Consider the following 72,089-nt stretch of genomic DNA (forward strand, 5'->3'; position numbering starts at 1 on the left):
AACTGCTACTTATTTTTTTGCTTGTAGTGTTTGTTGCTGGAAACTTTCTGAAACTTTGTGAAAAAGCAATCTTGAGTTTGTCTCCAAAAAAATGAACTGGTGAGTTCCAAGGACATAAATCACCGGTGCTCAGTAGCCAGACTGCTCTTTCTTGTGGGGTGGGAATTGTAGTGTATCTTGTAATTCTTTTGGGAAGTAGCTTTTGAGCTGCACAAACCTGTGACTCAGCCCTGCATAGTCCGTTTATCTCAGATAATTCCATCTGTGACCACCTGTACGTAAGGCTATATGAAAAATTGTAAAGAATGCTTTCGGGAAATAGCTTCATAATTCATTTATTACCCACTAATCTCAAAGCATATTGACTTAACAGGGGAGTTGGCACATCCTGTACAGTTCATCTTTTTGAGTTATTTTTAGACTATATGGTATTTCCTAATTACATTTTAGAGCAAAAGCAATCCTTCCTTCCTCCTGAATTTACATCTCAGCCACATTCAGAAACTCGGAGTAGACTAGTGTAAAAGGTAGTTTTAAGTTTAATAAATACCAAATTCTACCTTTTGAAAGGAAAAATGAAATCAAAATCTTGAGGAATAATCAGGATAGTCTTAACCTTTGTGTGAAAGTCTAACTTTCTTCTAGTTTTGATGTTCTGAATCTGGAGAAATTCCATAAAAATTCATATAGCTAACTTAGATTGGTGCCACAGTGAGAGAAATCAGACGCTGACTTTTGTATCTGTTAGAGCTTATCGTTACCTATGTAAAATGTAGCATAAGAGCCGTAGAGGTCTGATCTACAGGCCTGAAAACTGGAGCAGTTATGTGCATTGGAGAATGTCTTTTCTGTAGCTCATGTCCCCCCACTGCTTTTTTTACTTGTGTTCTCTTATACTGGTGTGCCTTCTTGTTTCCACATAATGGCCGTAAATCACTAGTGCAGCTGCATTACTTTGTAAATAGAAAAAGCATTTTAAGTTCCTGTAAGAAATGCAGTTCATGATCCCAACAGATAATCTCTAGAAATGACTCCATGATAAGGATATTTCTTCCACACCCATAAACACGACAGTGATCCTGCAACTCAGGTTCTGATTTTTCCATTAAGAAGTGAATAGTTCCATAGAAAAAACAGCAAGGACTGCACCACTGCAAAGCATTACTGAACTTTTCTGGGAAGATAAGCTTCTTAGAGATGGAAATAATGCTTTTTTCAGAAGGTGACAGGATTTAGAGAATGTAGCTTTGATTGAAATATAATCACTATGAAGAGGTTGGTTTCAGAATCGCAACATTTCTAACAGGTTTATAAGCATGATAAAGCATCAACTGCCACTAAAAGGAGTGATGTTCTTTTGTGCATCCAATTAGCTCATGCCAATCTGCATCATGTTAAGCATCCAAGTGCAGCAAACCTGTGCAGCAAGGCTGAAACTTACCCGTGGATTAGTTCCCCTGTAGAGTGCATGGTGCTTCTACTCCCTCCAGCAGCAGTGCTAAATTATGATGCCTTAAAGCATTCATAGAACATTATGGATGTACAGTTTAGGAAAAAAACAGTGCTTTTTCCACAATGTTATGCACCCATCCCTTTTGACAGATGAGACTGCAGATACTTCTAATGCCTTTTTACATTTTAATAGATTCACCATTTATTTTAAATGGAACTTGGATGCCTTCTTTCACATTTTATTAACTTGTTGTAAAGAAACGCTTTGCTGTTATGAGATGATATAATCTGTAGGAAATAATAATCATTTAGCAACTGTTCCTTGCAGAAAACTAGCAGCATGTTTTCTCTTAAGAAAAATAACCATGCAGGAGGTTGAGAATAATGTGTGACTTGTGATAAAAGGCAGATGATAATGCTTATGCATCAAACTAAGCTGGATAGCTGTAGAAAAGCCTGAAAGTAGAGGGCTCTGAAGGGAGAAAATTATCAGCTATCTGGAACAGATAATCTTCTGAAGTCATTTATTGAGGTCATAGATTTAAGGAGCAAAGGGACTAGTTTTCCATTCCCCATGAAAAAGGATAGAACTCTAAACCTGAAATCCAAAGATCTCTTGTGAATCTAGTAAAGGTACGGAGATATCCACTGGGATCCCAGTGCTCCTGTGCTAGCACAAAGGCCATCCACTCCTTCATTTCCTAGAATCATAGAATCATAGAATCATAGAATAGTTAGGGTTGGAAAGGACCTTAAGATCGTCTAGTTCCAACCCCTCTGCCATGGGCAGTGACACCTTGCACTAAACCATGTGGCCCAAGGCTCTGTCCAACCTGGCCTTGAACACTGACAGGGATGGAGCATCCACAACCTCCCTGGGCAACCCATTCCAGTGCTTCACCACCCTCACTGTAAAGAACTTCTTCCTTATATCTAATCTGAACTTCCCCTGTTTGAGTTTGAAGCCATTATCCCTTGTCCTACCACTACAGTCCCTAATGAAAAGTCCCTCCCCAGCATCCATATAGACCCCCTTCAGATACTGGAAGGCTGCTATGAGGTCTCCACACAGCCTTCTCTTCTCCAGGCTGAACAGCCCTAACTGTCTCAGCCTGTCTTCATATGGGAGGTGCTCCAGCCAACAAACAAGAGTAGATCTATCTAATGCAACAGAACTGGAAGAAACTTCCCTCTAGCTTAATGCAAATTGGGGTTCCTTTTAACAGGCAATTTTACTTTGTAAAGGGCTCATCCCCAAAATTAACACTGCCTATGGGTGTATACATACTTTTCAGTCTGCCCCTTGTGTTCTTGATGGAATTGTCTGCCAGCCCAGCTCCCATCTTTCACTAAATGTCTGGGACTCCATACACTTTTGTTCCTGGATTTACACAAGAAAGGAAATACTGAAAGGAGGTCTGACATCCTTCTTTGGTGGTTAGAGCTAGGCATTAAGATCTTTTGCTATTTAAACAATAAAGCTGCATTTTGTGGTGTTCTGTGACAGTGTGCTGGTTATCCTTGCTAAATTACAGCAAATGTCTGGAATTTCAAAACACCAGGTAAGAGAGAAAGGGAATTGCTCTCTGGGGCTCTGATGCCACAAGTAATGAATGGAAAAGGAAGGCAAGAAGCCTGTGACCTTGCACTGTGGAGATTACATGCTGTGGAATTAGAGGTTAGTATTAGCAGGGTCCTGCTGCAAGGAAGCCTGCAGCAGCTTTTGCTCTGAACACCAGTTTCACAGACCGTGGGCTGCAGAGCAAAGGAGGGGCAGGGAGCGACATTAGTGATGGAGAACACTGATTGAAATTCAGAGCAAATTAGAAATTAAAGATCATGACATGCTATTTCCAGGCTATTAAACAGTTGTGAGAGACAACTACAGGTGATTGAAATTTCCATGACTACAGAGTGTTAACTAAACACATGGTAAAAAGAAAACTTTGGAGGATCTAGGCTGCAGCCTTAAAAACGCTGATCATATTTTCAAAGACCAGCTGTGCTTTCCCACTTAGGACCTTATTTACTTTACTATGGTGGCTTGGTGGCTGCTGTCAACTTTTTTTTTTTTTTTTTTTAAGACAGCGAAATCGGTACTATTCAAACATGGGATATCTTGCAGTAACAGTCTCCTTTGTGAAGTCTCAGAAAACCAGAGTTCTCTTAATTTTCCATAGAAGAGACTGTAATGTGCACCTTAATACATTTCAATTTTAATATTACTTTTCTTCTACCCTTGTGAATATACAGCTAGAGATTAATAGAAGGCAGCCACTTTGCAGTGTAGCAAAATTTCAGACTGATCTCTCAGTTGCCAGCACCTGTAATAAGTGCTTGGAGAGATGTAGAGATGTTCCAGCTGCCCCAGCCATTGAGTCGGCTTCATTTGGAGCTCGGCTAAGGTGCCTCTATACAAACGCCCGTAGTATGGGGAACAAGCAAGAGGAATTAGAGATGTGTGCAAGGTTACGGGAATATGATGTCATTGGTATCACAGAAACATGGTGGGATGGCTCCTATGACTGGAATGTTGGAATGGAAGGTTACAGGCTGTTTAGAAAAGACAGGCCAGGCAGACGGGGAGGGGGCGTTGCTATCTATGTCAGTGATAGGCTAGAGAGTATGGAACTCTGTCTGGGGATGGGTGATGAGGTAACAGAGTGTTTGTGGGTCAGGATCAAAGGGAAAACAGCAACGGGGGACATTACGGTGGGGATCTGTTACAGGCCGCCTGATCAAGAGGACTCTGTGGATGAAGCGCTCTACAGACAGATAGGAGCAGCCTCACGCTCGCAGGCCCTGGTCCTCATGGGGGACTTCAACCATCCTGACATCTGTTGGAGGGACAGTACGGCCCGGCACAAGCAATCCAGGAGGTTCCTTAATTGTGTGGAAGACAACTTCCTCTTTCAAGCAGTAGAGGAGCCGACGAGGAGAGGTGCCATGCTGGACCTTGTGCTCACCAACAGGGAGGGACTGGTTGGAAAGGTAACGCTCCAGGGCAGCCTTGGCTCTAGTGATCATGAGATGGTTGAGTTTGAGATCCTCAGGACGGTGAGAAGAGCGTGCAGCAAGCTCACTGCCCTGGACTTCAAGAAAGCAGACTTTGGCCTCTTCAGGAACCTCCTTAGTAAGGTTTCATGGGATACAGTCCTAGAGGGCAGGGGGGCCCAAGACTGCTGGCTGATATTCAAGGATCACCTGCTACGTGCTCAAGAGTGTTGCATCCCGACTAGAAGAAAGTGCAGCAGGAGGGCCAGGAGACCTCCATGGATGGACAACGAGCTGCTGAGGAAACTTAGAGGGAAAAAAGAAGCTTATAGAAGGTGGAAGCAAGGACAGGCGGCCTGGGAAGAATACAGGAGCATTGCCCGAGAAGCTAGGGACCAGGTTAGGAAAGCTAAGGCCCAGCTAGAATTAAGTTTGGCAAGGGATGTAAAAGATAACAGGAAAGGATTCTATAGATACGTAGCAAATAAAAGACAGGCTAGGGACAATGTAGGCCCTCTCCAGAAGCTATCAGGAGAACTGGCTACCATGGATTTGGAGAAGGCTGAGGTTCTTAATGACTTCTTTGCCTCAGTCTTCACCAGCAAATGCTCTGACCACACCACGAAAGTCTTGGAAAGCAAATGCAGGGACTGTGAGAATGAAGACCTTAGGCCCACTGTAGGAGAAGATCAGGTTCGAGACCATCTTAAGAACCTGAACGTGCACAAGTCCATGGGACCTGATGAAATCCATCCACGGGTCCTGAAGGAGCTGGCGAATGAAGTTGCTAAGCCACTGTCCATCATATTCGAAAAATCCTGGCAGTCAGATGAAGTTCCCAATGACTGGAAGAAAGGTAATATAACCCCCATTTTCAAGAAGGGGAAGGTGGAAGACCCGAGGAACTACAGACCAGTCAGTCTCACCTCTGTGCCTGGCAAAATCTTGGAACAGTTTCTCCTGGAAAACATGCTAAGGCACATGAAAAACAACGAGGTGGTTGGTGACAGCCAACATGGCTTCACTAAGGGGAAATCCTGCCTGACCAATTTGGTGGACTTCTATGATGGAGCCGCGGAACTGATGGACAGGGGCAGAGCAGTTGATGTCATCTACCTGGACTTGTGCAAAGCATTCGACACTGTCCCACATGACATCCTTTTCTCTAAATTGGAGAGACATCCATTTGATAGATGGACCACTCGGTGGATAAAAAACTGGCTCGATGGCCGCACGCAAAGAGTTGTGGTAAATGGCTCGATGTCCAGTTGGAAACCTGTAACGAGTCATGTCCCTCAGGGATTGGTGTTGGGACCGGTCCTGTTCAACATCTTTGTCGGTGACATGGACAGTGGGATTGAGTGCGCCCTCAGCAAGTTTGCCGATGACACCAAGCTGTGTAGTTCAGTTGATACGCTGGAGGGAAGGGATGCCATCCAGAGGGACCTTGACACGCTTGTGAGGTGGGCCGATGCCAACCTTATGAAGTTTAACCAAGCCAAGTGCAAGGTCCTACACCTGGGTCAGGGCAACCCCAGGCACTGCTACAGGCTGGGCAGAGAAGAGATTCAGAGCAGCCCTGCAGAAAAGGACTTGGGGGTGTTGGTTGACGAAAAGCTTAACATGAGCCGGCAGTGTGCACTTGCAGCCCAGAAAGCCAACCGCATTCTGGGCTGCATCAAAAGAAGCATGACCAGCAGGTCGAAGGAGGTGATCCTGCCCCTCTACTCTGCTCTTGTGAGGCCTCACTTGGAGTACTGCGTACAGTTCTGGTGTCCTCAACATAAAAAGGACATGGAGCTGTTGGAGTGAGTCCAGAGGAGGGCCACGAGGATGATAAGAGGGCTGGAGCACCTCCCATATGAAGACAGGCTGAGAAAGTTGGGGCTGTTCAGCCTGGAGAAGAGAAGGCTGTGTGGTGACCTCATAGCAGCCTTCCAGTATCTGAAGGGGGTCTACAAGGATGCTGGGGAGGGACTCTTCCTTAGGGACTGTAGTGGTAGGACAAGGGGTAATGGGTTCAAACTTAAACAGGGGAAGTTTAGATTAGATATAAGGAAGAAGTTCTTTACAGTGAGGGTGGTGAAGCACTGGAATGGGTTGCCCAGGGAGGTTGTGGATGCTCCATCCCTGGCGGTGTTCAAGGCCAGGTTGGACAGAGCCTTGAGCCACATGTTTTAGGGCAACGTGTCCCTGCCCATGTCAGGGGGGTTGGAACTAGATGATCTTAAGGTCCTTTCCAACCCTTACGATTCTATGATTCTATGATTTATGATGGAATTATGAAATACGAGTGCATCTTCATTTCAAAATGAAGTGGCAAAACAGGTAATTTGCCTCTCACTCCTGCTGAATAAAAAAAAAGTAGAAAACAAGTCTATATAGAAGTCCAATTTGATTTACACAGCTGTTACAGTATTTCCTTTTAGTACCTTTTCCTTCCAATACAGTTTAAGCTGAATATCTCCTAAGAACATTTAATTGAAAATTACTGTGACAAGTATGTATATTAATTAAAAATCAAATAATTATTAAAACATATTTAGAGACTTTCTCTAAAGATGCATATAGTTGCAATTAATTTCATGTAATACAGCTACACAGTAGTACCAATTAATGTGTTACTACGGTTGGTGTTTTTAAACCAATTATTTTTGTAATTACCTTTGTCTGCAATGTATAATCTAAACCAAGCAATGACAGTGTTTTCAGAAATACCCCCTGTTGCAGTGCACAAGAAATAACATTACTAACAGGTAATCATCCAATTTACTTTTTTTTTTTAATGTGTGTAAAATACAATAATCTAGCTGACTGTATCTGATCTCTTCTCATCATGCTTTCAGTGGTATCTGCACCTGTAGTGGTGTCTTCTACCTCAGGTCTTTAATTCTTTATAACTCCTGAGTAAAGATTGCAGTTTTGCTGCTCAGGAGTCAGACAGGTTTTATTTTTTTTCTTTCTTTTAGTTTGGCAGTTTGGGAAATCAAAATATATATTTTTAAGTTATGCTCTTTTTTCCAGATAATTTACTCTCCCAGGTTGTCTTGGTATGATGATTATGCATCTGTGTTTATTTTCAAATTTTTCTTTTAAAACTAACCAAATAGTTCCTTACAACACAAATCTGATCACAGTTTTGGCAACAGTCTGCTCCAGGTATTGCTTTCTATAGGTAACATGGATATAGCCACACCATGTTTAGGTCTGTGCTTTTACACTTCTCCAATACTGTCTCAGCAGGCTTTATAGCTTAAAAACCCTCTCACACCAGGTTCCAAGGCACAGAATACATACCACACAACTCCTAAATGCTATTTAATATAATGATGCTGGGGATAATACGCTAGAACTATTTGAAGCCCTTGCAATAGAAAAAGGAAAAAGAAAAAAAAAAAATCCTTTTTGTAAGGCACTAGATCTGCCCCCTGAGCTCCAGAGGAGATGTGGATTATGCAGAGTGGAGATGGCCACTACAAAAACAAAAGGCAATGAGAAACAGGGTTTCCAGCCACACTGCATGATTTGAGCTGGAGGCCAGGGATTTCTCCTTGGACTGGATACTGTGCAGACACAGCCTGACAAAATTACTTAGAATAATTCCAGAGTAACGTATTATTTTTATAATTAACCAAGTAAAGTAGATTTTAAAGGTATTTAGAAGGATACAGTATTTTCTAATAGCATGGAGCTGTATCTCTCCCAGAGACAATGCCTGTTTGTTAGGTACGTTCAGTTTACATGTGTTTAGCCTGACCTGAGAAGACACACTGCAGTACACTGCAGAATTTTATTTTCTGAATCATCCAGATGCTGGGAGTGTGATGTGCCTTTCTTGTGGCACAGGTATAAAGATTTTCTTCTATGGAACTGAACATATGATGAGCAAAAAAGCACTAATACACATGAAACACCTGTTCACACATAGGATGCAGGTCAGGTATGCGCTTAAAACCAACAAGCTTAGCTATTTAGGTATAAACACTGTCAATCTGAAGCCTAAGTAATCACAATGACCAAAACTTCTTGAAAGCATAAAAAATTATTTCTGTAGACTATTTTTATGATTTCTTGCCATATTGTTGAGTCTGCAGTCTCAAGGACTGCTAGTATTCTTCACTGTGACTGAATCAATTTAAAAAAAAAAAGTGGAGTGTGATTATTGGCAAGGTTTTTTTGTTTGTTGGGTTTTTTTTTCTCATGTATCTCAAGCCCTCAGAATAGTGCTTCTGGGTGTAAAATGAAAATCCATCCTGACCGAGAATGCTCATTGAACTAAAGTCTTAACATCCCAGAATGCTCATTGAACTAAAGAGTCTTAACATCCCAGAATGCTCATTGTACTAAAGAGTCTTAACGTCCCAGAATGCTCATTGAACTAAAGAGTCTTAACATGGGATAAAGGAAAAAGCCCACATACTTATCATTAATAAAAGCTTTTGTGTACATAGAGTGCCAGAGTGAACGCTAAGAAAGAACTTTGTTAGTCCAGTCAGTTCCTTAAGAACCTAATAGTCCAAGTTATCTAACAAATATGAAAAGCCTCATTAATAATAGAATTCAAATTGTCATTTGACCCTCAAGGATGCCTACTCTTCAGCCCCTCTCCCCTGGCAGGATGCTCACCCTCACAAGGCTCCTGTGGTCCCACACTGGCAGCTCTGGTCTTCAACAGCGGCGGGCGGGTGCAGCTGCACCAAGGAATCAGCACCCTGAGATCTTCCCTTGGCAGTGGGAGTTTCTCCCCCAACCTTTGGGTTCCTCGCATTTATTTCTGCACATTTCCTCAGCATGGCCCATGCCACCGGGGGTATGGCACAGCCCCAGCTCACTCTGGGAAGAGGAGAGTCACTGCTTTCTGTGCTGCCAGTGCCACCAGGCCCCAGCCCCACAGGCCTCAGACCCACAGCTGCCTTGGCAGCATGGAGCCTGCATGGGTGGGTCATGGGCTGGTGGCCCAATGAGCTGAGAGTGGAGCAGGGGGGCTGTGGACAGCAATGTTCAGTCACCAGAACTGAGGATAAGGAGTATATGGTTTGAACAGGAACTGATCTGTAAATGCAGGTTTAAGTCTGGTACATTGCGCACAGGAACTCATTGCTCTGACTCCTCCAGTAGAAGTAAAAATTCAAATAGCCCATTAATCACAAAACACTAATATATTCTTCAGAGAAATAATTTACAATCTGCCTCTGGATGGGAACTCTGTGCAAACAGCTACTTTCAGAATTGGTTCACTGTTACATTCTGTAAATCTATTTTTAATGGTGCTTGCTTTCCTGCACAAAGATGGAGGGAGGTGGAGATATGAATCCATAACTCCCAGTGATAAAACTTCACGAAAGTAACACTTTTTCAGTTTCCATAGGAACTGAAAATGCCACCTGACTTGCATTTATACAGCACTCTGCCAAACACCACAGTTCCTGCCTGACTCTCCCATTGTTGCTCCTTCGTGCCCATTTCCCACTTTTAATATTGCCAAGCAGGCATTTTGTTGGCTGTATCAGGGAGCTGAGGCAACTGAATAGTGCAGAGAACAGCATGTACCTGGGTTTTTTTCAGCCAGATCTGCCTCTGATTAGCTCCCCAGGCTACCGCGAAAATGCTTTTGTGAGCACAAGTTAGGCAGTGGTGTGAGAGTAGGGTGAGCAGCCAAGGAAACACAGAGGAGCAGGAGCTGCTTTATCACTACCATGGCAGCTTAAGTGCAAGGCAGGTGATGGCCAAAGCTTATTAGTCTGCTTGTTCACATTATTGAGTCCTCTTACAGAATCACAGAATGGTTGAGGTTGGAGTGGACCACCATGGGTCACCTGGTCCAACCTTCCTGCTCAGGCAGGGTCACCTACAGCACATTGCTCAGGATTCGATCTCAGACTGGTTCTAGAACAGCAAGAGTCACATCAAAGATTTATAGTCTGCCAGCAAGCCTAGGAGTTCATTTTCTTTACAATCAACACATTTACAAGAAGTTAGTTGCTTGCCAATAGGATCATAATGCTTCCTGTCAATCACCATAAAGAAGTAGGTGAAAAAATTGTAGTAAACAATAACCCAAACCCTAAACTATTTTGCTAGGGTTTTATTGGTTTGTTTTGGTTTGGTTTAATAGTCAGATATATTTTGTATCTTATTTTACGTGTGTAAAAACGTGTAGAAAAAATTAACTGCTTCATGGTTTTTTTCAGATACCACTATTTATAAAACTGAAATACAGGTAGAAGAAACAAGCATGATATACTGAATGATGAATATTCTAATTATTTTTCTGTTCACAAATAGGGCTAACGGACTACTTTAATCCTTCTAATTTCATTGGCTTGGACCTAAATAGTTAATCAGCTACTCTTCTAATCTGGTTTCAGGCTTGATACTTACTTTTTTTTTTTTTTTCCCCTTCCTATTTTAATGTTATGAGGTTTAGGTACTGGTTCAATTTTTGCTCCTTTCCACAGACTGAAATTAAGGGCAAGTCCAGATATTTAATATGTTGTATTTTTTCATGTTTGAAAAAACTGTATTTTGTCATTTGTGCCATTCACATCATTCATAATGAACCATGAAGGACAAAGAGCATGATCTAGAGGCATGATGCTTTGATACATCTCAGGCTTCTGCAAGATCTTCAGCAAGTTATTTACTCAGGGGTTTTTTTCCTGAAAATGGAGGGGTAAGACCTCCTTCACTGGATTAGCCTAATTAATAGTGAAACTTAAGAGTTATTATTAGCCCTGATACAATGATACTAAAACTTCTGGTTCAAATTCTATCCCTCTGTATCCGAAGGTGCATATCTTAATCTGGTTCAGATACTGCAAATTATAGAATCATAGAATAGTTTGAGTTGGAAGAGACCTTCAAAGATCATCTAGTCCACTCTCCCTGCAATGAGCAGGGACATAGAATCATAGAATCATAGAACAGTTAGAGTTGGAAAGGACCTTAATATCATCTAGTTCCAACCCCCCTGACATGGGCAGGGACACCTTGCACTAAACCATGTCGCCCAAGGCTCTGTCCAACCTGGCCTTGAACACCACCAGGGATGAAGCATTCATAACTTCCTTGGGCAACACATTCCAGTGCTTCACCACCCTCATTGTAAAGAACTTCTTCCTTATATCTAATCTAAACTTCCCCTGTTTGAGTTTGAAGCCATTACCCCTTGTCCTACCACTACAGTCCGTAAGGAAGAGTCCTTCCCCAGCCCCCTTCAGATACTGGAAGGCTGCTATGAGGTCTCCACACAGCCTTCTCTTCTCCAGGCTGAACAGCCCCAACTTTCTCAGACATCTTCAACTAAATGAGATTGCCCAGAACCACATCCATCCTGACCTTGAATGTTTCCCGGGATGGTGCTTCCACCACCTCTCTGAGCAACCTCTGCCAGTATTTCATCATCCTCATTGTAAAGAATTTTTTCCTCACATCCAGCCTGGATCTCCCCTCTTTTAGTTTAAAACCATTACCTCTCATCCTATCGCAACAGGCTATGCTAAAAAGTCTCTCTCCACCTTTCTTATTGGCTCCTTTTAAGAACTGAAAGACTGTGAGTCTTTGCTGGCTTGAATGTTTCTTCATCCTCACTCTAGGATCTAGTATGTTTATTTAATACAGTCTTTACATATTTACATTATATGGATAGACTGAGATATGTACATTTGTATGCTTACTAGCTTTGCCCTTGCTTCATTGCAAGCACTTGTTACATCCAGATTTAGAAAGGTGTGTGTTATATGTTGGATAATTGTTATCTTTGCTAATCCTGAAACAGCTTTGCCTAGCTTTCTGGAGACCAGAATCTAGAAAACATTTGGAGAGTGGGAAAGAGTGACTAATAAATATAGAAATACAAGATAAAGAAGAATCCCGTTTCCCTAAACACGCTATAGGACTCACATATATTTTGATAGATTTAAATGTGATCCCTCTGAAGTGTTTATAGAACTTTTATTACACTAGCTGAACATCAATGTTTTTAATGTTTTTAGCTCATATACTAGCCCATCTTATGGCATTATAATAAAAATAGGGCATGTAGGAACAAAGAGGTCAAGTGATAAAGGCCAAAGTTGTATGGTACAGCCTTTCTCTGTACATACAATTAGTGAAAAAGAGGAAAATTGCAATCATGCTAACTTAGTGAACAAAATACTTCCTATTTCAAGAATTAGGAAATGTCAATTTTGAAGTAACATTAATGCAACAGAAGAGATTTACAGTAGCAAAAATTAATCTATTGATGTTTACCAGGAGAATTGGGCACGCGTGAGATCCCACAACCAGTCTGCAATAGTGATGCTATAACTAACCAGGGACAGCATAAACCTACTTCAATGTAATGGACTAGAAATATCCTTCTATTCAGTGTCTGAGACATGGGATAAACATGGCAAAAGGCAAATCCTTCCTATATTGCTCTGGCAGATTGCTAAGTCTTACCCCATGATAGCTTTAGTAAGGCCAAATGGTAATGCTCTGAGCAAAATGCATGCAAATCAATGAGACCTAGCTAAGAAAACTATCATTAGTTTATGCATGATGTGAGAGAGGCACAAAGAGCCCCATCGAAATAAATACCAGAGTTTCACAGGTCTCAGTTCATTGCAGCGCAAGCAGGAAGAAGAACAAAAGCTTTGGAACTGCCTGGAACCAGAAGAGAAACTTCAATGTCCCCTTGTTTTTGTCGTTGTTTTTTGTTAGCTTTTTTTTAATATCTTGATAAAATTAAAAATTATAATATTTTGAACATCTGCACAATTAACTGAGTAGCATTTAATTTTGCCACTTCAGTCAAATGAAGGATATTTTGTATGCTGAGCCTGAAGAAGCATAATTATATTTTCCTCTCCAGCTCCCCAAATTCCTTCTGGATTCAGCCCCTGCGAATAAAATGCAGTGAAGTGCTTCCTTTTAAAATACCATTGGATGATCACTGAAAGAAAGTTGTATTTTATCTTTAAAAAGCCCTTTCCTGAAAACATCCCCTGAATATCATTGTACGGGTAAATCTTTAAAGGAACATATTTTAATAAATAATTGAATAAAACCCCATAACATAAATACCTACGTCTGTTTTCCATTAAAGCAGCATGTACTGGTCTTTAAATTCCTATTTTAAGTGATACATAGCAAGGACTTTATTTTTCATATTATACCAGCTTTATTTACCTGCTGCTACCCTTTCCCCCCTTCTCTTTCCTTTATCTCTCTCAATGGGAAAAATGAAGTTTTTAAGTTTCTTTCAAGTCTGGTATTTCTATAGAATTTGGACTCTCTATTATTCTGAGTAAGCCATAAATGCTTCCATAAACACTTCTTTGCAGTTGTTTTGCACTGTGCCCTCTTTATTGTTTGCTTCGCAGTTTTCCAGGGGGCTAATGAGAAAGCACCCACCACACCTAATGAGCATCCTGCTGATGCACCAGTAAAGAGGATCGCTACTGGTGCCTCCAGGAAAAAGCGGAGGGTCATGGTAGTAGGGGACTCTACTTTGAAAGGCACAGAGGCACCCATCTGCTGGCCTGATCCAGTCTCGAGGGAGGTGTGTTGTCTGCCAGGGGCTCGGATCAGGGATGTTGCTGAGAGGCTGCCTGCTCTAGTAAGTCCTGCTAGTGGTCCATGTGGGTGCTAGAGATATAGATAGCAGTACGCTGGAGAACATTAAGAAGGACTACAGAGCCCTGGGAGAGGTGGTTAGGGCCTCTGTAGTCGATTGTGTGGAAGACAACTTCTTCTTTCAAGCAATAGAGGAGCGGATGAGGAGAGGTGCCATGCTGGACCTTGTGCTCACCAACAGGGAGGGACTGGTTGGAAATGTGACGCTCCAGGGCAGCCTTGGCTCTAGTGATCACGAGATGGTTGAGTTTGAGATCCTCAGGACAGTGAGAAGAGCATGCAGCAAGCTCACTGCCCTGGACTTCAAGAAAGCAGACTTTGGCCTCTTCAGGAACCTCCTTAGTAAGGTTTCATGGGATACAGTCCTAGAGGGCAGGGGGGCCCAAGACTGCTGGTCGATATTCAAGGATCACCTGCTACGTGCTCAAGAGTGTTGCATCCCGACTAGAAGAAAGTGCAGCAGGAGGGCCAGGAGACCTCCATGGATGGACAAGGAGCTGCTGAGGAAACTTAGAGGGAAAAAAGAAGCTTATAGAAGGTGGAAGCGAGGACAGGTGGCCTGGCAAGAATATAGGAGCATTGCCCGAGAAGCTAGGGACCAGGTTAGGAAAGCTAAGGCCCAGCTAGAATTAAGTTTGGCAAGGGATGTAAAAGGTAACAGGAAAGGATTCTATAGATACGTAGCAAATAAAAGACAGACTAGGGACAACATGGGCCCTCTCCGGAAGCTATCAGGAGAACTGGCTACCATGGATTTGGAGAAGGCTGAGGTTCTTAATGACTTCTTTGCCTCAGTCTTCACCAGCAAATGCTCTGACCACACCACGAAAATCTTGGAAAGCAAATGCAGGGACTGTGAGAATGAAGACCTTAGGCCCACTGTGGGAGAGGATCAGGTTCGAGACCATCTTAAGAACCTGAACGTGCACAAGTCCATGGGACCTGATGAAATCCATCCACGGGTCCTGAAGGAGCTGGCGAATGAAGTTGCTAAACCACTGTCCATCATATTCGAAAAATCCTGGCAGTCAGGTGAAGCTGCCGATGACTGGATGAAGGGTCATATAACCCGCATTTTCAAGAAGGGGAAGGTGGAAGACCCGGGGAACTACAGACTAGTCAGTCTCACCTCTGTGCCTGGCAAAATCTTGGAACAGTTTCTCCTGGAAAACATGCTAAGGCACGTGAAAAACAACGAGGTTGACAGCCAACATGGCTTCACTAAGGGGAAATCCTGCCTGACCAATTTGGTGGCCTTCTATGATGGAGCCACGGAACTGATGGACAGGGGCAGAGCAGTTGATGTCATCTACCTGGACTTGTGCAAAGCGTTTGACACTGTCCCGCATGACATCCTTGTCTCTAAATTGGAGAGACATCAATTTGATAGATGGAACACTCGGCGGATAAAAAACTGGCTCGATGGCCACACACAAAGAATTGTGGTAAATGGCTCGATGTCCAGTTAGAAACCTGTAACGAGTGGTGTCCCTCAGGGATCGGTGTTGGGACCAGTCCTGTTCAACATCTTTGTCGTATCCTGGGCTGCATCAAAAGAAGCGTGACCAGCAGGTCGAAGGAGGTGATCCTGCCCCTCTACTCTGCTCTTGTGAGGCCTCACTTGGAGTACTGCGTACAGTTCTGGTGTCCTCAACATAAAAAGGACATGGAGCTGTTGGAGCAAGTCCAGAGGAGGGCCACGAGGATGATAAAGAGGGCTGGAGCACCTCCCATATGAAGACAGGCTGAGAGAGTTGGGGCTGTTCAGCCTGGAGAAGAGAAGGCTGCGTGGTGACCTCCTAGCAGCCTTCCAGTATCTGAAGGGGGTCTACAAGGATGCTGGGGAGGGACTCTTCCTTAGGGCCTGTAGTGGTAGGACAAGGGGTAATGGGTTCAAACTTAAACAGGGGAAGTTTAGATTAGATATAAGGAAGAAGTTCTTTACTGTGAGGGTGGTGAAGCACTGGAATGGGTTGCCCAGGGAGGTTGTGGATGCTCCATCCCTGGCGGTGTTCAAGGCCAGGTTGGACAGAGCCTTGGACCACGTAGTTTAGTGCAAGGTGTCCCTGCCCATGTCAGGGGGGTTGGAACTAGATGATCTTAAGGTCCTTTCCAACCCTTACGATTCTATGATTCTGTGAAGTGAAATGGATTAAATTCTGCTTTAGGTAGATTTTTGTACAACACTCATCACCAAAATATCTGGTCACATTTTGCTATGCCAATTGATACGAATCACATCGGTCCTACATAGCTTTCTTTTTAGGGGTTTGGATCATATTTTTATGTATGTGTATGTATATTACTGCGTGCTTGATTCCAATGATGTGGAGAAGGAAGAAATAAGGTTAGTCATGACCTTTAGTTTCTAGGGACTGTCTGATATTCCCTGAGAAACTGCTTTCTGCTTGATTTCACAGAGTAACAGGTTGGAAGGGACCTCTGGAGACCATCTAGTCCAACCCTCTGCTCAAAGCAGAGTCTACTTGAGCAACTTGCTCAGGACATAGTCCAGTCAGGCTTTGAATATCTTCACAGATGAGACTTGCAACCTCTCCATGTCGTTTTTGTTTCCTCCATTGTTTGACTACCCTCACCATAAAAAAAGAAAAAAAGGAATTTCTTGTTTTAATTTGTGCCCTTTGAGGTGTGGTCTCAGCTGACTAGAGAGGAGGGATCGCTTCCATTGAATTGCTGATATTTTTCCTCATGCAGCCCCAGATGCTGTTTGCCACATAGGTGCACTGCCAGCTCATGGTCAACTTGTCCAATGGGACCATCAGGTCTTTTTCTCCCAGGCTGCTTTCCAGCCTGTTGGACCCCAGCATGTTCTGATGCATGGGATTATTCCCCAGGGTACAGGACTTGGTATTTCCCTTTGGTGAATGTCATGAGGGTGCTGTTGGCCCATTTCCCCAGCCTATTGAGGTCCCTCTGAATGGCAGCACAACCATCTGCTGTTTCAATCAGTCTTCCCAGTTTTGTATCATTTGTAGATTTGTACTTTAGATGCCAATATCATGCTCAGCTGAATGACTGCTATGGTTGATGACCTCATAATAACCAATGCTCTGAAAAATGGGATTAAGTCCAGCTATGAAAGGAAACTGGGGTTTCATAGGAATGAATAATGAGTGTTACACCCATCTGAAATGAAGTGGCTTACATATGAGTTTTGTCAGCATTTTTCCTCCCCTAAAGTGGTATCATGGTGATGAAGAAAATAAAAACACTGCAAAATTATATACTGAAAATATAAAAGTATTAAGATTCCTGTTGGTAAATTATGTTTGTGTCTCTTAAGCAATGGTTGAATGCAGAAGGGATTTCTTAGAAAATCAGAGAATTTAAAGACAAAAGAAATTACGAGTTCAACTCATGTGTTCCATAACTCAGCCCAAAGAACTGAAACCAGTCATTTATGTAGTAAGGGTGTAATTTCTGCTGTGTCTGTAACATATGTATTACTATCCAGCCATGGCTTAAAGATTTGAAGGGATGGAAATATATCATAATTTTAAGTAAGCAGTGATACGAGTTAATAAGAAATTTACAGAAGCAATCATACAATCATAGAATGGTTTGGGTTGGAAGTGACCAGTAACCTTAAGGACCATCTAGTTCCATTCCTCCTGCCATGGACAGGGACACTTTCCACTAGACCAGGTTGCTCAAAACTTTGTGATTTGGAACTGTGTTGGTTATGTTCATGATATCACACCAGTATAAAAGCAAAAATGGTTATGAGTGGCTTAGTTCCAGCAGTACAATGGTACTTTACAAACCATTCTATTTACCCAATAAAAGTAAGCTGTAAAAACACAGCACGTTCATATCCCTCTCGTTTAACTAGGTAAGTGGAGCGTGAGACTTTGAGCAGAACAGTATGACTTCCTCGTCTAGACAGCACCTTCATGCAAAAATCACTACAAGCTGAAATAGAGCACTTCCTATGATTAGGCACAACCATTAAATGACATCTGCTTTTCCAAAAATGTGTGGATAAAGTAGAAGTTTTATTCTAACATTAATTTAAATATTGTTCTAAGCTTTTTATGTATAGCAGCCATCAAGCTTCAGTTGAATTGAGTTGTAAAATCTGGCTGACCTAATATAGATTCAGCTATGACTTTTCAAGGAACAGTATTACCTGCAACATCCAAAAATCAGTGCTACATATTCTCTCACACAATACTGGCCAGTTTAAAACTCATGATACAGTTCAAAAATAACAAATGTGGAGGGGGGTAGGAAATGATATTACTTGTCTTTTAGTTTTTAAATGTTACTAGACCCTTTTTGACTTATTTTCATTCTCCCTGTTTGCTGGCATAGTGTGGAGTTATAATGCTTGAACCCACTGCACAACAAGTCTTCCTGTTCCACTCAAGAAGCTCCCAGATGGTAACTAAATGCGCAGTTAGTAAAGGTTGCAAAGCTGCTTGAGATAAAAGTACAATGAGGAGTATCAGGATTTTTAGGTTCTGGTTGGCAGACTGGCTTTAATAGGTGAGGAACAGGGTGGCTAAGCACATGATTTGATTATGTGAATGCTGAAAAAGCCTTGTGGTTGGTAGACTCGGCTGTGCATTTTCACAGAGAGTGCCCAAGTTTTAATCCCAGTTCTACTCCCAGTAGTTCTGTGAAATTTGACATTAGTTTATTTGAAAGAGGGAGTTGAGGGTTACCTGGCTCCGGGATAGAGATAGGAGACTTTGATTCCAAAATTCTGTGCTACAAAGATATATTCTAACTGCTTAGTCGAAGATGTGCATTTAGAAACTATAAAATCCAAATCTTCAAAATCTTGGCTTTCACCCCAATGTACATTTTTTTTGTTCTAAGAAGTACATGATGTATATTTCTACCTGAATTTATTAATACATGAAACCATTAGGAGATGCAGACAGGAATCATAGTGTGCCAAATGTGAGTTCCGTAAAAGATGTGTGACACTTGGCAAATCTGAGGAATTTTCAGCACAAACCTCATTGCCTTTTCTTTTGCACTTTAGTGTTGCTAAATGGCTACATTTTTATTGCTTGTATGTGGGTGGACTTCTGCCTTAGATTGACTTGGAGAAGAGGAATTTGAGGCAGTGCTTGGAAACAGTATATTTAGTGAGTTTTGAGGGAGGGAAATGTGATGGATAGAGGGAGGGAAGGAGGAGATCAGGGTATTTTTTGGCATGGGGGAGACCAGCACAGTTTTTGTTCTAAGATGAAAAGAACAGATTTTGGCAGTGGGAAGGAATCAAGCAAAAGAGCATTGGAAGAAACGAAAAGGAAGATTCAGTCTTCCTGTCCTCTGAGAGGTATTCTTTAGCACTTTATAGTGATGTCTTAGAAGAAAATGGAGGATGTTTGTTGTAAATGAGAATGTGTGTCTACGCAGTTTTTAAGTATCTAGTCTTTACTTCTGTCTCATTATATTCCCAGTCTTTTGATCTCCTCCTTTAGGCTTTCAGAGCAAAAGAAGATCCACCAAGTAGGTCTCTGCTGTATCCTGCTCTACTTGATTTTGGAATTGTAAGAATATTTGTTCGTCAGGATGTGTTCTTACCATTTTCTATGAGAACTGCTTTTTTATGACGCAAAACTTCAATCCAACAGCAATTCTTCAGCAACCAAGCCACATCAACCTTTTGTTGTCTAGTATGTTAGTAATATGTAAGAGTTTTCTCTTCTGGTTTCTTGGTTTTCTGATAAAATCAACCCAAAGTGAATAAGCTGTTGAGTAATGTGGGATAGGGAACATTGTGCTGCCAGCAATGTAATGCTGACCCTGTCCCTTTGTCAGTCTTGATTTACTGGCAACATAGTTAAAGTTTCTACAAGAGAGTGAGCTGGTGGTGATACTGAAAGAAAGGCAGAGAAAAGAGCAGCTTGACCTTTAACTTAATTTAATGGACACACTATACAACTGCATGAATAATGGGGGTTTAGTTAGTGGTAATTCAAAAGTTGAAAAAAAAAAATTCCTTCAACAATTTAAATACGTTTTTTTTTCCCCCAAATTTTGACTATTTAACGTACGTTCTTTAAGATAAGCAAAGCATATTTGGAGTCAAATGTATTACATATGCACAAAGGAAGTATGTTTTTTTTGCTGAGCAACTCCTGCTTTAACAAAGGAGATTTCTAAACAGGCAGTGTAGCACACCTCTATGCAGACCTGTCCTCAACTTGTACTCTGGGCTTGGTACACTTGGACTTCTCACTGCTTAAAAGCTCAACTCTGCAGCAGAAATATTAGAAGAGCACATGTTGTGTGAACATGGTAACTGTTAATATCAGAAGTACAGATTAAATTATGTTGTGTCTTGTTGTGCTTATTAAGGTATTCTCTCTAAAGTGGATTAAGCTGCTTTTACTTCTGTGTATGCTATGTGTTTTTCATTCAAATGCAACATCTACGTATCACCATTTAAAATAGGAAAAATTAGCCCTGATAATATGGAGGAAAAAAAAAGATGTTTACAATATTAATTCAGGAAAATAATTGCATGCTACCATTTCACCTCTTTCTGCACTGGTTTAAGAAATTCTGTAGAGTTTTCAACTTAATTGTATTTTTTTCGTAATTCTTCCATAATTGAGAGTATTCCTTGATGTTTCAGCTTCTCGACTCCATCACTAAGTTCCTTTGTAATTAGCAAAATGTAACACGTCTTCTTGACAGGAAAGCTAAAAAGCAAGCTTTTTATTAAAAAAAGAAGAAAATAATAAAAGTTATGCAGACTAACTAAGCAATTCAAGTAATTAGAGAACTTTAAATGGCTTATCAAGGCAAAATCCTCCAAAATTCACTTTTAGGAAAGTCCAAGGTGTAAATAGCAAGGAGTAAGAACAGTTGTGCATATAGACAGAATATGTAAAACTGTAGCTGGGTGAATAAAGTGTATGGTTGCATCACTCTTTCCACAACAGAAGTGGGTGGTATAACTTCCAAAATGAAGGTTGAGAGAAGGATATCGCTATGCATTACATTTGGAAGCAAACAACAAGTTGGGGTTAGACAGGAAGGGAAAGGGAAGGAACAACTTGGTTATAAAGGGTACAAGTAATTACCAATCTGGATGTTGGACACGTGAACTCAGAACTACAAAGCAAGACATTGTTAGAACCTTCTAGTAGGACCTATTGGGTCTTTAAATGTAAGCAGCTTTACTATAGAGCTTAAAGACAATGCATTACTTGGTTACTTTTGGTTGCAAGGGATGGGACTTACTGAACCATAAGCCTGTTTCAGTGGTTTAGGACAATTTTTATTCGCATAAGAGCACTTCTTGTTTGTGCGTGCACCTATTTGGTAAGAATTCTGTTGATAGAGAGCACACAGTCCTTTGCTTGTGAGAGTAAACACAATGGTATTCCTTAGGAGTTGGAGGAATGTGGAAGAAGTGATGCGCTTAGCTATGAGACTGCAATGCCTCTTTTTTCTTCAACCTTAAATTTCAAGGAAGCAAGAAAAGGCAGCAGCTACCATTTTGATCCTTGAATTGCTGCCAACTGCTAGAGGAAACACAGCTTACCCTCTCAGACCTTCTTTTTTCAGCAACTTAAAATACCTTTGGAAGTCGAAAGAGGATCACTGTTTGTGTCAGGAACTGTGAAGGGCTGCTCCATAAAAGAAGAGAGCTGGGAGTGGGGGCTGACCCCAGCACAGGACAAGACAGTGCCTGCCTCATCCCACAGCACTTCGGCTGGATGAGAGAGTAGGGTGGTGAGAGCAGCAGGTCCCATTAACAGTCCAGTAGGTATTATGTGAAGCAAGGACACAAGATGATAGGTCCCTGGGTAAATCCAGGAAATCCAAGCAAGAGTTCAGAAACAGGCCAAAGGCACCACACTTACGACATAGTTCAAACAGTCTCTGGGCTGAGCTGAAATGGGACTCCTAGGCCCATGGGAAGGGGTGCAGGAAGGCTGCATGCAAGGCTAGTCGTAACTAGTGATGCCTATTAGAATCCACAGAGCCCTGACAGCTTGTTGGAAAAAACAAAATTTAACAAAAATCAGACAGCTGCCATTTCTATTGCAAATGACGTGAGCACAGCCACTACTGCCTCCCCTTTCCTACCTCACCTTCTTTTTCCATGGAAAAGCAAGGAGCAAAGCAGATTAGCCAGGGGGAACACACAAGGAGGGAATGCACACACCATTTTCTCTGTCTCTTTTTATCGGAGCATGAGTCAGCTTTATTGGCTTCTCCCTTCGCAGGACCGGGGGGCTTTAGTGTCACAGAAAGTGGTATACATAAGTAAATTTTCCCTGCTTTTTCCTGAGTGGTTTTATGGAGTCTATCTGAAGTTCAGAGAACCTAGTAAAAATTATAGCAATGAGTGGACTTCAGAAAGTGCTTTTCTTTAAACCAGCAGGTAATGAACCTCCTAGCTTCTCTTGCTAATTCAGAACGTAAAGGTCATTAGCCTTGAAATAAGTTGCAGAGGAAATACCTCATAGAGTTGCATTACAGCTCATCAAGTTACAGTGTTGAAGAGATTAATTTATGCTTGAGAGACCAGAGGTTTATCTTTGTTGTCGTAAAGGTTACTCTCCTCTAGTAAGTTAGGCCTCTTTGGTCTCTGTCTTTACCTTACCCATCTGTCCTGGGTTCAGCTATAGCAGTCATTTTTCTCCTTCTTAGTAGCTGGTGCAGTGCTGTGTTTTTTAACTTTCAGCCTGGGAACAACGCTGATAACACTGATGTTTTTAGTTGTTGCTAAGTAATGTTTATTCCAACCAAGGACTTTCTCAGTCTCATGCTTTGCCAGGGAGGAGAGGAAGCCGGGAGGAAGCAGAGACAGGACACCTGACCCAAACTAGCCAAAGGGGTATTCCATACCACAGCACGTCATGCCCAGTATATAAACTGGGGGGAGTTACCCGGAAGGCCCTGATCACTGCTCGGGTCGGGCTGGGTATCGGTCGGCGGGTGGTGAGCAATTGTATCCTCTCCCCTTGTTATTTCACTAATCATTATTATCATTGGTGGTAGCAGTAGTGGTTTGTATTATACCTTAGTTGCGGGACTGCTCTTATCTCAACCCGTGGGAGTTACATTCTTCCGACTCTCCTCCCCATCCCTCCGGGAGTGGGGGGAGGAAGGAGGGGAGTGAGCGAGCGGCTGTGTGGTTCTGAGTTACCGGCTGGGCTCAAACCACGACAGTTCTTTTTGGCGCCCAACGTGGGGCACGAAAGGTTGAGATAACGACAGATCTGACCAGAGTGTGTTTAATCATATTTGTGATAAGCATTCATTGTTACTACTCGTCACAATGGTGATTATTTGGCTCTCAGACGTGTTGCGCTTGGTCTCAGAGTTTCAGCATGTTGTACCTTACTTACAGCCACTATTTGCTGTTTTAGTGTTTATCGGCTGGGGGGCCTGGGCTAAGGTTCTTGTTTCACTGTACTTCATGGTAATGACTTGTAATACAATAGACTCATTGATCATGAAACTGGTCTGGTTTGTGCTTCCAGCGTGGCCATCACCTCTATACATTGGGAGGTACATAATGAAATATTTTAGCAATTGCATATCTTTTTTTTTCTCCTCGGGGGGTAAACTTACGAAGGAGGCATTCTCTTTCACCCCCCGTTCCCCCACCAGCCTATTTGCAACAGCAGTTGAGAGTTCTGAAGGTTTTAGATGGCCTTTGAGTACCCTTGAAACCTGCCTGCTGATTGTGCTGGGGATCAGCATGTTGGCAAACATATGGAGTGTGTTTTACCCACGGCCATCCCGTCGTAGGAACATCCTATTTCGTTTAATCTCAAAAATTCAGCAGTATCAGGTTCGAATCTGGTCTAGGGTTAGACGACGATATAGGAGGACCACCAGGAGATTTTTCCTGAGGCTGGACAGTTATGAGTGGCAGGGTGTGTGGGATAGTATGGGCAAGTATCTAGGCCAGTGGGCCCCTCCAGTGCTTTGGAACTTCACCACTGAACAAGTGCAACATCCGGAAAAACTAGTAAAACACTTAAACGAGGTGTGCTGTCGTCCTGGTTATACCAGAGAGGGACAAATCTTGGCAACGTGCTGGGGCTTGGCCTATGCCTACAGAGCCCTGCTCAACACTATCCAGCACCTTCAAAGGGAAAAAAATGTCTCTGGATCTGATGGCAAAGCAACAGACAACGCAGCTATGCCAACTACAAGCACAGCAGCTACTCAGACCCTGACCACAACAGTCAACACAGCTACTCCAAGTACAGCAGCTACATCAACCCCAGTGACAAGCACAACAGCTACTCAAACCCTGACCACAACAGACAACGCAACTACTACAACTTCAAATACAGCAGTTACACCAACCCCAGTGACAAGCACAACAGCTACTCAAACCCCGACAGCAACAGACAATGTGGCTACTCCAAGCACCGCAGCCACATCAACCCCAGTGACAAGCACAGTAGCTACTCAAACCCCGATAGCAACAGACAATATGGCTACTCCAAGCACCGCAGCCACACCAACCCCAGTGACAAGCACAGTAGCTACTCAAACCCCGATAGCAACAGACAATATAGCTACTCCAAGCACCGCAGCCACACCAACCCCAGTGACAAGCACAGCAGCTACTCAAACCCCGACAGCAACAGACAATATAGCTACTCCAAGCACTGCAGCTACACCAACCCCAGTGACATGCACAGTAGCTATTCAAACCCTTCTCAGGAGACAGCAACAGACAATGCAGCTGTTGGTGTTACTCAACTCCCAAGCACAACAGCTGCACCAACCCCAGCAACAGACATTGCAACCACTCCAATCCTAGTGGCAGACACTGCAGCCACTCCAACCACAGTGACAAACACTGCAGCTAAACCAAATGTCCAGTTTGTGACAATGTCCGTTGCCCCTGTAAGCAAAAGCAGACGAGAGGCACAAAGAGCAACCCGCGAAGCGAAGAAAGATGAAGACCCAATGCCATTACTACATGCAACAGCATCTGAACAAGAGTTACTACTACGTGGGTCAGAGGAAGAGGAAGAGGAAGAAGAAGAAGAGGTGACTTCTTGACCCCGGACCTCAACCGAACTGTGGAATATGCGAAAAGATTTCACCCGTCTTCCAGGGGAGCACATTGTCACCTGGTTGCTCCGATGCTGGGACAATGGGGCCGATGGTCACGAACTAGAAGGTAGGGAAGCCAAGCAGCTGGGATCACTTGCTAAGGAAGGAGGAATTGACAAAGCGATTGCAAGAGAGAAGCGAGCCCTCAGCCTTTGGAGGCGGCTCCTGGCAGCTGTGAAGGAAAGGTTTCCCTACAAAGACGATATTACGAATCGCTCAGCCAACTGGACCACGATAGAGAAAGGCATCCAGTCCCTGAGGGAATCAGCCATTCTAGAGATGATCTATCGTAGGCCGGATGCCAGGAACACATCCGTAGATCCAGATGAAGTCGAATGTACACGACCCATGTGGCGGAAACTTACACGGAGTGCGCCATCATCATATGCCCACACATTGGCATCAATGACCTGGAATGACGGAATATCACCAACAGTGGATTGCCTGATTCGTCAACTCCAAGAGTTCGAAGACAATCTCATCCCTTCCATCATTTCAGCTGTGGAAAAACTGTCCCAGGAGTTCAAACAATTGAGAGACGATTTATCCGATCTATCCAGCTCCCCACGCGTACCAACCCATGTCTCAGCTACTAACAGAAGGCGCCCTACTGCTCGAGAGAGAAAATATAGGAGGTACACGCCACAGGCCACCCTATGGTTTTACCTGCGGGATCACGGAGAACACATGAGAAAGTGGGATGGAAAACCTACTTCAGCTCTGGAGCAACGGGTGCGTGAACTGAAGAGGAGAACAATGGTCAAGGATGATCCTCCCAGGAAAGCTGCTGCTCCAGTCTCTGGCGAGCAGTTTCCCAGATGGAGTGGAAGAGCTGATTTTACTCCAGCTCCTGTGATAAGAAATACTAATCCCTTTCTACAAGACAGAAGTGGAGAATTTTGTGATCACTATTAGAGGGGCCCTGCCTCCAGCCAGGTGGAGGAGAGGGATAATCGGGTTTACTGGACTGTGTGGATCAGATGGCCTGGCACATCAGTCCCACAGAAGTATAAGGCTCTAGTAGATACCGGTGCACAGTGTACTCTGATGCCATCAAGGTATCAAGGGGTGAAACCCATTTATATTTCTGGAGTGACAGGAGGATCCCAAGCATTAACTATGCTGGAAGCTGAAATCAGCCTGACTGGGAGGAAGTGGCAAAAGCACCCCATTGTAACTGGTCCAGGGGCTCCATGCATCCTTGGCATAGACTATCTCAGGAGAGGGTACTTCAAAGACCCAAAAGGGTATAGATGGGCTTTTGGTATCGCTGCCTTGGAGACAGAGGAAATTAAGCAGCTGTCCACCTTACCCGGTCTCTCAGAGGATCCTTCTGTTGTGGGGTTGCTGAAGGTCGAAGAACAACAAGTGCCAATTGCGACCACAACAGTGCACCGGCGGCAATATCGCACCAACCGAGACTCCTTGATTCCTATCCATAAGCTGATCCGTAGACTGGAGAGCCAAGAAGTGATCAGCAGGACCCGCTCACCCTTTAATAGCCCCATATGGCCAGTGCAAAAGTCTAATGGAGAGTGGAGATTAACAGTAGACTATCGTGGCCTGAACGAAGTCACACCACCATTGAGTGCTGCCATACCGGACATGTTAGAACTTCAATATGAACTGGAGTCAAAGGCAGCCAAGTGGTATGCCACAATTGACATTGCCAATGCATTTTTCTCAATCCCTTTGGCAGCAGAATGCAGGCCACAGTTTGCTTTCACTTGGAGGGACGTCCAGTACACTTGGAACCGACTGCCCCAGGGGTGGAAACACAGCCCTACCATCTGCCATGGATTGATCCAGACTGCATTGGAACAGGGGCAAGCTCCAGAACACCTGCAATACATTGATGACATCATCGTGTGGGGTGATACAGCGGAAGAAGTTTTTGAGAGAGGGAGGAAGATAATCCAAATCCTGCTGAAGGCCGGTTTTGCCATAAAACGGAATAAGGTCAAGGGACCTGCACAGGAGATTCAATTTTTGGGAATAAAATGGCAAGATGGACGCCGCCAGATCCCCACAGACGTGATCAACAAGATAACAGCAATGTCTCCACCAACTAACAAGAAAGAAACACAAGCTTTCTTAGGTGTTCTGGGGTTCTGGAGAATGCACATCCCAAATTACAGTCTGATTGTAAGCCCTCTCTACCACGTGACCCGGAAGAATGATTTCAAATGGGGCCCTGAGCAACAACAAGCCTTTGAACAAATTAAACGAGAAATAGTTCATGCAGTAGCACTTGGACCAGTCCGGGCCAGGCCAGATGTGAAAAATGTGCTCTATACCGCAGCTGGAGAGAATGGTCCTACCTGGAGCCTCTGGCAGAAAGCTCCAGGGGAGACTCGTGGTTGACCCCTTGGCTTTTGGAGTCGGGGATATAAAGGATCCGAGGCCAGCTATACTCCCATTGAAAAAGAGATACTGGCAGCCTATGAAGGGGTTCGAGCTGCCTCAGAAGTGATCGGAACTGAAGCGCAGCTCCTCCTGGCACCCCGGCTGCCTGTGCTGGGCTGGATGTTCAAAGGCAGGGTCTCCTCTACACATCATGCAACTGATGCTACATGGAGTAAGTGGGCTGCACTAATTACACAACGAGCTCGAATAGGAAATCCCAATCGTCCAGGAATTCTAGAAGTCATCATGGACTGGCCAGAGGGCAAAGATTTTGGGATGCCACCAGAAGAGGAGGTGACGCGTGCTGAAGAGGCCCCACCATATAATGAACTGTCAGAGAGTGAAAAGCAATATGCCTTGTTTACTGATGGGTCCTGCCGTATTGTGGGATAGCATCGGAGATGGAAGGCAGCTGTGTGGAGTCCCCTGCGACAAGTTGCAGAAACTGCTGAGGGAGAGGGTGAATCGAGTCAGTTTGCAGAGGTGAAAGCCATCCAGCTGGCCTTGGACATTGCTGAACGAGAAAAATGGCCAGTACTTTACCTCTATACTGACTCATGGATGGTGGCAAATGCCCTGTGGGGGTGGTTGCAGCAATGGAAGCAGAGCAACTGGCAACGCAGAAGTAAACCCATCTGGGCTGCTGCATTGTGGCAAGATATCGCTGCTCGGGTGCAGAACCTGGTGGTGAAGGTATGCCACGTAGATGCTCATGTACCCAAGAGTCGGGCCACTGAGGAACACCAGAATAACCAGCAAGTGGATAAAGCTGCTAAGATTAAAGTGGCTCAGATGGACTTGGATTGGCAACATAAGGGTAAATTATTTTTAGGCCGGTGGGCCCATGACACCTCAGGCCCTCAAGGCAGAGATGCAACATATAGATGGGCTCGTGATCGAGGGGTGGACTTAACGATGGACACTATTGCCCAGGTTATTCACGAATGTGAAACATGTGCTGCAATTAAGCAAGCCAAGTGGTTAAAGCCTCTCTGGTATGGAGGACGATGGCTGAAGTACAAGTATGGGGAGGCCTGGCAGATTGACTATATCACACTCCCACCAACCCGCCAAGGCAAGCGCTATGTGCTTACCATGGTGGAAGCAACCACCGGCTGGCTGGAAACATACGCTGTGTCCCATGCCACTGCCCGGAACACTATCCTGGGCCTTGAGAAGCAAGTCTTGTGGCGACACGGCACCCCAGAGAGAATTGAGTCAGACAATGGGACTCATTTCCGGAACAACCTCATAGACACTTGGGCCAAAGAGCATGGTATTGAGTGGGTATACCACATCCCCTACCATGCACCAGCCTCTGGGAAAATCGAACGGTACAATGGGCTGTTAAAAACTACACTGAGAGCAATGGGTGGTGGGACTTTCAAACACTGGGATACACATTTACCAAAAGCCACCTGGTTGGTCAACAGTAGGGGATCTGCCAACAGGGCTGGCCCAGCCCAACCAGAACTTTTACGTACTGTAGAGGGGGATAAAGTTCCTGTGGTGCACATAAAGAATTTGTTGGGGAAGACAGTCTGGGTTATTCCTGCTTCAGGTAAAGGCAAACCCACTCGTGGGGTTGCTTTTGCTCAGGGACCTGGATATACTTGGTGGGTAATGTGGGAAGATGGGGAAGTCCGATGTGTACCTCAAGGGGATTTGATTTTGGGGGAAAACAGCCAATGAACTCAATTGTACGCTGTTGCCTGCTCTATAACACTTTTATAGCCCACCAGCTAGATATCTTCAGGTCGCCAGCAATTGACCCTGACTTCCCTCTGATCATCACCTCAACAAAGAATGAATTTTGAGAAAACCAGACAAGCTCAGCAGTGACCAGACGAGTTTGGCGGTATCATCAGCAGGCAGCAACCCAACACTACGTACCGTCCCTCCTGCCCTGAAAGACTATTACAAGAGATGGAGCCTGACATCATGGACTGGATGAGTTCAGCAATTTTACAGGGATTGGTCCATGGACTAGGGAATGATATCTTTCTCTGTGTGTGGGTGTGGGTGTATATATATGTGTATATATGGGACAGGGGTGATGGTGTGCTGAGAGATGTGGGATCTGAGCATGACGTGAATGGTATGGAATAAGGGGTGGATACTGTCCTGGGTTCAGTTATAGCAGTCATTTTTCTCCTTCTTAGTAGCTGGTACAGTGCTGTGTTTTTTAACTTTCAGCCTGGGAACAACGCTGATAACACTGATGTTTTTAGTTGTTGCTAAGCAATGTTTATTCCAACCAAGGACTTTCTCAGTCTCATGCTTTGCCAGGGAGGAGGGGAAGCCGGGAGGAAGCAGAGACAGGACACCTGACCCAAACTAGCCAAAGGGGTATTCCATACCACAGCACGTCATGCCCAGTATATAAACCGGGGGGAGTTACCCGGAAGGCCCAGATCACTGCTTGGGTCGGGCTGGGTATCGGTCGGCAGGTGGTGAGCAATTGTATCCTCTCCCCTTGTTATTTCACTAATCATTATTATCATTGGTGGTAGCAGTAGTGGTTTGTATTATACCTTAGTTGCGGGACTGCTCTTATCTCAACCCGTGGGAGTTACATTCTTCCGATTCTCCTCCGCATCCCTCCGGGAGCGGAGGGGAGGAAGGGGGGGAGTGAGCGAGCGGCTGTGTGGTTCTGAGTTACCGGCTGGGCTCAAACCACGACACCATCCTATCTTATGCTCAGCAAAACTAGGAAATTATTCCTCTTTTTGTCACTTCTCCAGCATAATTTCTTTAAAAAGCGTAAGAAAGAGTCCAGAAAGTGGAGAGAGCTCTTCATTACTTACTGTATTCTTAGTGTAGCAGGAAACAGCCCTCAAAAACAAGGATCCTCTTAAACTCTGGCTGCATTTACTCACTGTTAGCTGTCATGTTTACTAAACTGAATAATTTGATACCACCAGCATCACTTCATTACTTGTCTTCCTTTCCAGATGATTCATATAAATGTTTAATATAAGCATTAGTTGTAGCACAGGTATCTCTAAACCCCTTCTTGTGAACTCCCTCATTATGAAAATTGACCATCTGCTTCTACTATCCATATCAATATCTTAACCAATTACTTATCCACTGAAAGATCTTTCATCTCATGGTTGTTTCCTTAGATGACTGATGAATGAACTTGCTAAGTGCCTCTATAAAATCAAATGACCCTACCTTGTCCATATACTCACTGACTGAATTTCCTGGTCTGACCTCACAGTAATCCTGCTCTGAGCAGGAGGTTGGACTAGAGACCTGCTGGGGTCCCTTCAGCCTGTGACTCCTCTAGAGAACTTCGGTGGGTTTGTGACCCAGGGCTATCCTGTATAGAAATCATGCTGACTGTTCCTAAACATGCCATATTTATACAAGAGTCCACATTTTTGTTACAGTTTTTGCTAATTTGATTTGCATGTACATCAATCTAACTGGTTTGTGGTTTCCCAGGTGGTCCTTTGAAAGAATTTCCACAACACTTTCCATTCTTCGGTCCCCTCATAGTTGGATGGCTTGATACAATAAATGTGCACAACATAGCTAGAAATTGCAGCTCACTCCTATTTCCTCCACTAGTCATTCACACTCCGACTTGAGACAAATCGTGACTACAGTTTCAGCTGCAACTAAAATTTGAATTTGCAGACTTACTTCAGTATTGACCTTGTTTACAGTAGCCTATCTATCATCTCACTCATCCTTAGGGGTTCTTTTGTGTGTGTGGTTTTTTTTGTTGTTGTTGTTTTTTGTTTGATTGGTTGGTTTGATTTTTTTTTCCCCTATGGCAACCTATTACTTAGTATCCCATTGTTCTTGATCCACAGACTTTACCTGTACTAGCACAAGGATTATAGTTCTGAGGAAGTCCTAAGCTGCCTTGTTTTCCTAAGTTATTTGGGCACGTAGTACATATGTTCCCTAATACCTGGGGTGAAGTTTGACATTGTATTGCCATAGAAAACTTTCATATTAATATCATGTTCTCTACAGTAACTTGTGAAATAAAGTTGGCAAGTATTATTACAAAACATTCCATTGTTGACTGATGTTGGCTCAAAAAGCATAGCAAATGTCTCTGCATGAGTCTTGATATCTACTTCCAAGGAGGTAAAAGCATGTATAGGACTTCTTTATTTCAGTGGTTCTTTTTGCTACTCAAAATTAACAGGGTAATGGGATATTTACACCAGCATTATTATTCAATCCATGATATACTGATAGTACTACATGATCTGAAAGCAAGCAGTTTAGTAGGAGATGCTCAAAAGAACTGACATTATTATCAAGATCTGTTGCAAAACGCATGAGTATTTAAAATAATTCAATTTGCTTATGATATTTCTTTGTCACAGATTTTTTTTTGCTAATTTGCTGTAAGTATTCACGATATTCTCTCTCTAGGCTTCTAGGCTGTATTTATCTTAATGAATTTCCTTGCATCGTGTTTTGCTTTGAACAGACAATTCAAAAATAGAGATCATGAGATCCATGTATATTACAAATGTCTGTAGCAGACAGCAGTGAGAAGACAGGAAGCAATTACCAGATCTAACTGTATCTTATCATACTCCTCTGAGAATATTTTTGTATGGGACTATAAGATTTAACTCTGTAGTACTCCTTTCACTGAGCATCTCTGCCTTTTTCTTTGCTTTCAGCATCAAAATAAGTTTCAGAATCTGTGTTTTATAGTTAGTGAAGAAACAATCGAAAACTAAGAACAGCTAATCATAATGGCATCCCAGAAGCAGAAGATAGACCACATACCATTTCATATTGTTAGCACTGAAATGAAAACACAAAACCCCCCTATGAAATTAGCTATGAAAATGGACCTTGACTTTCTAGTTCTTTATAGTAAGGCCATAGTATGAACTGAGCTAATGTAATTTCCTCTGTTGAAAATAAGAAGCAATTCAGAAATACTCCTTTATGTGAAAAAAGTACATAGGAACAAAATAATCTGTGTCTCTCTCTTTTTTGGCAAGCATTTACTGGCTTTGATCAATACTAGGAAACAAAATGAATAAAAGCTATTACATTTTATTGTCTATTTTGTTAAATTGATGAAAACACGTATTTCATCTGCTTTACATCTGGTACAATTATGTTTTTACAGAGTTCCAGGAGTGCTGTCAGGAGATGACAGAGGTACTTAGTCTTTGGCAATTTAGGACGTGAATATTTTGATAGCCTTTTTCTCAGACCGGATTTTACAGATTATTTTTTACATATTTTATTTCCAATTTTTACTGGTTGTAGATTCAATCCTGCAATGAATTAAATAACAGATAAAATCCACAGAACACTTCTATATGCATACCGCTTGCAGTAAATGATGATCTCTACTCAAAATTAAAATTGAAAATATGTTGAAAAGCTCCCATGTATCTTGTGGCAGAATGCTCACCATGATGTAAAGGGTTTTGTACTTAGGAGGCACATACAGGCCATATCTGTGACGGCGACATGCTAACAACAGAAATGAGAGTCTGAGCTCTCCATCATTTTACTTGGGCCATTCAGATTTACCTCCCCAGGGTATTGCAACTTTGTTTCTGTAGTAGTGGATTATCATCCCATGATTCAATAAGATCTGAGCTGCAGCTACTGTTATTCATAACTCAGATTCTTAAATAATGACTTAGTATTTTACCTCCTGCATTTCTGTTGTTTCAGTACTAGGAAAAAACAAAACAGCAACAAAGAAAATTCCAAAGAAGCAGGCGCTTCTGTAAGCCCATCTTAGAGCCTTGAATATAAGGCATTACTAATTTTTAATATCTGAGAACTTGAGTTTGATTTGTTTTCTCCTTTATAATTCCAACAGTTCTAAAAGAAAAACAGTGTATCTTTTTAAAAGGTAAAAAATTTATCACTTTCATAATTTAAACAATTGTGGAGAATTGCAGAGAGTATAGGATAAAATTTTAGCACACTCTTTTTCATAAATGCTATTAGGAAAATGTACCAAGATGAAAAAGAAAAGGAAAGGCTACCCTTGTTACTTGAATAATAGCAATAAATATGAAGATCTTCCCCCCCTGTTAAAAAGCCTGTAAGTTCAAGTTATTTCCTCGGGCAGGGGATGGGGCAGGGAGGTTAGCTTATTTTGGGGATGTCCAAGTCAATTTAACAGTCATACTGAAGTCATGCAGTTGAACAATACTTATATGAAGTCTCTGGAGTGAAGGCTGATAAGCAATAAGCATCTGTAAAGTTTAATGGACTATTCGTACTGGATAGTATTCTCTCTAAGTACCCAAAGTTGGCTCCAGTCCCACAGCGTTGAATTATACTTGCTTCTGTTTTTAATTAATGCTCTTAAGCTCTTAACTCCAATGTTACTTCCACATGTCCAGGCACAATGAATTGATGTTAATTTATTCAAACTGAGCTAAGTGGCATAATAAGGAGCATAGTCTTCTTTGCATCTGGCCAAATGTGAATTGTCTTCCAAATTTCTTTGCTTTGAAGGCCTTTATTGTTGCCTTCTAGTCTGTATTTTGTAGAACTAAATGCAACTCTTGCAAGTAGCAGTTTTATCTGACAAATACAGATATTTGTGCTTCTCCTATTCATTGTTAGGCAGGGGTACTAATATATTTGGGATATCTGAGCATCTAAATAAATGATTTGAAATGACAAATGTCTGAAAGCATACAATTTTAATTTCAACTAGCGAAAGCTGTGTTTGCTTCGAATTACAGGTGTTTTCCACTCAAAAAAAAAAAAAAATTTTATTTGAAATGGATTTACTTGTTTATTTTGATAGGAAGTTATTAAAAATATTTTCAAAATGCCTGTGTTATATACCATTACTATATTACATACCATATATTAACAAATGTGAAGGTTTTGGTTTTGGTTTTGGTTTTTTTAATGAACACCCTCCCTCACCCCTTCCCACCCTCCCCCATTTAAAACAAAATATTAAAAAATATCTTGGAATATAATATCTAGTGGAAAAATTCAGGAATTTGTCTTTGTTTCTTTCATGTCTTCCAGGTAACATCTAGATTAAGGTGGTTTTTTAATTATCACCTTTGTTATCTAGTGTTTACATTCCTGTTTAAGACCCACTTCAGAGCTTTGATCTGAACCTCTTTCACTGGGAAAAAAACATCTTCCTTTATGTTTTGAACTGGCTACTCTGTTTCAATAACTTTCTTTAACGAATTTTGTTTGCAAAATAAACCCAGAAGACATAATTAATAATTGTCTAATCTCTCATGTATTTGAGAAACTATAGGGCTAAACTTAAGAATGGTCACATTGTGTCCAATATTTGCCTGAGTGAAAAACCTTTTTTAAAAAAGTGGCAAAATTCAATTATTTAGGCAAGGAAGACTACAAGGTTAAGCAAGGTATAAGGTGTTCCTTGTTTTCATTGTTATTAAGAGAAAATGTAAGTGTATAAATTTTTCTAGCTGCACCTTCTCTGTCATGAGTCTTGTTACACATTTTTGTTACAAAATATATAGTGCTTTTTAGTATCAGAAATGCTGCCAATAGATTCGCATTTACAGATTTTCTTTCTCCTGAATAAATTCAGTGTATTGACTGTTTTAAATTTTTCAATGCACAGCATTTCTTTTTTCCTCTGTACTTCAAATAACTCGTTTTTTTCTAAACCCATTTGAATATTTTAGCATCCTTTTTAGGTCTGAATACTGAAACTAGTGACAGTACTTCCATATTTACATATCAAATATGTAAATTGCATAAAGTCTTACACTTGCTTGTTGCTTTATTGTTTTAAGATTGTTCCAAGACTGCATTTATTTGCCTAGCAACATGAACAATATAAGCTGTCTTGACCAGAACAGGTCGCTAAGAAGCCCTGTTCAATTACTCGTGAACACCTTCTACCCTCACCTTTTCAAAGGCACATTTATATTACTTATAATGTAGATCTGGTCTGTGTGTCTTGTTTTTTGATGGATGACTTCACCTGTAGCTAAATTGAAATTAAGTTTTATAACTGTACTGTCTATTCTGTCCTAATAAAATATACATGCGGATGGCTTTTCCGTGGACTTCAGAAAGAAAGCTAGAAGCATAGCTTACTGTAAACAGTGGCACCATTCATTTAATAATTAATCTTTAGAAAATTATATTCAGGTGATTGTAATTTCTGTGCTTTCCCTAGGAGATCCTGAGGACAACTAAGAGCTTAACAAGGCACTGCCAAGCTATAGGTTTTGGATCTGGTAACAGACATCAGACAGAACAGCTTTAGGTATAAACAATTAATCTCTAAATAACAATACAGTGATAAATACAAGTCAGTAGTACAATTATCCAGGTCATTTCAGTAGTACAACTATCAAGGTCAAAAGGACAGCAAATCCAGCAATTCACCAATACTGGGCTAAACTCAGCCATGGTTATAAGACGGGCTCACAGGAAGTATCATCTTTGGATGAGTGACTTGGACCAGCCAAGAGGCTCAGGGCATTACGAATTTCCTGATCGGACTGCCCTCTTTTGCTGAACTGTGGAAGCACTGTCTGGACTTGTTGACCAATCAGCATATAATCATAGAATACCAGGTTGGAATGGACCTCAATAATTTGGTCCAATCTTTCTAGGCAAAACATGACCTAGACTAGGTGCCCCAGCAACCTGTCCAGCTGAATCTTAAAGGTGTCCAGTGTTGGGGAATCCACCACTTGCCTGGGGAGATAATTCCAATGGTTGATTTTTCTCATTGTGAAAAATTTTCCTTTTGTGTCCAGTCATATCTCCCCAGGAGTAACTTGTGCCCATTACCCCTCGTCTTTTCCATGTGACTCCTTGTAAAAAGGGAATCTCTGTCTTCTTTGTAGTCATCTTTTAAATACTGGAAAATCATATCCCACCTCTATTCCCCCTCTCTGCCTGTTCTTTTCTTTGTGTGCATGGTCCTTGGAAATATTGTATAAAGCAGTGCTAGCCCCTAAGAAGTACAGGAAGGAATGCCACACATACTGCTCAATACTACAACATACAAATGAAGAGTCCAATTTATACAAAAATCTGGACAGAAGTACAGGATGTATTTGGAAGAAAAATTATGTACTATGGTTCTGAGTCAATGCTCTTGAAAGTGGCATGTGTGGCTGCAAGCTTATCAAACTACTGATTTGCAGTCCATGGTGTTGGTTTTGACCTACAAAACCTAAACGATTAGCAAGAAATCATTTAGGTGAATATAAGATTCCCTTCCTCCATAAGTACTACTACTATGATGGATAAAAACCAGGCTCCAAACTGACTGATAGTGGAAGAGATGAGGATGAAGGGGAAGAGTTAAATGTTCATGGCTTATTAGTTTTAATATTTCACTGAACAGTACTTTTCATGATGTCCTTTTTGGCTTTAACTAAAGTCATCTGGCTAGAAGCATTTTTAACATTTTTGTTATGTAAATAGCTTAGCACATCTAAAAAACATCTGAATGTTGGGCTGTAACTCTTTCACCATAAAAATTATTCAGATTTCCTGTTATTTCATTTGTATATTTGTTACCGCTATACTTATCATTTTTACCTGTTAATAGTCACTCCAGAAGCTTCATTTTTTGTGAACTTTGTTTTTTTATTCCATGCTTCTTTTTTGTGATAATAATAATTTGTTGAATATAAAGGTCTACGATATTCCATTTGTACCCTTAAAGAAAGACTCAAAATTGTCCCGTTAAATATGTTCTTCCTGAACTACACATCGTTAGCCATTTCTGTTTATGTAAGCCATAAATATGAGACAGACATAATTGATTATTATTCACACTATAATGTTTTCCCTTAATACTTAAATAATGTTTTTTTGCTGTTTTATACAGATGCCTTGGTAATGACTAGAAAAGACTACACTAGTTCAGGTGATATGCTAGTATCTTGGATATCATTTTAAAGCCTTTAATGATTTGACACTCAGTTGCTTATTGCAATTCTTTTTACTGTCACACTTACTTATACTGAATATCATTATTTTATCCTCTAATGACATGATTATCTCATTTTAGATTAAGCTTCAGCAACCATTTAACAATAGCAAATAAACTCTAATGCAAATTACACTTAATGGAAAGAAATAAAATAGAGCTCTTGGAATCTGAATTTAATTTATAAGAAACCATTTAATCAGCAAGAAATATTTACCTGGCAATGTGTTTCTACACATTAAAAATCTCAGTATCTGGTTTAATACTCAGCAGAGCTTTTGCTGTATAGATAAAATCTTGAAGGAGTGTTTTTTTCTGCCTTAGAAAGAATTATCTGTGGTCAATGTAATTTATTTTAGTATAACTTCTGGCTGGTCTCTTCTCCCAAGTAACAAGCGATAGGACAAGAGAAAACAGCCTGAAGCTGCACCAGAGGAGGTTTAGACTCGATATTAGGAAAAAATTTTTCACTGAAAGGGTAGTCAAACATTGGAACAGGCTTCCCAGGCAAGTGGTGGAATCACCATCCCTGGAAGTGTTCAAAAACCTTGTAGATGAGGCCCTTAGTGACATGGTTTAGTGGTGGTCTTGGTAGTCCTGGGGTAACAGTTGGACTTGATGATCTTAAAGGTCATTTCAACCTAGCTGATTTTATAATTTTATGATTCTAACTTGCAGGTACTTTCCTTTCTTTTGATAGAAACTTCTCAGCTATTTCAGAGAGAAGAGATGAAGAAAATCTGTTAGGTTTAAGAAGCTAGATTTGTGTCTTTACTGTTTCATGACTATTGCCTATGGAAGAGCTGTGAATGTCACCTAATCTTAAGAAATCACCTTAAAAGTAGTTTGACCTGAACAACAGCAATTTTTTAAATAATATCTACTAAAAATTTTTGCATGCTTGGTTTCATCTCATTATGTTTAGCTGTTGGGCCCTGAAAAAATGACATAATTAACAGCATGGATCAGTCTTCTATCTTGCACATTTGATTTGGGAATATTTTGCTTTATTTATTTATTTTAATTACAAATATCTCAACAGTCACTTCAGTAAGAACAGTTTTCAGCATTCTTTACAGCTCATTACATTTACCTATGATGTTTGTTTATTTAAGCCCCAGCTTAAAAATATTGATTCATTCGTAAATCAGTGTATAGCAAATGGATGAGAATGTACAGCAAAAGTTTTAATTAAGTTGTATTAAAATAACATGTAGAATCTTTGTGATCCTCCATAATTTAGAAATCAAAAAGTAGGACAGTGGCTGTTGAGGCAGATTAATTTTTATGGGCTCTGGCATGGCCAAACTTATTGATCATTTCAACATAGAAGTTTTGTAGATCTTTTAATTACCACATGATTATGTACATTCTTCCCTGAGTTACTGTCTATCGAACTGTGTGCTTACCAACTCAAGCACAAAAAACATTATCATAATTGTTCATAAATAAATATACTTTTTTTCTGGGAAGTGATTGTGATTTACTATAAATATTAGACTATTCTGATGGTAAACATGAGGCTTCTCTTTCAACACCTCTGAGAAGAGATTTAGTTGTCTAATATATTTTCTGAACTGTATCCCTTCTCCTCTTGTTAACCTCATGCTATATACCTTAGAAACGAGAAACAAGATTGATATAGTAATATTCAAACCTTCAAATATTCAAGCCAGTTAGAGGGTTGAATAGGTCTGTGGATACAGCTATATGGGGTGAAAGACTGTGTGGATATTAACATTGAATTGCAGAATTGTTGTACTCAGTAATTTTCTTTTAATGAGTTTCTTAAAAATTAGATATTCCAGATACATTTTGAACTTCATTGAAACTTAATTGTTAATATCTTATTTTGCAAGTCCTCCAAAATATTTAATATATATTTCAGAAATAAGTCAGTACTATTATTGATTACTTTTACATTGGCCTTCTACTTTATTTGCAGGAAAAGAACTCCTATAAACTAAGCTACTTAAAAAATCAATTTTGCAGTCATTATTCTGCATGTCAGATATAAAATGCAGGACACTGTTGGAAAAGAATAATCTTCAGAGGGCAGCCAAACATAATCATAGAATCATAGAATCATAGAATCGTAAGGGTTGGAAAGGACATTAAGATCATCTAGTTCCAAACCCCCTGCCATGGGCAGGGACACCTTGCCCTAAACCACGTGGCTCAAGGCTCTGTCCAACCTGGCCTTGAACACCGCCAGGGATGGAGCATCCACAACCTCCCTGGGCAACCCATTCCAGTGCTTCACCACCCTCACTGTAAAGAACTTCTTCCTTATATCTAATCTAAACTTCCTCTGTTTAAGTTTGAACCCATTACCCCTTGTCCTACCACTAGAGTCCCTAAGGAAGAGTCTCTCCCCAGCATCCTTGTAGACCCCCTTCAGACACTGGAAGGCTGCTATGAGGTCTCCACGCAGCCTTCTCTTCTCCAGGCTGAACAGCCCCAACTCTCTCAGCCTGTCTTCATACGGGAGGTGCTCCAGCCCTCTTATCATCCTCGTGGCCCTCCTCTGGACTCGCTCCAACAGCTCCATGTCCTTTTTATGTTGAGGACACCAGAACTGTACACAGTACTCCAAGTGAGGTCTCACAAGAGCAGAGTAGAGGGGCAGGATCACCTCCTTCGACCTGCTGGTCATGCTTCTTTTGATGCAGCCCAGAATGCGGTTGGCTTTCTGGGCTGCAAGCGCACACTGCTGGCTCATGTTAAGCTTCTCGTCAACCAACACCCCCAAGTCCTTTTCTGCAGGGCTGCTCTGAATCTCTTTTCTGCCCAACCTGTAGCAGTGCCTGGGGTTGCCCTGACCCAGGTGTAGGACCTTGCACTTGGCTTGGTTAAACTTCATAAGGTTGGCATTGGCCCACGTCACAAGCGTGTCAAGGTCCCTCTGGATGGCATCCCTTCCCTCCAGCGTATCAACCGAACCACACAGCTTGGTGTCGTTGGCAAACTTGCTGAAGGCACACTCAATCCCACTGTCCATGTCGCCGACAAAGATGTTGAACAGGACCGGTCCCAACACCGATCCCTGAGGGACACGACTCCTTACAGGTTTCCAACTGCACATCGAGCCATTTACCACAACTCTTTGCATGCGGCCATCGAGCCAGTTTTTTATCCACCGAGTGGTCCATCTATCAAATTGATGTCTCTCCAATTTAGAGAAAAGGATGTCATGTGGGACAGTGTCGAATGCTTTGCACAAGTCCAGGTAGATGACATCAACTGCTCTGCCCCTGTCCATCAGTTCCGCGGCTCCATCATAGAAGTCCACCAAATTGGTCAGGCAGGATTTCCCCTTAGTGAAGCCATGTTGGCTGTCACCAACCACCTCGTTGTTTTTCATGTGCCTTAGCATGCTTTCCAGGAGAAACTGTTCCAAGATTTTGCCAGGCACAGAGGTGAGACTGACTGGTCTGTAGTTCCCCGGGTCTTCCACCTTCCCCTTCTTGAAAATGGGGGTTATATTACCCTTCTTCCAGTCATCGGGAACTTCACCTGACTGCCAGGATTTTTCGAATATGATGGACAGTGGCTTAGCAACTTCATTCGCCAGCTCCTTCAAGACCCGTGGATGGATTTCATCAGGTCCCATGGACTTGTGCACGTTCAGGTTCTTAAGATAGTCTCGAACCTGATCCTCTTCTACAGTGGGCCTAAGGTCTTCATTCTCACAGTCCCTGCATTTGCTTTCCAAGACTTTCGTGGTGTGGTCAGAGCATTTGCTGGTGAAGACTGAGGCAAAGAAGTCATTAAGAACCTCAGCCTTCTCCAAATCCATGGTAGCCAGTTCTCCTGATAGCTTCTGGAGAGGGCCCACATTGTTCCTAGTCTGTCTTTTATTTGCTACGTATCTAAAGAATCCTTTCCTGTTATCTTTTACATCCCTTGCCAAACTTAATTCTAGCTGGGCCTTAGCTTTCCTAACGTGGTCCCTAGCTTCTCGGACAATGCTCCTATATTCTTGCCAGGCCGCCTGTCCTCGCTTCCACCTTCTATAAGCTTCTTTTTTCCCTCTAAGTTTCCTCAGCAGCTCCTTGTCCATCCATGGAGGTCTCCTGGCCCTCCTGCTGCACTTTCTTCTAGTCGGGATGCAACACTCTTGAGCACATAGCAGGTGATCCTTGAATATCGACCAGCAGTCTTGGGCCCCCCTGCCCTCTAGGACTGTATCCCATGAAACCTTACTAAGGAGGTTCCTGAAGAGGCCAAAGTCTGCTTTCTTGAAGTCCAGGGCAGTGAGCTTGCTGCACGCTCTTCTCACCGTCCTGAGGATCTCAAACTCAACCATCTTGTGATCACTAGAGCCAAGGCTGCCCTGGAGCGTCACATTTCCAACCAGTCCCTCCCTGTTGGTGAGCACAAGGTCCAGCATGGCACCTCTCCTCGTCGGCTCCTCTACTGCTTGAAAGAGGAAGTTGTCTTCCACACAAACGAGGAACCTCCTGGATTGCTTGTGCCAGGCCGTACCGTCCCTCCAACAGATGTCAGGATAGTTGGGAAGTCCCCCATGAGGACCAGGGCCTGCGAGCGTGAGGCTGCTCCTATCTGTCTGTAGAGCGCTTCATCCACAGAGTCCTCTTGATCAGGCGACCTGTAACAGATCCCCACCGTAATGTCCCCTGTTGCTGTCTCCCCTTTGATCCTGACCCAGAAACACTCTGTTACCTCATCACCCCTCCCCAGACAGAGTTCCATACTCTCTAGCCTATCACTGACATAGATAGCAACGCCCCCTCCCCGTCTGCCTGGCCTGTCTTTTCTAAAGAGCCTGTAACCTTCCATTCCGACATTCCAGTCATAGGAGCCATCCCACCATGTTTCTGTGATACCAATGACATCATATTCCCGCAGCCTTGCACACATCTCTTGCTTGTTCCCCGTACTACGGGCATTTGTATAGAGGCACCTTAGCCGAGCTCCAAATGAAGCCGACTCAATGGCTGGGGCAGCTGGAACATCTCTACATCGCTCCAAGCACTTATTACAGGTGCTGGCAACTGACCAGGAGTGTTGGGATGGATCAATGCTCCCCTCCCCCAACACATCTAGTTTAAAGCTTTCCTGACCAGCCTGGCAAGCCTCCTACCAAAACAGCTCTTCCCCTTCTTTGTCAGACCAGCTCCACCAGCCTCCAGTAGATCTGGCCTCCCAAATGGAGCCCCATGTTCTAAATAGCCAAACCCCTGACTATGGCACCACCATTCTAACCATTTATTAACCTGCCAGACACGCCTAGCTTTTTTAAGGTCCTCCCCCTTGTCCTGGAGAATCGATGAAAAAACTATCTGAGCTCCAGAGCCCCTAACCACCTCTCCCAGGGCTCTGTAGTCCTTCTTAATGTTCTCCAGGCTACTGCTATCTATATCTCTAGCACCCACATGGACCACTAGAAGGGGGTAATAGTCAGCAGGACTTACTAGAGCAGGCAGCCTCTCAGCAACATCCCTGATCCGAGCCCCTGGCAGACAACACACCTCCCTCGAGACTGGATCAGGCCAGCAGATGAGTACCTCTGTGCCTTTCAAAGTAGAGTCCCCTACTACTATGACCCTCTGCTTTTTCCTGGAGGCACCAGTAGTGATCCTCTCTACTGGTGCATCAGCAGGATGCTCATTAGGTGTGGTGGGTGCTTTCTCATTAGCCCCCTGCAGAACTGCGAAGCGGTTCTGGGTGGGGACATCAGATTTAGGAGGAAGCCCCTTGTCGTTAATTGTCCTCTTCCTCCTTTTTTTTGTTCGTTTTTCTCGTGACTAATTCCCAGCTTCCTGGGTTGCTGCCCTCCTTCTTTCCTATATGAGCAATGCTGGACGTTTGCAGCCACTGCGCAGTTTGGGCCTGGAGCAAGCAGCCCAGCTTCCTCCCAGCTTCCCTGGCATTTTTTAGCTCTCCAACAGCCTCCCGCAGCTCAGCCACCTGCTGCAGGAGGACCTCCACCAGGGCGCACCGAGTGCAGCCCTGCCCATTGTGCACCCCCGCCTCACGAAACCAGTCGAGGCACTCTCTACACTCCGAGGTGTGCACCGCAGCCTCCCCTCTCATCGGCTCTGTCTGGGTGCCTACGCTGGCCACCGCCGGGGCAGAGCTCCCAGAGCGGGCCCTGCTCATGAGGCGAGTGCTCACCATCCCTCTCGCCCTGCCTGCGCAAACTGCCGCGCCACGCCCTGACTGCCCGCCCTGTTCGCCGCGCTCCTGCTCGCTCGCGCTTCCTGGGATGGGTTTTACCCACTGAGGGCTGGTGCCGTCACTACTGGCGCCGCCCCCTGTGAGTCAGCCGCTCGCGTCAGCTGAGCTGCCGGCTCCTGGGCAAGTCCTGTCGAGGACTTGAGGCTCCCTCGGTCGCTCTTGCCGCTCCGAACTGACGCTCCGGGACGCTGTGCTTCCCCCCGCTCCGGTGTTAAAGGCGTCCTCTCTGGGGATACTCACCTCGGCAATTGGTTTTTCGAATAATGTTTTTTCGAAGTGAGCATTAGGCTTTAAAGTTTATTGTGAATGTTTGGGATATGCCTGTTTAAATAGCTCTCAAAAGTGTGTACTTACCTGTATGTTCTTTGGCAAGGTGGTACTTTTAATTTCAAAACGTAGTAAATTAGTTCCATGCAGACATATTTATATATGGTGTGAAGGAACTGACATTTTATCTCTTCTGCTGTTGACCCGATCTAAATAATGACATTTAAGTCATTAAGAATGTGCCAGAAATGTACTGTCAGGTGCTGTGATTATACATCTGTGCCAGCCTGCTCCATTGAATAGATTTCTAGAAAATGCACTTTCGGTATCCTATTTTGAAATGTTTTTCAGCAAAGGAGGTATTTTGGCCAAAGAGTTTTCCTTTGGTTTTCTGTTTCAGCTTTTGGAATAGAATTTTTCAGACAAAACTTCTTAATAATTTAATTTTGCCTTCTTTATTCTGAATATAAATGTGTGTGTATATATATATACACATTTATATAAAGTGTGCTGTGCACATAACATCAGCCAAAACACTTCTAACTTTAAAGCTTAGAGTAAAATTGTAGAGAGTAGAATTGGCTCAAAAAAATAATGCAACCTATATGAAAGGAATGATTACAAGTGAATAATTAAAAAATATTAATGATTGCAGAAAAATGAGGATAGTATTTCAGCTGGGTTCTCTTTCTTGATCTCTGTATTCAGTTCTAGGGACAGACATTTATCTTCCTTAATTTTATGATAGGCATAGGTTAGTGGTTTGAAAAGACAAACAGCATTTCTAATCAGAAGGCATCTATACAGGTTCTGCTTCCTAATTTCATCAGCTAAAGAATGCTCTATTTTAACAAATAGTTGTCAGAAATATCCCCTTTAAGAGCAGGTGTATTTCTTGGTAAGCTGAAGTAGGTTAAGTTAGAAATGACTGAAACAAAATTTATTACAACAAATTACCAAGTTTTTAACTTTTGTCAAATGAGATTTGAAGATCCTCCTGTTTCTTCTTATGCTCCAGATGCAGTGAACAAGTTCTGAAATGTCTTCAGGACTGAGTAAAACATCTTCATTACTGGTATTGGCTAGATTTTATCAAAACACATGATGAGATGTTAAATTCTTTGGAATTAAAAACTGGGAAATAATGAGTGCAGAAGTAGCAATGACTACCATGTCTAAAATTGTCTAACACTTCATGACGCTATTTTTGTGGACAACACTTTTTTTGTGCTAATACTGTTTTTAGTATGACATTTTAGTATGTCTGCCATGTTTGAACACAAGGAATATGTGGAAATTTCCCACCTATGTATTTCCTTCACTTTCTTCTCATAAAATATTGTTTAGTTTCTATAATAAGTCTGTCCTAGATAGCCAAAAAAATTCATCCATGTCTAAATTTACCTTTCAGCAAATGATAGCAAAATGTCTAAAGTAAAATGTCAGCAATATTTCTAAGAGATAGTATTACTCACCTATCGCGTTAAACAAATTTTAAGTTTGGTCTAAAAATGACAAATGTGAAATAGCCTTTTTATAAGTTTTATAAAGAAACTTTTTAAAGTGGGGTTTTTTTCATACAACAGTGTCTCTTCTAGTCTGCATTTCTCATAGATGACATTTGTCTATATTCTATCAGAAAAGATCTATTTTAACAAAATACCGCCCATGGGGTTTTACTGTTTGGGACGGGTTTTGTATTTGGTGTTGTTCGGTGTTTTGGGGTATTTTGGGGGGAGGGTTGTTGTTGTTTGTTTGTTTTCTTCAATCAACTGCTATTTCTTTTGCAGAGACTGTGATTTAGAAAAAATGACAAATTGCAAATTGGGTTTTGTTAATTAATTGAATAATCTATTCCTAATAATAATCAGTGGCTGAATCACTATTTAAATGGTTTTATTTATCCATTTAGATCAAATATTTACATGCCTACCAATATAAATTCCCCATGCCTTCCGTTCCAAGAATAGCCTTGTCATTCACCTAATTTTAATAACTTCTCAGTTAACTGAACTCAGTTAACTGAACTCAGTTAACTGAGTTAATTTTTATAACTTCTCTGGAAACTACAACATTGACACTAAAGGTAATCTCATACTTGCACAAAATGAACCCTTTCACTTTTTTTCATACCTTATTTTGATTAGTTGCTGTGGTCGCAAGTATAATGAAATTATGTAACTGCATAGAAAATTGCATAATATATTTAATTATAAAGTCTCTGTATAAATAATGATTGGGCAACATAAATCCCTCTCTGCATAACTTCCATCACTGCTTCCAAGCAGTTTCCAGGCCCCATTCACCATCAGAAGTGAATCCTTGCATTCACATTTGCGACTCCTTGCATGTCACATTTCCGTACCTATATTTCTACGAATCCAATACTCATTTTGTGAACCAAGTAATCTCAGAGTAACTATATAGGTACAACTAAGCCATCACTATCTACAGGAATGTATCCTGACAGATAATCAGTGAAGAATAAAACCCACTTCACTTCCAGAGCAGAATATTCCTCAGAAGTCAGTTCAATCTCTGATCTCTTGGTCCTAATTCTTAAGGGAACCAAAACTGCTTACAAAAATAAACCTTGGAATTAAAATTCATAACTCTATTGGGTACCAAAACACACGACTTCAGTAAAGATCATGGTTTTGTAATACACTGTCATAGTCCTCACTGAATCTGAAAACCATTAATCTCTTTGTGTTCCACAGTTTATGAACTACTTCTCTTTTTCCCCTAAGAGATAACTACTTATCATCTTTCCATCTCCCCCTCCCCTCCTGTTCTCCCCCTTTCCCTTTGCTAACAGACACAGGTATATCAAGTAGCTTTTTTTTACAGAGATGATAATCTGAAGAATACATATTCCTCTAAATTTCTGCTAACCTGTGATTCACAGTAGGTACCTAGGTTTGAAACCTGAATCTATCTTAGACCTGCAGAAGAATTATTGTTCCTGAAAGCTTGTCGGATTTTTCCAGCTATGTTTGCTGGTGTAATATAAAGTATCTCTGTTGAGATACTTTATAGTTGAGAAGCCTTGTCCTACTTTTTTAACTTGTCCAGACTTCCTATAAAATAACACAGAAAGCAGTGTTCAGAGGCAGATTGTAAAGTCAGATATATACTTGAAAAGATAGATATATATATATATATAAAAAGAGAGAGAGAGGGAGAGATTTAGAGAGTGAGAGAGATAGATTAGATATTTATTCTGGAGCATTCAAATACCATTGCTGTTGGCAGTGGCAATTTTACATACTACTTGTGGCTGGTTGCACAATCAGGAAAGATGCATAAAGATTAGGTCACAAGTGAGAGTGTTCATTAGGTTTGTGTGGTAAAGTTTTAGTGGCCGGGGGCTACAGGGGTGGCTTCTGTGAGAAGCTGCTAAAAGCTTCCCCTATGTCCAATAGCGCCAATGCCAGCCAGCTCCAAGATGGACCCACTGGTGGCCAGTCAACGACAGTAGCAGAACCTCTGGGATAATGTATTTAAGAAAGCAAAAAAATTACTGCACAGGAGCAATTGCAGCTGGAGAGAGGAGTGAGAATATGTGAGAGAAACAGCTCTGCAGACACCAAGGTCAGTGAAGAAGGAGGGGAGGAGGTGCTCCAGGTGTTGGAACAGAGATTCTCCTGCAGCCAGTGGTGAAGACCATGGTGAGGCAGGCTGTCACCCTGCACCGCATGGAGGTCCATGGTGGAGCAGATATCCACCTGCAGCCCATGGAGGACCCCATGCCAGAGCAGGGGGATGCGTGAAGGAGGCTGTGACCCCATGGGAAGCCTGTGCTGGAGAAGGCTCCTGGCAGGACCTGTGGACCTGTGGAGAGAGAAGAGCCCATGCTGGAGCAAGTTTACTGGCAGGGCTTGTGACCCTGCAGGGGTCCCATGCTGGAGCAGCCTATTCTTGAAGGACTGCACCCCATGGAAGGGACCCACACTGGAGCAGTTTGTGAAGAACTGTAGCCCATAGGAAGTGCTCACACTGGAGAAGTTCATGAAGAACCATCACCCGTAGGAAAAACCCCATGCTGGAGCAGGGGAAGAGTATGAGGAGTCCTCCCCTGAAGAGGAAGCAGTGGCAGAGGCTGATAAACTGGCTGATGAACTGTGATGAACTGGCCACAAACCCCATTACCGGTCCCCCTGCACCACCTCCTGGGGGAGGAGGTAGAGAATTCTGGAATGAGGTTGGGCCTGAGAATAAGCAAGTGGGGGAAAGATGTTTGAAGATTTAGGTTTTATTTCTTATTATCCTGCCCTGATTTGATTGGTAATAAATTAATGTTCCCCAAATCGAGTCTGCTTTGCCCATGATGGTACCGGGTGAATGATCTTCCTCTCCTGTCCAAGATAACTTGACCTACGAGCCTTTCCTTATATTTTCTCTGCCCTGTCCAGCTGAGGAAAGGAGTGATAGAGCAGCTTTGGTTGGCACCTGGCATCCAGCCAGGGTCAACTCACCACAGAGTGGCAGGAAGATGCCAGGGGATGTATTTATCATGAAAAAAATACAGTAAACTCAGAATGCTTGATAATGTTTTCAAATGAAAATCTGGCACAATTTTGGGGATTACAAATCTTCCCAGGCATGTTTTTCTTGCTTATCTTTGTTACAAATTTACATCATTCTAGTTCTAATAAAGAGGCAATTTGTTGTCAGCATTTTCCAAAATACTAATTTTGCTTGCAGTAGATGCATCAGTATACATGGAACAGATCTTAAGCATTAGGCCTGATTTCACCCTGGATAAGAGATCCTGTATGTCACGTCTTTGGCAAGGTCAGCAAAGGCTTACAGAGCTTCAGCGTATTATTAAGTGACCTGTGCAGAACCTCAGCCTTAGAACTCTTTTTTTCTTAAAATGTGCAATTCTCTCCAGTTACTGATGTAAGCAGTGGAGGATATCAATTGATACTTGCTGAGTAAAAGACTTTACAAAAACCAAAATATACCAGCTAATATCCCACACTTTATTATGAGTACATATTCAAACTTCTATACTAGGTAATGAGAAAGTAACTTGCCTAGCTTTGTGTGAAGTAAGTAAAATATCAGATGTCTGGCTCAGTGTTCTGTCTGAGCTGTTACATCTGCTTTCTCAGATTGTAAAAGCGGGGGAGAGGAGGAAAGCAATAATGGTTGTGTTAGGTTGTAATAGTTTTGGGTTTACTAATGGTCTTTTTATTGAAGGGAAAGTGAAGTTGATGACTGCTTAGTTAGAGATTAGTGTGACTTGGTTATAGAGATGTATTAAATTCTCTTATGTAGATTCTTTCCCCAGTTACTCAGGTGTAAAAATATCTTGTTCTATCCTATAGTAAAATATTTCAGATCAAGTATCTTCTTTAGCCTGTTAAGAAATTTGAACTGAAGGAATGGACTTTCCAAAATAAATTCTATTGTCTTAAAAATAAATGGAAGTAAAGATTTGAGTGACTTCCTAGTAGCAAGTCCTCCATTAGAAGGTGAAATTTTATCCATTGCAAGAATGCAACTTTCTCACATCAAAGATTGAATTGTTAGATCCTAAGAAGCCAAAACCACTTCACACTAGCAACATAAAAAACCCCAACAACCCAAACCCCCCAAAACCCAAACAAAACAAAATAAAAACCAAACCACCAAAACAAAACAAGAAAAGAAGGAAGGAGGGCTTGTTAACATAAAAATCAGGTCATAAATAATATAAACCAAATCTATTTTTTAATGTAAGAGTCAAGTAATTGCTAAGCTTAACATGTATCTGTGTCTGTTTACCCTGTTTTCCTTTTATAAAACATACTCTTAGTAGTTATCGTATCAACTTCATGCAGACTTCCATTTGTGTTGCATTTACATGCTCTCAGATGGTTTGGTATGACCTCAAGAACATGTAAATATAAAGTAGGATAGACACTCTACTACATGACAGGTATAACAATGAAAGGAAGAATCAATTTCCCTAATATCACTAGCAAGTCTTTGAACAGTGATAAAGGAATAGAAGTTTTATGCCTTCTTATGAAGCTCCTTTCACCCTTACTTCTTTTTAGGTTATGGCAATGCTACCCAACATGCATAAAGTATTCTCCTCTCCTCTTCTCTCCTCGCCTCCACTTTAGGCACTGTGGGACCCCTCCCCCTCCGCTCCACTCCATCTTAAGCACTGTGGGATGTTGAGGGTGGCTTTTCATTCAGCCAGTGTGTGTGTATATGTGCTTAGCTTTTGTCTCCCAAAATACAAGGACAATGCAATCTCTATCTGAACATTTTTAAGTATGCTTGGGAAGCTATTTCTCTACATTTTGAACTTTCTGGAGAAATTCAACATTTTTCAAGAGTGCCAACATCTTGGAAATAACTCTTTTTAACATTTTGTTAAATTGGACAGCCGAATAAAGGGAAGCTGCAACTTGAGGTCACAGTGTTAATAGATGAGAGAATCCACAAAACTGAACTGCATGCCCTTCTACGGAGACATAACCTGGGGAAAAGCTTCATTCATAGCTGAGGCCTTTCTGAGACACCGAAGTCAGTAACTATGTGACACAAATCTGTAGAAAGTTAGAGATCGTTAGATCTACGGTTGCAACTAGTCTGTCCCCCCATTGTGACTGACTGGCCCTGAACATCACATATTCTATCCAGCTTATATATTCTTGTGTGTCCATAGGTAGAAAGGAGTTATAACTCTCTTGGTTATAACTCCAAATGGTTATATACCTCTTGGAACAGTGAGCACTGAAGTCATCTGCAGCACCTGCTAATGCATAAGATACTTCAACATGTAATGCTTTAAGTAAATATAGCTTTAATGCTATAAATAAATACAGCTTTTCAGTATTTATCAACAGCAGCAGAAATAATGTGGATGTTATTTAACTGGTACCATTGACCCAGCATTTACTTACACATTTATTGAGAAAGACCATATACATGGAGCATAAAGATTTTGTCATAAAGTATACTGCTGCTTACTGCATAAAATTTGTCATATTTTCCAGATCAGGATTTTAAGCTATCCATATTGAATGTTATTCAATTGACATATTTTAATTAGAAATGAAAAAAGACCAAAAATAAATGTGAAAAGACAGGTTTTACTAGAGGGGGATCAACCAGTCTATCATTTAAGAAGCTGGAGCTCACCTGCAGACATTTTAAAGTGAACAGTGCCTTACACTGGAAATAATATGCTAGGTTACTGTATACTGTACTGTTAGTTACTGTTACTGTAGTGACTGTACTAGGGCTTTTTTTTTTAATTATTATTATAATTTTATTATTCCATTGTAATATTTCCTAATGCCAGAAGCAGCTTCCCCTAATTCCCCTACCTCTTTTAGTCACTCTAATCAACAAACCAGTGCTCTCACAGCTGGCTTTTTGTTTAATTTCTCCTTTACCTAGACTGTTCAGCTAAACTGTAGAATAAATGTTAGCTGGCTAGCCATTGTACATCCTCATGGCAGGTTACAGCTGTTGCTCCCCTGAACCTCAGCCTTGGACTCAGCTTCATTTTCAGACTGTGCCTTACAATGCATTTGTCTCTAAATAAAGACTTCAGCAATTCTTCTGACAATTCATAGAATTACAGAATGGTTTGAGTTGGAAGGGACCTTAAGATCATTTAGTTCCAACCCCCCTGCCATAGGCAAGGACATCTTCCAGTTGAGCAGGTTGCTCAAAGCCCCATCCAACCTGGTCTTGAACACTGCCAGGGATGGTGCATCCACAACTTCTTCACTGGCAACCTGTGCCAGTGTCTCACCACCCTCATAGTGAAGAATTTTTTCCTAAGAAAATTTGCAGTATCTAATCTACCCTCTTTCAGTTTATACCCCTTGTCTTATCCTCACATGCCCTTGTAAAAAGTCCCTCTCCAGTAGGCTGCCTTTACGTATTGGAAGATTATTACAAGGTCTCTCTGGAGCCTTCTCTTCCTGTGTGTGTGTTTGCCCAAACACACCATATATACACTCCATGTATATTACACCTGTATACCATCCAGGCCATACCATTCCATTCCATACCATACCATTCCATTCTGTTCCAATTTGTATGCATACCATCTATTCTAATGCATATCTTAAACCTAGTCATTACTTTATCTAGAGTAGCAAAAACGAAAGAGTTGTTTTATGCAGAATAGACAGCACTTAGGCTAAGCATGCAGATTGTCTATCTAAAGTTATCTTAGCTTGGCGCTGGAGCTCCTGTGATACTGGCATACTGAGCTGCAGTAAGGCTTTCTGCCTGCTTCACAGATGGCTTCGAATGCAAGCAGCCAAGACACACAGAACACTGTGCATTTGTGCAAGCTAAAATTCCCGCATGGTGTATTTGGAGTTGTGTTTAGCCAGCTTGGATTTAGATCTGTTTTGTGTTATCAAAACCATAGTGTTTGCAGCAGTCTGTACCATGGCTGGGGTTTTAGCTACATTGTTATGAGCCTATGCAGCCTCCATGGAATTTGTGTTTATTCCTTTATGTGTAAGAAATTTTCCAAAATCTGGGCCAATCGCCTTGCATCAGCAAAGTGCCTTTTGCAATAGACCAGCCTTCTTTCCCTTTTCTACATCCAGATGTTTTGCTATTAAACCCTTGTGCAATGATAATCTTTCCTGACGTATTCAATGACAGCTATTGAAGCCTTCCTCAGATTTGTCAGTGTAATTACCCAGACATGTATAATGAGTAAGAGGAGTGGATCAGAATCCTGAAGCATAAAGCTTCCATCCAAATTTTCCAATAATGTTCATACTAAATTTTGGAAACTGAGCTTTCATAAATGACCTGAAAAAAATATTTCACTTGGGCAATTTCATGCTGTCTATGGTTCTTTGTGGGTGGTAGATACCCAATGTCAAATATCAAGAGTGAAAAAATTTCACTGTACCCTTCTGCTGTTGTCTGTCATATTTCTTATTTTATTCAGGAATGAAAGTATCCCAGCATGGGAAAACGTTTTTACAGAGTACTTTTTTGTATCCTGTAATTCTTATGTTTTGGTGAGAAAAGTTGGTCCATTCAAAGAGAATGGACCCAAACCCTGTGTAATACCTCTAGCATTATGTACTGAATATGAATAATTTGATTTTAGCAAGATCTGGAAAGCTTTGACACAGAAGATGGCATTTAGTTTCTGTTAATTGACTGAAAGCAGGGAATTCAGTGATGACATAATTTGGTGTTTGTGGTAGAAAGACGATTAGAAATTATAAGATATTTGTAATGGACTGTTGTGGTTTAAGCACAGACGGTAACTCAGAACCATGCAGCTGCTCGCTCACTCCCTGTCTTCTTTCTCCCCCAGCTCCCGGAGGGACGGGGAGAAGAATCAAAAGAATGTAACTCCAACGGGTTGAGATAAGAACAGTTCAGTAACTAAGGTATAATACAAAACCACTACTGCTACCACCAATAATAATAATGATAAGGGAAAGAAATAACAAGGGGAGAGGATACAATTGCTCACCACCTGCCGACCGATACCCAGCCCGATCTGAGCGGTGATCTGGGCCTTCCGGGTAACTCCCCCCAGTTTATATACTGGGCATGACGTGCTGTGGTATGGAATACCCCTTTGGCTAGTTTGAGTCAGGTGTCCTGTCTCTGCTTCCTCCTGGCTTCCCCTCCTCCCTGGCAAAGCATGAGACTTGAGAAAGTCCTTGATTGGAGTAAACATTACTTAGCAACAACTAAAAGCATCGGTGTTATCAGCATTGTTCCCAGGCTGAAAGTCAAAAACACAGCACTGCACCAGCTACTAAGAAGGAGAAAAAATGACTGCTGCAGTTGAACCCAGGACATGGACTATTTCAATTAAAATGAAGTATCAGAATCTTTTTCAGGTCATTTTTTCGTGTTAACAATACTGTAAATGCAAAACTGACAAAGTTGTTTTTGTCAGCGGACTAAGATACTTGAAGTGTGTTATGTGATATATATGTACAATAATTATGTAAATTTAATGATTGCTTTTAAAAACGGTTCTCAAAGATGGCTTCATTGTTAAGCCCGTTTGCCAAATCATTCCTCTTCCAGTCTTGGTTTTAGAAAGGTTTGGCTTTGTAACAGTCCTTCCTTAATTACAGAAATGAAAAATGTTAATTTTTGTCTTTTGATTTCTGCTGAAACAAATAATTTTCTAGTTATTAATTTGGCATGACTGATTTGAACTAATCCTAGGGGGGAAAATGTAATTACTATTGGTCTCTGTTAATCTCAATGTAGCCTGACGGCCAACACAAAACTAACAGTTCTTCCAGGCATTTCTGCTTGCATCAAAGCTCAGAAGGAAATAGTGTCATTTTCTGGTGGTGGTGTTGCAATATTTCAGTAGAAACTGCTCATGAAGTTTGAGGCATATCAGTATTTTTATTAGCCACAGTTAATAAAGCCTCATAAACCTGATAAATCTCAGTGTATCGGTATTATTATTCTTTTTTTTTGAAGTCCAGAGGACCAAAGGCTTTTCCTGTATAACAGTTCCCCCACTGTTCTCTATCATCTGCCTGCCTCTAGTCAAGTTTTCAGGTTTATGTTTCTGAACCAAATATTAAATTAAAGGTGTCATAAGCAGTTAGGAGGAAGACGGTGGAATGGATTGCAAATTTTGAGAGAGAAAAATACAGGAAAGGCTTGCCCTCTCACAGCACAGGAATGAAGATTACATATGTGCAGATTTAGAGCCTCAAGAAACATCATTCATTGACCAGAACACCATTGTACTGTGCCTTTTGCACTAAACAAGCAGCTCTGGAGAACTTGTAGCTGTGATGCATCACAACACAGAACAGAAGATATATTTGAACAAGAGAGGTTAAAGGGGCTCTCCGATAGCATTAGTCATAATCAAAGACATTAGGCTAAACATTTCAGCAGCCTAATCATTGCCAAAATTTCTATTGGCATCAGAGAAAAGATGATAGAGTCGATAATGAGCTAGTTGTGTCAATGTACAAGAAGGAAATCCTCCAAATTGAGAGGGCACCACAGCAGAAATCATGAAAAAGCTGCTTTGAAATTATACCTTGCATACAATGTGGGCTGATATCACAGGCAGCTGAGGATAGAGTTGGTATTTACATGGCAATTGAGAAATGCTTTGAAAGAATGATTTAATGATGGAAATTATGTTCTGATTTGAAAAAGGCATAGCAGTTTCTGCTTCTGAAGTTTTAACTCTTTTGCTAAAGATCTCTTTAGTTCTTTTTTAGTAGAAACCACCATTTTTTGGTTTAAATAATTTTCTGAGAGGTCACTTTAGTTATGAATAACAGAAGCCTTAAGTAAAATTTTTTTGAAAGTCTTAAATGAGGATGAAATGTAATAATTACAAGTTATAACTAGTATTATTGATCTCCAGAATCCATAACTCTTGAGGTGTATATTATTGGTATTAATTAGCAGTTTGTCCAAAAAGCAATGCCAGGTGAACAGTGTAGTATCCAAATTCGGAAATAGGCACCCAAAAACGATTGGGGTATACTGCTTTTTTTCTAGTAATGTAATATGGGATTTTTTTTTCTGTAAACTATATAATGGTTCTGAAAGTGATGTTGTGTAGCAGTTATTTTTGAAAAAGTCCTGTTTATCTGCGTGCTTCTTCATCTTTGTCTCCTAATGACATGTATATAAATACATGTATACAAATATATAGAATACCAAATTTGTGCATATACAATAGATAGAATATCAAATCATAGCTGATGCTGGTTATCTGTCTCCCTGTACATAATAACAGTTAAGCAATCCTACTGAACAGATTAAAAATATAGCTGTACAAACTGTGTGGTTATTTCGGACATCTTTCCATCACTTTCTGTGCTTGTCCCATCTTCCTCGAGTAATTGCAGGGAACAGTCATCATTGCAGAGACAGTCATAAATCTTTCTTGATCAGTTATTCAAGCCAACATATTGTGTTTGTTTCTGCATTTCTTATAACCAAAAGCCTGTAATGCTACATTAACCTTGTTTAATTCAACAAGGAGCAATACTTTTGTTACAAAATTTAACCTATTTTGACATACCAGATCTTTCTGATGCAGAGCACGTGAAACTTCCTTTCTTTCAAATCTTAAAACATATTTAAGTACTGAACTATTTACAATAGAATAGTTGTGGTTTGTTTGGTTGGTTTTTGCACTGACTCAGTGTTTTACCAGGTTAAACCCATGAATGCTAACTAGAAAGTGTTCATTTCCTCGCCTGAAGGAGATTGGTTTCTTACTCTGTGACCTGACTCTATAAGCTTTATGCTGAACTACATTGCTTGATGCGGGAGATCCCAAGGTGGTCAATTCAGGGAATTCTTAACACTGCATGTATACCATAAAAAATATTCTTCCTAGTACATTAATAATCTTTATAATAAAATGAGTCAAAAATCATCTTGTAACACATCTTTTCTAAATAATAACTGCTATCAGTATGTGATTAATATTGTAACTGCACTCCTTGTGATCAAGTCCTCCATGTCATCAGTCGCTATCCAAAACAAAAAGATCCAGCAGCCAGCAGTAAAACATAAGTGTCCATTTATATATCTGCAACTCTATTAGAACTCGAGAATTCTTGCAAAATTATGTTTATTTCTATATTCTAAATAGATCTACAACATCTGTTTGCGCTTCACATACTCTCATCAAGTAATTATGAATTTGTGTATTATGGATTACATCATGAATTCCTGTAATAAAATGAGGAATGACCAGATGCTGAAACTGTATGATACCACATGGTGGACTAAGACCTAAAATTTGGCATTTGGACCTCAAACTTGGACTCATTTGGACCTAAAATTTGGACTAAGACCTAAAATTATGAAGACTTTATGTTAGAACTGTATGATAGTACAAACAGTTATAACGTCTTCATAATTTGTAATTCAATATTTAGTCCCTTACTACCTATTTCGAATTCCCATGCATTCATTCTACTCATTCTTCCTCCATGTTGTGTGCTCCCCCTGCCCACCCCAAACTTCCAAACTTAAGCAAAGGAGATGTTTTAGGTCTGTGGCCTTTTATTGGTTGTGGGGGGATGTATTGGGTGCGAGGGATGGGTACCGTATCATAAGTCTTCCCTTGCCCTTCTGTCTTCTTTTTCTCCTGGTGTACTAATTCTCTCTCTGCACATTTTGTTTCCCTGGCCACACACAAAGTCTAACAAAGACCCCAGAATAGAGAGCATTTATGTTTCAAAGCAAGCAGAGACCTCTAAAATAACCTTTCCAGTCAGTGCTCTGTGTAGGAATCCTTACAAGTACATGGCTTCTCTGCAGTTATAAGAAGGACTCTTTTAAGCATAAACCTATCCAGATTCTAATCTCATTTTTCCAAGTCTAATAAAGAGCTTTATTACATTTTGTAATTGCAAACAGCTAGATGAGGCAGCTGGTGCATAATGGTATACATGCCCTTTTTGTATTGAACTGGCACTTTGCATTGGAATACGAATGTCTTGGCATTACAGAAATAGCTTTTCATATAGGGCCAGTTATATTTTAAAGTTACAAGATGTAAAGACAAGTGGCATATAAGGCGGTTGATGTGTAATGGCATCCTGTGTGGAATGTGAACACTCCATAGTTCCCAAGAGGCAGCCGGTTAATAATGCACAGATTTCAATGTATTTGGCAATGGTTGCCTCAAGAGGCACTATAAGGATATTAGGCTCAAAGATATTTTATTCATCATTTCTTTAACCTTCATTTGATACAGTCTGATACCATATATTGCTAGGTATAACTTGCTGCCTCATTAGTATTTCACTATTTTGAGCACACTGAAAGGGAATGGGTGACATTCACCAAGTCCCCACATAATTCACATAAATTCAAGGTCTCTTTTTACTTTTGGAGGGGAGCATCTAAGAATCAAAGCAAAATTACAAGAAAAAAAAAGCAGGTAGGTTATTTTTTATACAGCAGATTATCTCTGCTGATTGTAAGGTAAATTTAGTTCTATTTATTTCAAAGTAAAAAGCAGTCATTTTCTCCATATTCCATTTAAAAATTAAACAACAGCTACTTTCTAATACAGTAAGTGCAGTGCTTTGTCTATCATCTCTAAAGGAGTTTCAAAGTTTCCAATTTCAGACCATATTTTCTTTCCAGAAAAGACAGCAATAGGGAGAGTTATAATCAATTATAATCATGACAGTGATAAAAAAAAAAATAAGTCATAAGTTTCCTGTTTAGTCAATTGCTTTTATCAAGGATTGGATTGGTATAGAGCCATATACGCCTTAGAGGGGATGCCCTCTAAATGGTGACACCTGAATACATATAAAGACACCTATTGGGTAATACAGTTTCAGTGCTCCTCTGTGCTTAATTGTTTTTTAAATACTCTCTTCTTTCAAGAACACATGAACAAGTGTCATGGGATAAAGTCTACCTGAAAGCATCACTCAGGTAAGCAAGGGCTTGGCTACATCTGCTCAGTTCTAACTCATGAGATGACTGGTATGTGCTATGAAAATGAACCAAGTACAGGTAACTGGGGAGGTAGGAGGAAGGATGGAACTTACCCAAAGCATCCAGACTACATCTGCCCTCCTGTAATGTTTTAGGTATGCACAGGAAAGTAACAAAAAGGACAGATGGACTCCTAGCTTTACAGCTATGTAATCCATTTGGATTGGGAGGATAGAGTGTGTAGAATGTGATAGTAACCCAGATAGAAAGTTACCTAGGTAAAGTCAGAGATGGGTTTCGAGTGACAAGAATGATGAGGCTGTTGGTGACCAGCTGAGTTAGAAAGCTAAACCAATGAAAACAGTAGCCCTTTAAGGAGGAACACATATCCAGAACTCTACAGAAGGGTGAGATAAAGGCCCACTAAACATAAAGGCCAGGTCACCAGCCAAGACTTAGACACCTTGACCAGCTGAAGTGACTGCCCTACTTCCCTGAGTCCGTGGTACTAATCACACATGGGCTGGAGGCCCTGGTTTGTTGAATGTGGTCTGTACTCACATGGGTGAGTATTTGTCATAGAATAAAAATCACATCCACCCAGTATAACCATCCTGCATAGTAAATAAAATCTGTGTCACTGAGTAGTGTAGTTCTGGTTTTGCCACTAACCCACTCTAAGTGCCTCTGTGACAATAGGCAACATGATGGCATGACTGACTATGCAGGACAATATTGTGGGTTGACATTTCTGTTGCTAAATTGAGGAATTGAGGTGGAGGATGAATTGGGTCTAACAGATCTCCTGGCAATCTTTGTAATTTTTAAAGCAGCTCTAATTTACTCCAAAGACAATGGCTGTGGAATCAGTGGATTTAATTTTTTATTATTATTTATTTGGACTGACAGAGAGGAGACACGAATGACTCACAGTGAAAATTCATTTGGAGATTTTGAACAAGATAAAGCTAAATGGCCCACCCAAGCATTTGGGTCTACTTGGCCAAAACCTCAGAATATAGGTTAAAGAATTGTTCATTAAGATCTGTGAGTGTCTGAGGAATGTTTGTCACAAGAAGCACACAAGCCATGAACATGATCCATTATGGACATTCCAATGAGTTTCTCTCTCCACAGCTGAGAGATCTCTGGCATAGCTTTGCTGTTTATCTATTTGTTACAATCAAGAAAATTACCCCAGAGAGCTGATAATCATATGTATAAGTACAGCACTCTGTTTTGTGGCCACAGGAGAACCCCCAGTTCACTTGCTTGTTTATAGTTGAGAATGAAACAAATGTGACTTCTTATTTTAAGGGGGTTGCTTTGAAAACATTTGGTGACTTAATAGAGGATTTTAGGCTCAAAGAAACAGCTACATGCAATAGTTGCAACATAACTGGTTATACATGTATTGGAATATTGCTGGGGAAAGGAGCTGAAAAGATATTTAGGCCAGACTCCTGTACTTTTTCTCTATAGACTGCAAGAATACAACAATAAGGAAGGTATGTAAGCTGTCCTGTACCCATATATTATCAAGACCAGGAACTACATGAATTTTGCCTTGAGAGTACTGTTGGTTACCTACAAAAAATATTACCTGGTTCTTGAGGTATTCAGAGAAAACAAGACACGTATCTCCACTGAGGGAATATATATGTTGGTTTTGGACAGTGTTAAGAACAGAGCTGCTCTTGCTCTGGGAATGCTGTTGATAGGATGATGCACAAGCCAAACACCACTGTGTCAAAATTAAGTACTCCTTTTTTAATGGGTACAGTTCTTTGATAATCAGAAACTGGAAGTAGATGAAAAAAGGCATTCCTTAAGTAAATTAGAGAATATGATTTGATTCTATGGTGGGATTTGTCAGATGAAATGTTAGTTGTCTACATCTGATCTGATCACTACAGACTCCCTTTAGAGTCTGTGGGACAAATAGTGCTGTGATATGATTCTTCTGATTTTAGCAACAGCCATTTCTCTCCATAAGTGTGAAGGGATGCATTCATATGTAACTGTCTACACTGCAGACATAGAAAAGCTGAATCCTGACTCTAATATCCAGTACAAAGATAATAAAACTATTCTCCAGACAGCTGTCATATGGAGCAAGGCAAGGAGGGGAAAGTGCAGGGGTATGATGTTAGTAATCCCACAAGTATTTAAAATTAAGGAAAAAGGCTTACCTTCACAGGGTAATTTATCGCCCAAGTATTTCAAGATCAGTTAAGTTAGAGAGCAATCCAGCTAAGTCTTATCCATTATACGTAGTTTTCTCAGATAATTTATTATTTCCCACACTAAATATGTAAGAGCAGAACCAGCAACCAGACTAGTTTTCCTGCTGGTCCCCAGAAGTTCATGAGAGTACATAGAATCATTGAATCACAGAATGGTTAGGGTTGGAAAGGACCTTAAGATCATGTAGTTCCAACCCACATCAGTTAAAAATTCCAACCAATGCTAATGCCAAGATCTGAATCCAGTGCAAGTGGAGGACTGTCATGCATCCTCCTCAGCTAGCATGTGCCACTAATTTACCTCAGCCACAAGATCATTGACCTACTCAGGTGATACTGGATACAGTTCTTTGCCTCCAAGGGGACTACTGGAAATAATCATTGCTCCTTTCCCTTCTTCTGAATTTGTTCTTCCTTCCCCATGAAACATGACTGAGTAGAAAAGATGAAGTTTAAATAGCTCAGAAAATTAGTACAGAAGTTTGTACTAAACATGAAGAAAAATGGTATTTCCAGATACAGTTGTTTATTGTTTTCTAATACAGCAAATTTTGAAAACTAATGAGAAACACTAATTATTCATTTCTATATTGAATTTATTGAATACTGTATTGTGCCCCACACATTTTCACTTTTAAATATGCATACTAGGTTTACAATGGTAAATGAGTAGGGAATAGGTCTTGAAGTAGTATAAATGAGAAAATATGTGTCATAAATAATAAGAGGAGGATAGCAATACATTTTAGTACTTTGCCTCCTAGATGATCCTAATGCTGTTACAGGCAAATACTATTTAATCTACCTCTGAAAGACAGCTGTCTTTGACAATGGAGGAGCGCAATTGTTGACTGCAACCTTACACTGGCTTTTAAGAAAAGCAATTAGTTACATGTAATTGAAAAGCAGAGGAAAATCTATACGAATGTAAATTGATGGAATAGAGGGAGTTTGTGCAGGGAACCAGAGCTTTATAACTTCTGAAAGTGATGATGTGGGGGGTTTAGCAACAAAAGGATCTGTAAGACTTGCATTTAAATCTCATTTGAGATGCATCATCACTAATGGCATAATCCCTTTCGATTGTCTAAGAGGATTTTATCTTTCTATAGAACCATCATATAGGCCCCATACAGTAGAGATCTGTTAAATCACTTGACTCTGTTGAGTTTCTGTTAGAGCATCTACTTTCATGACCAGATGTTAGTGAGCCTAATTTGTGAGATCTGATAATACTTTAGTCTAAGATAATGTGAATGATTTTCAGTGATATGTGTATGTATATAATTATATGCATGAAAATGTCTTGATTGCAGTTACAGATCAAGTATTTGCATGTGGCTGTGGCTGGCCAAATGCCTGGCTTCCCATGTTTGGTTGCTAATTTGTACTATATGAAGACTCGAATCAGGCACCACTGTCTTAAAATTTTAGAATAACATCTGAATAGATGCTGAATAGATGCTTAACATCCAGAGGAAAGAATATTAAACTTTTTTTTTTTTCCCTCTCTTTCTGTACTAACAAAAACTTTGACATTATATAATGTTATTAAAAGCAAAATTATTTTGGAAGAAAATTTGGTGCTGGCTCTGCACAGTGTATTTGAAGCTAACTGCCAGGTCTGGATCTAGTACCTATGCAGTGATGGCAGGCCAGCTGTTTTCTCTGCAATGAGTGATTTCTGGATCAGGTAGGAAGGGAGACGGCAGAATGAAGATTTGTGGCATTTTTGCTGTAAGTTGAAGTGAAGCATGAAGTGCTCATTGCCAAGTGCTACCTGCAGCTAAAGAGGGGCTTATGCTGACTGCTTGAAAAAGAGTTGGAACCAATAATACAATAGTAACCAATAATATAGCCTATAAGTGCTGCAAGTTCTGTAAGCACCTATTTGTCCATTTATCTCTTAAACTAGTTAAATGGTTAAAAGTATTTACCCCCAGGAGGGAACAATAGTCTTCTCATGGAGCAAGAGCAAGAGCACTCTCAAAGCTTTCAGTGTAACCCTATGATTTTTCGTAATACTCAGGACCTTATCTGTGTTGGAGCTCCATGATTCTTTGCCCCAAAAGAGGAGATCTGCTGCCTTGGATGGGATCTTTTTACAGAAGCCTGACTTTTGACAAGAAGAATGTCTTCTCCAAATAATAAAAGTAGCTATAGACTTGGTTGTGTTGCCTGCGTGGCATAGATCATAACCTTGAGTCTCATCCTTGAGATGAGCTGGCTCCCTGCAAGGGTGATATCGGGATCCTTCTTGACCTCTGGTAGAATAAAGTCTGAAGTTAAGAAGGAGTAGCTTTTCATATCGCCTAGCTTGATGTGTTGCATAATTGCTGGCATGAACTGGAGAGTTTTGGATGCATATATGATTTTTGACAAGGAGGGTATGGTTTCTTGAGGACATGAAGCTTAGTCTGTGGCAGAGAGGGTTTGGTTAATACAGTAAACCCTGTGTCCTGTGCTGGAGGAAAATCCTTTTAGCCCCTTTAAATGTACTAAGAGATAGATGGGAAAATGAGGCGTATTATCTGCCCTGACTGCACTGCATATAAAATACTTGTTTTGCTTTGCTGGTCAAACTTTCTACTGAGGTGTAAAAACTACTTCCATGCCAGAAACTAGTTTGCTGTAGTGACGCAGAAGACTTATATTTGCTTTAAGAGTGTTCCAGTCACGGTAATTCACTATAATAATCATCTTGCCCTTTTTTATAGGAAAAACTGTCAGTCATAATCTTTTAGGTTCCTTGCTTGCTTTTACCATTCTCTGTTAGGTTGTCTGCTGCATTTTAGGACATTGGAAATGAAATATTGTGATTAATAGAACTCCAGAGACTTTAAAACCCCTGGCCTTTAAGTCTTGCAAATAGGGGTGACAGTAGAAACCGAGTTAAATAAGCACAGTGAAGATTGAGAGGAACCATTACATTGTTTTCACCCACTAAAAATGGAAGGGTAAGGATACTAGACTCTGGATACTGGTATCTAATAGCAGTGTTGAGCTATTAGGCACATTCATTAAAGGCCTTACAAATGACTGCTGTATCTGTAGGCCTAACTCCACTTTTAGGTTATATGTTATGATAGCCCATTGGTGGGGACATAGGCTTCCTGTAAAATAATTCAGCCTGCAGAGCTGGCATCACCATAAACAGATGCAGAAAATGCAGAAGACCTGTATTTTTAATACGCTTTGGCCTTCTCCAAAACTGATGGTTTTTTATTCTAGTCATGTGCATAACTTTTCTTGAGTTTTAAAGGTTCATGGAAGTGTCTGCAATTCTATCAAAACCAAAGACGTTTCAAGCCCTGACAAATCTGTTTCTAGTTATGTTCCAAAGCAGAACTTTATGTCTAGGGTTTTACCAGCAGAAATTTGTATTATCATGGCCTTTGAGTTCTACAGAGGTGCTTGGGGATATAGTTCTCCTACTTACATGTCTCTTTGGTGTTCCATTTTAGATTTTTAAGCCTTTTTGTGGACTTTTCTCTTCAGTAAGAGCAATAGCATGCATACTTGAAGGATGCCAGTACCACATATGACAGACTGTGTCTGGATTACTTTTTTCTGTTAGTCTACTAACTAGATTTGCTCTTCACCTGATCTTATTTGTTTACATCCTGGAAACAGCTGAAGAAGTTGTGGTCTTATTAACCAATGCAAACAAGTGTTTGAAAACCAACTATAGAACCTAATGGCTCCCTTCGCTTAGATACTAGAATAGAAGGTCTGCTCTGCTGGTTTGTGTCAGTAGTAATTCTTTAAGGAGCTATGGCTGTGATGTAGGAGTGACAAGTATGAGCCTAAAACATCTATGTAAAGAAGCCCGAGATTTCAAACTGAAGAATATTTTTCAGAGTTTGGGTAAGCAAATTTTTTCTTGTAACAGTCCAGTGAGTTCTTCCGGATGTCAATTTTTTTGAGGGACATATTTTAATTGTAGGATTATGTGTAACATTAAGTACAACATTGTGTAACGTTATTCATTTTCAGGAAGAATGAGCTACAACTCAAAGACAGAAGCAAGAACAAGGACTGTTAAAAATGCTTTTCTCACAAGAAAAAAATCTGTGAGGGTCTGTCAGCATTAACTATGAGCCAGCATACTGATCAACCCGAGAAGAAATATCACATATCACAACATAATTGCTGGGAAAATGAGAAAACAAAATGCAGCTTTTCCAGAAAAAAATGATGTGACCGTGACAAAATTTCTCTGCTCTGTGACTCACAACCAATCCGTGAAGGCCTTGCCAGACTTTAATTTGAATTTAGATTCAAAGTTAGAGTATAATAACACTTTGATTGCTGCTATCCTAATTCCTTATAAGAAAAATGTATTCTATGTATTTCAACTATGACATTACCATATGATAACAGGCAGAGGTTTATGATGTTATAATTCACTTTACCCTGTGATGCCATCATAGTAGCAGAATTTATAGGGAAAAGATTTTTTTCTTTTTTTTTCTTTAATCTGTGACATTTTAAGGAATAATGTAATTTATTTGATGTGGGGATTAAATAAATAAATTACTTCCTCCTCCTCACATCTTATTGCTAAGGAACGTATCTTTGGAGATTCTTGATGTTGCTCAAAGTTGACAGAAAATCAGAAACACTCTTCCAGATATAGTGAGCTTTTCTTTACATTCTTGAGTCATTGTTGCACAATTTCTTTTTTATTGTTATTTCTCCTATACTAGATATGTGAGAAATATTTCATAGTGTGAACTGAAACAAAAATGGTTAAAAACATTGCGATCTCTTTGAGAAGGATATACTGAAGTTTTGTTCTGTTACTGAAAAGTTCCCTGGCATAAATGGAGTGATTGTAGCTGCTGTGGTATCTCATTGCAGGATAGTCCTTCTTCTAGAACTGTTTTAGCTCCCTGAGTGATTTCTAAATCAATGCCAGAACCAACTTCATTATTAAGTGAAAAGCTAACGAGGAAGATACTGTTCCTACATTTAGTATTATATTTTTGGTAGTCCACTTAAGAAACTTTCTCCTCAGTACAAACTATATGAACTCCTTCCTATTTATTCTACATTGTACTAGTTTCAGTACATGATTCTCTCAGCAGAGGGGTTGGAAGGCAAAAGAGTCTTGGTTTCTCCCTGTTATTCTCTCCCTATTTTACATTAAAGAACTATCAGAAAATGCTATCAGATAAAATATAGCATTGGAAAAGGAATTAAGGTGCCTCACACTTGGATATTATCACATCTTTTGTTTTCGATTTTGTGCATCTTGCACTCCATTTCACAGCTTCAAAGATAGACATTTTTGGATAGATAACCACATCACATTAAAAACATGATTTTGATCATCAGGCTTCCAAAAGTGTGGAAACCCGATCTATCTGTTCCTAGCCATGGAACTTTTCTGTTTTGAAAAGAAGGGACTAATCGGTCAGATGATATATGCCAAAAAACAATTTAGAAATCAAGTAGAGGAAGATATTCAGGGTCTGATTCCTAGACTTAAGAAATCACTTAATTCAGTTTGCACCTATGTCTGGAATAATGGTGGCATTTCAGAAATAATCTCCTTTTAGTGTTTCTTATTGGCCAATTTAATCAGTTTATTTTGCAATGCTATTGCCTCTCTCTTTCTCCAAATATTTTGACTGATAAATCCCTGTTATCAAGGAACCTAAGTATATGGTCAGAAGATTTAGCTGAAGTGGTTATTTGAACCATGCTATTTGTTTAAGAAATTATTTGCTGCTCCTGTGACCTTTCTAAGACAGACACACAACAACAACAAAAAAACCCCCAAGAAACCAAACAAAAAACCCCAACGAATCAAACAAAACCCTACCAAACAATAAAACCCCACCACAATAAATGTATATATAATTTAACTTTTGAACTATAAAAATGAAAACAAAAGACAATTGAAAACAGAAGTGGTTTTCAGTTCTTTGTCTGTATCTCCAACTAGTGTTATGCAACAGTCCTTCTTTTGAAAAGATGAGACACTTGGTCTCTTTTGAAAGCTCAAACATCAGATGTATCTATATATATAGAATATATATAATATGAAAAATAACTTTTGCTCAATTTTTACTGTGTTTGTCTTTTCATAAATTTATAGCAACCAGAACATTTATTATTCAGAGCCTTTACACTGTTTTTCCTATTGAAAATCAAGTACATATTATAATTTTCTAGCAGTTTATCATTTTAAAATTAACCTGTGTGAATAAGAGTTGTTTCCCTTGAAACATAATACAAGTGTTACTGAACTAGAATAATTTTCTCCTGATGGTTAGTTTAATGAAATTGTTCTACTCTACTTTATTCTTATTAATCTAGATATGTCTGTTGTGAGTACACTGGCCTCTAACTGGTATTTTTACTTTGCTTCATGGTTATCCTTGGAGATTAAATTTCTGCTCAACAAAAGAATCCACCATTCTATCTTGCAGGTCAAATTGTACAGGTCATGGATTAAACCAAATAGAGAAACAAAAAGCACTTTTTATATCACAGTCACAGTACACAAACTTTCCCTGTTCCAATCCTTGCTTGCAACCCACACTTTAGAAAAGAAAAATAAAAAAAGTAAAAAACTTTGATGAGCCTCTGCTGAGAACTGTGCCCCTGAGGTTATCTAAATTCAGCAGCACAGACTCATAGCTTTTCTTCTACCATGCTTTCCACACCACAAGGTATTATCTACCTTCTTAGATATATATTTTGCTACATACCCTAGTCTCTTAGGTTCTCTTTTCTGAAATGGAATCTGCAATTTGGGGGGTTGTGGGAAGCAATTCAGGTAGAAAAAATAATTTAATTGCTTGTGAATGAAAAGGCTGCAGAATATGCTCTAAATCATTTAGGAGTTGAGGGAAGACTGTTTATTGGGAAGTTTTCAGAAGTGGACTGGCAGATTAAGGGGTAGAACCAGCATGTCAATGAGAAAAGCAAAACAACCCTTAAAAGGAAGATTTTGTTGCATTATCTAATCACTCTCCACATGAATTTAATCTCTGTTGCTAGCAATTGAATGCTCTCATTCATTTTTGCTCTCCTTTTTCAGTATACAGCTTTCACCTTAAAGGTCCATTATCAAAACTCACATCAAATATGGCATGAAAAGAGCAAGATACAGTTTAGATGGAACTCTAGGTCAAGGCCAATAAAAAATTACCAACAGAGAATGCTGTCATACTGGAGAGTTGCTAACTGTCTTCAGCCAAGGAATTTCTAGAAACTAAAAGCACTTCTTCACTCTGCAAAGAAAGCCCCTGCAGGATTCAGTACTTGCTATAGCTGTATTCTGCAACAGCTGTTACATGTGTTCGGCTTCCTTTCTTAAGGTTGCACAATAACAGCCAATGATTCTACAGATTATGTCAGTTTTAGTACTGAAGACATTATTTTTTGCTTCTAGAGTTTTACATTGCTTAATAACATTCTTTCATAGTTTTTGAATGTCTGGTGTGTTTACAACTGCTTGATTGTGACTTCTCAACCAAAAACTTATGTTCCTAGCTTTTTAACTGATTATCTTCCTGTCTCCTTAACAGTTAATCTAAAAATTATTCCCTTTCAAATACTGTCCCGCAGCTTCTTCTGTTACGACCCCAGGCTGTATGAACTCCTGGGAGCCAAATAACCTTTCTGTGCTGCATCTGGAAGCTGTTGCCTAGGGCAACGGGCAGATCTGGGCTTCTCTAACATGAGGGGAGATTAGTTGTGGTTAGGTAATGAAGATGGCCCTGTAATCATACAAGCTCTCCTACACCTACAGAAGTCATGGGGTAAAAAAAATAAATTGTTCTGAGGGTCTTTGTGAAGTAACTCTGGTTTGAATTTCCTCAAACTTCCTGAGGAAGACCAATGTGACTGAATGTGCCTTTGAAACTGAACTCCCTCTGGAGCACCTATATAGTACCGCTGCAGTGAATCACAGAATACTTCAGGTAGGAAGGGACCCGTGGAGGGAAGTCTCTGGTCCAACCTCCTGCTTAAAGAGGGATCAGCCAGATCCAGATAAGATGACCTTTGCTGGCAGCTGTCTCAAACTGACTGAGCTGTAGAGGCAGGCTAAGTTGTTTTCTATGGTGCTGAAGAGGAGTTATACAGAGAGTATCTCCAGAGAGGATGCCTTCAGCACCGGAGCAGGGGGAAGCACAGCGTCCTGGAGCCTCAGTTCGGAGCGGCAAGAGCGACCGAGGGAGTCTCAAGTCCTCGACAGGACTTGCCCAGGAGCCGGCAGCTCAGCTCACGCGAGCAGCTGACTCACAGGGGGCGGCGCCAGGAGTGACGGCACCAGCCCTCAGTGGGGAAAAACCCATCCCAGGGAGAGCGAGCGACCCGGGCGGCCAACCAGGGGGTGGCACGTCAGTCAGGGCGTGGCGCGGCAGTTCGCGCGGCAGTTCGCGCAGGCAGGGCGAGCGGGTAGCGAGCGGAATGGTGAGCACTCGCCTCAGAACCAGGGCCCGCTGTGGGAGCCCTGCCCCGGTGGTGGCCAGCGTAGGAACCCAGACAGAGCCGATGAGAGGGGAGGCTGCGGCGCAGTGTAGAGAGTGCCTCGACTGGTCTCTTGAGGCGAGGGTGCACAATGGACAGGGCTGCACTCGGTGCGCCCTGGTGGAGGTCCTCCTGCAGCAGGTGGCTGAGCTGCGGGAGGCTGTTGGAGAGCTAAAAGATGCCAGGGAAGCTGGGAGGAAGCTGGGCTGCTTGCTCCAGGCCCAAACTGCGCAGGGGCTGCAAACGTCCAGCATTGCTCATATAGGAAAGAAGGAGGGCAGCAACCCAGGAAGCTGGGAATTAGTCACGAGAAAAACGAACAAAAAAAGGAGGAAGAGGACAATTAACGACAAGGGGCTTCCTCCTAAATCTGATGTCCCCACCCAGAACCGCTTCGCAGTTCTGCAGGGGGCTAATGAGAAAGCACCCACCACACCTAATGAGCATCCTGCTGATGCACCAGTAGAGAGGATCACTACTGGTGCCTCCAGGAAAAAGCAGAGGGTCATAGTAGTAGGGGACTCTACTTTGAAAGGCACAGAGGTACTCATCTGCTGGCCTGATCCAGTCTCGAGGGAGGTGTGTTGTCTGCCAGGGGCTCGGATCAGGGATGTTGCTGAGAGGCTGCCTGCTCTAGTAAGTCCTGCTGACTATTACCCCCTTCTAGTGGTCCATGTGGGTGCTAGAGATATAGATAGCAGTAGCCTGGAGAACATTAAGAAGGACTACAGAGCCCTGGGAGAGGTGGTTAGGGGCTCTGGAGCTCAGATAGTTTTTTCATCGATTCTCCAGGACAAGGGGGAGGACCTTAAAAAAGCTAGGCGTGTCTGGCAGGTTAATAAATGGTTAGAATGGTGGTGCCATAGTCAGGGGTTTGGCTATTTAGAACATGGGGCTCCATTTGGGAGGCCAGATCTACTGGAGGCTGGTGGAGCTGGTCTGACAAAGAAGGGGAAGAGCTGTTTTGGTATGAGGCTTGCCAGGCTGGTCAAGAAAGCTTTAAAGTAAACTAGATGTGTTGGGGGAGGGGAGCATTGATCCATCCCAACACTCCTGGTCAGTTGCCAGCACCTGTAATAAGTGCTTGGAGCCATGTAGAGATGTTCCAGCTGCCCCAGCCATTGAGTCGGCTTCATTTGGAGCTCGGCTAAGGTGCCTCTATACAAACGCCCGTAGTATGGGGAACAAGCAAGAGGAATTAGAGATGTGTGCAAGGCTACGGGAATATGATGTTATTGGTATCACAGAAACATGGTGGGATGGCTCCTATGGCTGGAGTGTCAGAATGGAAGGTTACAGGCTCTTTAGAAAAGACAGGCCAGGCAGACGGGGATGGGGCATTGCTATCTATGTCAGTGATAGGCGAGAGAGTATGGAACTCTGTCTGGGGAGGGGTGATGAGGTAACAGAGTGTTTGTGGGTCAGGATCAAAGGGAAAACAGCAATGGGGGACTTTACGGTGGGCATCTGTTACAGGCCGCCTGATCAAGAGGACTCTGTGGATGAAGCGCTCTACAGACAGATAGGAGCAGCCTCACGCTCGCAGGCCCTGGTCCTCATGGGGGACTTCAACCATCCTGACATCTGTTGGAGGGACGGTACGGCCCAGCACAAGCAATCCAGGAGGTTCCTCAATTGTGTGGAAGACAACATCCTCTTTCAAGCAATAGAGGAGCCAACGAGGAGAGGTGCCATGCTGGACCCCGTGCTCACCAACAGGGAGGGACTGGTTGGAAATGTGACGCTCCAGGGCAGCCTCGGCTCTAGTGATCACGAGATGGTTGAGTTTGAGATTCTCAGGACAGTGAGAAGAGCATGCAGCAAGTTCACTGCCCTGGACTTCAAGAAAGCAGACTTTGGCCTCTTCAGGAACCTCCTTAGTAAGGTTTCATGGGATACAGTCCTAGAGGGCAGGGGGGCCCAAGACTGCTGGTCGATATTCAAGGATCACCTGCTATGTGCTCAAGAGTGTTGCATCCCGACTAGAAGAAAGTGCAGCAGGAGGGCCAGGAGAACACTCCATGGATGGACAAGTTGCTGCTGAGGAAACTTAGAGGGAAGAAAGAAGCTTATAGAAGGTGGAAGCGAGGACAGGCGGCCTGGGAAGAATATAGAAGCATTGCCCGAGAAGCTAGGGACCAGGTTAGGAGAGCTAAGGCCCAGCTAGAATTAAGTTTGGCAAGGGATGTAAAAGGTAACAGGAAAGGATTCTATAGATACATAGCAAATAAAAGACAGACTAGGGACAATGTGGGCCCTCTCCGGAAGCTATCAGGAGAACTGGCTACCATGGATTTGGAGAAGGCTGAGGTCCTTAATGACTTCTTTGCCTCAGTCTTCACCAGCAAATGCTCTGACCACACCACAAAAGTCTTGGAAAGCAAATGCAGGGACTGTGAGAATGAAGACCTTAGGCCCACTGTGGGAGAGGATCAGGTTCGAGACCATCTTAAGAACCTGAACGTGCACAAGTCCATGGGACCTGATGAAATCCATCCACGGGTCCTGAAGGAGCTGGTGAATGAAGTTGCTAAACCACTGTCCATCATATTCGAAAAATCCTGGCAGTCAGGTGAAGTTCCCGATGACTGGAAGAAGGGTAATATAACGCCCATTTTCAAGAAGGGGAAGGTGGAAGACCTGGGAAACTACAGACCAGTCAGTCTCACCTCTGTGCCTGGCAAAATCTTGGAACAGTTTCTCCTAGAAAACGTGCTAAGGCACGTGAAAAACAACGAGGTGGTTCGTGACAGCCAGCATGGCTTTACTAAGGGGAAATCCTGCCTGACCAATTTGGTGGCCTTCTATGATGGAGCCACGGAACTGATGGACAGGGGCAGAGCAGTTGACGTCATCTACCTGGACTTGTGCAAAGCGTTCGACACTGTCCCACATGACATCCTTGTCTCTAAATTGGAGAGACATCAATTTGATAGATGGACCACTCGGTGGATAAAAAACTGGCTTGA

This window comes from Strigops habroptila, chromosome 1, assembly GCF_004027225.2.
Source record: "Strigops habroptila isolate Jane chromosome 1, bStrHab1.2.pri, whole genome shotgun sequence".
Taxonomy (NCBI): domain Eukaryota; kingdom Metazoa; phylum Chordata; class Aves; order Psittaciformes; family Psittacidae; genus Strigops; species Strigops habroptila.